This window comes from Carya illinoinensis, chromosome 14 (assembly GCF_018687715.1).
Source record: "Carya illinoinensis cultivar Pawnee chromosome 14, C.illinoinensisPawnee_v1, whole genome shotgun sequence".
NCBI classification, from domain to species: domain Eukaryota; kingdom Viridiplantae; phylum Streptophyta; class Magnoliopsida; order Fagales; family Juglandaceae; genus Carya; species Carya illinoinensis.
In genome coordinates, this window is record NC_056765.1 from 22844093 (window position 1) to 22916181 (window position 72089).

General features: G+C 38.4%; 1 protein-coding gene across 2 annotated transcripts; it reads left to right on the plus strand.

Annotated features, from left to right (window-relative positions):
- The first annotated feature begins 39329 nt into the window (after positions 1–39329).
- Positions 39330–46643, plus strand: LOC122294894 (probable receptor-like protein kinase At1g49730). Of its 2 annotated transcripts, none has more exons than XM_043103876.1 (7): positions 39330–39700; positions 42315–42582; positions 43192–43244; positions 43315–43382; positions 45893–45982; positions 46112–46181; positions 46273–46643. In XM_043103876.1, the coding sequence occupies exons 1-7, from the start codon at positions 39631–39633 to the stop codon at positions 46578–46580; spliced, it is 927 nt and encodes a 308-aa protein (XP_042959810.1). In that variant the 5' UTR covers positions 39330–39630; the 3' UTR covers positions 46581–46643. The 2 variants fall into 2 exon arrangements, with proteins under 2 accessions (XP_042959810.1, XP_042959811.1); XM_043103877.1 differs by having other exon boundaries at positions 39332–39700; positions 42327–42582.
- The last annotated feature ends 25446 nt before the right edge of the window (positions 46644–72089 follow it).

Here is a 72089-nt window from a genome sequence, read left to right on the forward strand (position 1 = left end):
TGTTTGTTTTGCTTGCTTAGTTCTGTGCACTTTTTTTTCTTTCGTTCGACTCATTGAGGACTATGTCTCTCATTAGTTGGGGGGTAGCATGTGTACACAGTTTAAAAAAAAAAAGATAAATAAATAAATAAGATTTGTGAAATTTGAGCATCCTGGTGGAGTAGTTGAGCGGGATCATTTGTGAAGATTTATTTTCAAACTTAAACATAGAGCATGATTTTTGATGCATCATATTTTGTTGATATGTGGCTTGAAACACCCGGATGTTATGCTTATTGAGATGAAACTTGATAAAATTTTTGTAGAACGAAAGGCAAATCTTGAAGGACATTTTGCACATGCTTACGCTTGTAGTGTTCCTTATTTACCATTCGTTGATTTAACACTGGAGAAGTAAACTGCAGGACTACTGAGCCATGCCAAAAAGAAAAAAAAAAGAAAAAAAGAAAACAAAGAAAAAAACAAGGGAAAAGGATTTGAAAAGATTAGAATGAAAAGAAAAAAAAAAGAGAGAGAGAGAAAAGGAATAAAGGCAACTTAGTGAACTTTCCTAAGTAAAAAGGGCTAGAAACAGTTACCCAAGACTTTGGGGGTTGAGTGTCCAACCTTTAAAAACAGAGCTGGCGTGAAAACTGCTAGACCCTTGGGCTTTGAGGTAGTTAGAATCAGCAATGATTAATCTTAAGGTTGAAAAATCCTATGGCAAATCATGGCTAGTAATGAGGAACACACAACCGATCTAGCTCCACACACACATTTGAGTTCTAAGACATTTGCCTTAATTCTATGTGAAAGATTGTTAAGATAGTCTTGGTGGGTATAACCCTTGGGGGTTGAGTAGTAACGTGTCACTTTTGTGAGAATTCAGAATTGTGTTTGATTGTTTTTGTTTGAATTTCGATCTTTATGCAATATTCATCTCAATTAATTTTCACTATTTTGCTCAAGGATTAGCAAAATGCTAGTTGGGGGGTGTGATTGAGTTGAATTATTGCATTTTTAATGCTTTTGGAACCAATATATATTAATTCTTTCATTACTTTATCATTGGTTTTATATGGAAAAATGAATAAATCAAAGTTGTGATTTTAATTGATTAAAAGCATGAATTTCTGCTCTAATTTTATCAACTGCCAATTAATATGGACTATGGTACATTTTGCTCGAGCGGAGGCTTCTGGCCGCTCGAGCGAAGTCAGGCAGATTCAAACGCTCGACTTCTGCTCGATAGTGGGCTCGAGCGAGATGCGGGAAAAGAGATCGCTCGAGCGGAGGCATTTGGCCGCTCGAGCGAATTCAGGCAGAGTCGAACGCTCGATGTTTGCTCGACACTCCGCTCGAGCGAATATCGCATTTTTATAGATCAGGGTTCATTCCACCGTCAGAGTATATATATGTTTTCTTTACATCTTAGGAGGACTCTTGGGCTGGAAAACTCGGTTTTTGAGTAGAGAAACACTTAGAATTCATTTTTCCTTTGATTTTCATTTAGATTCGAAGAGGAGGATTCATTCAATCGATCATTCACGCAGCTACACAATTTCCACTGGATCATTCACTCACACTGCAGCAGATTGAAGAACTCCTTGAGGGGTCTAATTGCCACTGCAGCTCAGCCTCCTCCACCGCTTCGAATCTTAATCTCCATTCAACTGGCTTGATCTTTTAAATTCCCTACTTGCTATTTCATTTCAGTTTTGAGTTTCTGAATTATTTTAGAGAATTTTGATTTAGACGTTTGAGTAATTTATTTGTTATTCATTTAATTCATGTTATTTATTCTTATCGTTTCGTTAAGCTTTCATTTTAGCATTGATTACAATTACGGTGGTTTAATTTGAGAATTTGTGATTTGAATATAATGATGAACCCTAGAACATTGAATTTGGGGCTTTTCAATTTCAGTGCATGTTTTGTCAATTACTTCCTAATTTAGTTTAATTCTTAATTTAGTTTTATCAATTTCTAAGTTTAATCTATTAGTCCTTTACATTCCGATCCGACAATCAAAATCCAAAAATATGAATCTAGTCCAAGACTAGTGTCCTCTCCCATCTATTGCACATACCATCATTTTATTTTCTCTTTGTGAAGTTTTCACCTTTTTCAACGAGTTTGATTTCTAAGTAACTTTCCCTGAGGAGACGATCTAGGAATTTATTCCTAATTATTACACGACATCCTCCTGCATTTGGGATAGCTTTAGTGCTACTCATTTTTGGGTGAGTCACTATGCAGTCCTTCTTTCCTCGTAACCAGGTCTTGGTTGGGTGGGCCTAGTTTAGATTGCACGTGGTCCCTAGCATCCTCTTTGGTCACGTGAGGATTTCCAAGGCTATCACAGCTTGCCTGGAGGGGGATGTCATATTGGTTGTTGGTATTGTAATTGCTATCTTTGCCATGTAAAAGTTCACTAAGTTGGTAGTTGTCAGAACTCCCCATATCGGCTTGCTCTAGATCTGCTGCATGCTTGCCATGATCATTCTGTCCCATCCCATCTCTGTCATACCTACTATCTTTAGATTTGTTTTGGCGCCAACTGCTAGAATTCTTGAAATCACCTCCTTTCTTGCCAAAGAACTGTGAACTTCTCTGCTGGGAACTGGCTCTAAGCTAGGATCCATACTGCATTGCAGCTTCCTCTCGTGGTTTTCCACCCAATTGAGATCTTGGGCAAGACAATGCTTCATGCTTGATTGCCCCACATTGAAAACAAAATATTGGTAGCCTTTCATACTTGAAAGGTAGCCAATAACGTTTTCCTCCCATACTCCAGACTTTGCCATGGATAAGGGGCTTAGTTATGTCCAGCAACACTCTGACCCTTAGATAGCTTCCCCATGCCATGTCACTTGCATCTACGTATACTGAAATAACCTGTCCAGCTGCCGCTCCCATCTTCTCTCCCATAGTTTTTTCATGCCAGTAAAGGGAAGATCATGCAATTGTAGCCAGAAAGGTTCGATATTAAATTCAAAATCCTTCGGTGCCAAGCAACCTTCGTAGTTGAACAAACACACAAGGGACCTATCAAATGACCAAGGCCTTCCCTCCAGGACCCGTTCCTTCTCATAGACATTCTGAAACTCTATAAGAACTTTGTTGGAGCCGAGTTCCTTGAAAAAGACCTGGCCGTCCACTTTCCATGCTTTACTCATCGTGGCCCGAAAAGCTCCTTTATTAACCTCCTTATCAGCTACTACAAGGGCTGCCAAACATCTCTTGCTTTTTTCAATGGATAACAGAACTTCCTCCACTGGGACGTGGACTTCTTGCTTCTCCTCCTTTGTAAGTCGTAGCCCTGCATAGAGGTTGGACAGTTCCTCTGCCATGAATAAACCAGCAACAACACTTGCATAACAAACCAGCACCTTAAGTAAACTCACTAGACCAGCCTCTTCGAACTACGTTCAAGAGAAAAATCTCTATGTTCTCAGAACACTAGAGAGAAAGCCTCACCTTTCTAAAAGAGAGGAGCCTCATTTGTTAGAGGGTTTTGATATTACGTTCATGTACATTATTAATTGGATCATAGATGTTTCGGGTTGTACATGTTTACATGAGTATGGTAAAGTGTAACGTCATGCATTCATGTCTCATGCATTGGAGTCTATATTTTCAAAAAGAAAAGAGTCAAAATACATTTTATCATGACCCCAAATGCTAGGATGGGGAAATGCTCTAGTGGAATTCCCTGTCCACTTTGGAGTGTTTAAAGTTGAGTCGAGACCCCTGGGTCGATGAAGTACAGTCAATAGGCCTCGAAGGGTTCCTTAAGGAAAGGATACCGAAACAAGGTTGCACCTAAAGCTAGTGGATGCCATACAGTCAAAGTGAAGTAAGTGAATTGCCATGAAAGAATATGTTTATGTTATGATGTAATCACCTTGGTTGATGCGGTAACTAGCAGGGAACGCATGGTGCTTAGGGGAGCCTTGGGGTATCCATCTATGTGAATCATGAAATGAACAAGGCATTTGAGCTCCATGTTATGATACAGTATGACATGCCATGATATGTTACGATTTGATATGATCACAACATGAAAATTTTATGAAAAGATGAGAATGGCATGATATGTCATTAAATGATAAGAATGACATGATATGTTATGAAAAGAACAAGAACTAGAGCTCAAATCATATGAACATGTGTTAAGAAATCTAAAAGATGAAAAGACGTTTTATGAAAAGTCTATGTTGCAAATATCAAATGTTTTACCTCAAGTTCATGTCCATGCATTTATTTATGGATTGCAATTATTTGTGATTTACTTGTATATGCCTGTGATATCTACTGTTTGTTTACTGTTTACTTGCTGAGATTTCTTGAATCTCACAGTGATAGTTTCTACTACCATTCCCCACCCAGAATGGTAGAAGTCGTGGCAGGTTTAGATGACAAAATGCAAGAGGACCAAGGTATCCTCGTCCAGCAAGGAGGTGCCCATGACTAAGGAGAGCTCGACTGAGCCCTCACTTTTGGATAGGGTAGAGAGCACCGACTGGCTCATTTTTTAGGCTCTACATCTTATAGGAGAGTCGAAGAGCTTGACGAATAGGGACAAGGACTGCTTTTTGGAGAAAAGAAAGAAGCCGGACTAAAGGAGCACCTTTAGGAGAAAAAAAATCAGAAAGAAATGGGACCATGGAAAGTAGAAAGGAAATGAGTCATGGTTTCTTTCGTGAAAACAATATTTTGGATGGTCCAATGTTTGGGAGTTTATTTTGGAGAATGATTAAACCTTTTGATTGTTATTATGAAATTTTCTATTTTGGGATTTATGTACTTTGGTACCATGATATTAGTCTTGTTTACTTGACCTAAGTAGAATTTTCGTTGCGATATACTGCATACTGTTAGTTATCAATAGGTGCATTGCATCTTAACTATCATGTATGAGGGGTATGTAGCTTTGTGTTATATGTCCCAACGCTTTGATTACCATTCAATCCTAAGCGGAGGACTGGGGGTGTCACAGAAGCGGTGGTATCAGAGCGATTATGTCTCTAGGTAAACCACAAGTTGTCTTAGGAATACATGGTACCTGATGTTAGGATTGGAATCTAATTGTTATAGGCTTGAATCTTATAGCTATAGGTTTGAATCCTTAAAGAGGCATGTTCGAAGGATGAGTATGCGGTTTGAACTCAAATTGTGAAGTGAAGAAGCAGTAAATCTCTATTTTTAAGAGAAGCTAATAAACATTGGTTTTGTGCATTTCAAAAGGATAGGACCCGATGGTGCACAGACAACGTGATAATGTTTCACCAAGGTCACAAGAACAGGAAGCAAGGAACCCTTCATTGGAAGGAGGACAGGCAATTGCAGAAACTATACGGCAAATGACTGAGGTAGTGAGATACCAAATGGAATAAGGGTAGAATGTGAGGTAAGAGCCACCTAGAGGCAAGAATCAAGGATGCCCGTTTGAAAGGTTTCTAGTGTATAGGTATCCAAACTTTATGGGTATGAAAGGAGCTCTAAGAGCCAACAAGTGGCTTATCGACTTGGATAGGACCTTTCACATTAGTGGATGTACAGAGGATCAGAAGGTCCAGCATGCCAAACACTTACTCCAAGGAGAGGTTGGCTTATGGTGGGATACGAAGATGCAACTTATGGTGCAATAATTGGGAGATGTAGCTACTCTTACTTTAGAGCAATTTAAGAGAGAATTTGATAGTTGTTTCTTTTCGGAGATGGCCAACCAGTAGAAAGCATTGGAGTTTGCAAACTTAACACAAAGGAATAAAACAATAGAGCAATACACAGCCTGATTTATAGAATAAGCAAGATTTGCCCCGTATTTAATTGGAATAAAGCAGATGCAAGCTCGAAAGTTTCAAGATAGATTGCAACTGAGGATTCAGAATCAAGTTGCTTGTTGCATATAGAAAGCTTCCAAGAATTGGTGAATGTCACGTCAATCGTAGAAGCGAAACAAAGGAGTCTAATTTTGCAAGTCCATATGAACCAGAAGAGTGGAATGCCCTACTCACTAGGAAAAAGTGTTGGAAAAAGAAAGATTTCCTATGTGATGGACAAAGGAACGGGGAAAGTAGTTAGAAATGTGGTATCGATTACACCCCCACCTTGCCAAAGATGTAGACGAAGGCATAGCGGTGAGTGTCGATTCACTATGGGGGCATGTTTCCGATGTACTCACAGAATACGCCTGGAGGAGCAACGATGCCAAGAAGCAAAGGAAAGACCCCTGTGAAGACTAAATTCTATGTGATCACTCTAGGAGAAGTGGATTTGGAAACCAAGGAAGCAATGGATGTCGGAGTAATCACTGGTAAGGTTGAGTAGATGCAATAGTTGGCTTGAGCTTTGTTTGATTTTGGAGCATTACATTCTTTTGTGTCATATGATTGCGTGAGAAGATGTAAGTTGAGCATGGAATCCTTATCTTAGAAAGTTTTAGTAGCTATTCCAGATGGGAAGATAGTTGGATGCACTCGTATAGTTAAGAATTGTTCGTTGGAAGTTGTAGAACTAACCTTGATTATGGATTTGATCGTCTTCCATTTAATAGAATTCGATTTGATCTTTAGAATGGGTTGGCTATCTAGGCTTTATGCTAAGATAGATTGTCGAAGAAGAAAGGTGATTTTTGAGTTACCCTCAAAGGACGTAATTTGTTACATGGGGGAAGTGGTAAAGTTGGTTCCGTCAACCTTAATGGTATGACGAGTGAAGAAAGCTTTGAAGGAAAGATTCGTTGCATATCTAGTGTTTATGACTAGTGCAACCAAGGAACTTATATGAGTAAAATGGATTATGGTGATAGAAGAGTTCCTCAAAGTTTTTGTTGATGATCTACCTGGATTACCCCCAAATTGTGAGACGGAGTTTGTAATTGAGTTGGAGCCAGCTACGGCCCTTGTGCACAAGGTACTTTATCAAATGGCCCTAGCCGAGTTGAAGGAGTTGAAGACTTAGATCAACGAGCTTCTCGAAAAGGGATTTATTAATCTGAGTTCATCCCATGGGGTGGATCAATCTTATTTGTGAAAAAAAAGGATGGGACCATGAGGATGTGCATTGATTATCGGGATTTGAATAAGGTAATCATTAAGAATAAATACCCCTTACCTCGGATCGATGACTTGTTGGATTAGTTACAAGGAACTTCGGTATTTTCTATGATAGACCTACGATTAGGGTATCATTAGTTGAAGATCAAGGATCAGGATCAACCTAAAATAGCCTTTCGGACTCATTATGGACACTTTGAATTTTTAGTAATGCCTTTTGGGCTGACTAATGCCCCTAGTAGCATTCATGGATTTGATGAATTGGATATTTAGGCAGTACTTGGATAGCTTTGTGGTGTGTTCATTGAGGACATTTTGATCTACTTTCGAGGTGATGAAGAACATAGGGAACACTTGAGGATAGTATTGAGGACTTTACAAGCACATTAGCTCTATACTAAACTCAAGCAGTGTGAGTTCTGGCTCAGAGAAGTGAAATTTTTGGGACATGTCATTTCTAGTGAAGGTGTGATTGTAGACCCTGCTAAGATAGAAGCAGTAATAGAATGGCAGAAGCAGGCCAATGCCCACGAGATACGAAGTTTTCTAGATTTGGTAGGATATTATTGAAGATTCATTGATGGATTTTCGAAACTGTTTGGTCCCTTAACGACATTGATGAAGAAGAATGCCAAGTACGTTTGGAGAGAGGAATATGAAAGGAGTTTCCAAGAACACATAAGAAGGTTAACCACGGCACTTGTGTTGGCTTTACCTGAGCCTCATAAGCTGTATATGGTTTATAGTGACGCCTCTAAAATGGGTTTAGGGTGTGTATTAATGCAAGAGGATTGAGTCATCGCTTATGCCTCGCGACAACTCAAGGATCACGAGCGGAATTACCCTACTTATGATTTGGAATTGGTCGCAATAGTCTTTGCGTTGAAAATCTGGAATCATTATCTTTATGGAGAAAAGTGTGTGCACTGACCATAAAACTCTTAAGTATCTGTTTAGTCAAAATAAATTGAACATTAGATAGAGGAGATGGATAGAGATGATCAGCAATTACTAGTATAAGATTGAGTATCACCCTGAAAAGCAATGTGGTAGCAAATGCCCCTTATCGTAAGACTCAGGCTGACATGCAATTGCTTTGGGCAGGAATGCAGGAATTGCTGTTTGGTAAGCTACCACGAGATATTAGGTTAATGGTGGTATAGGGGATTGTGGCATTAACTAGTGAGGAAATTATAGAAGGACAGGGTAAGGACGATAAATAGGAAAAGCCTCGACAATAAATTCTAAAATCCAAAGGACTACAACACTTTTAAAGTGGTTAAGGTGGAATGTTGTAGTATAAGGAGATGAAAGTGATTCCTAATGTTCCTAAATTAAAGGAAAAGGTTCTGCAGGAAGCCCATTACACACCATATACTGCTCATCCTGGTAGCATCAAGATGTACTGGGATTTGAAGGGACAATTTTAGTGGGAAGGAATAAAAAGTGATGTGGCAAAGTTCGTTGCAAAATGTTCAATCTGTCAATTGGTAAAGGCCGAGCAACAGAGGCTGGTGGGAGAATTGCAACCATTACTAAAATGGAAGCTAGAAGATGCATTTATGGATTTTGTGATAGGTTTGCCAAGGACATTGTTATGGAAGAATTCGATTTGGGTTATAGTTGATCTATTGATCAAGAGTGCACATTTTCTACCTATTGCTGATAAAGACTCGTTGGAAAAGCTTTCTTGAGTTTATGTTAAGGAGATAATCAGGCTACACGGAGTGCCTAAGTCTATAGTGTCTGATAGGGATACGCGGTTCACTTTGTATTTTTGGCGAAGTTTATAGAAGATGTTGGGCACGAATCTAAGGTTTCTTAGTGCCTACAAACAGTCGGACAGATGGAGCATACTATCCAAACATTGGAAGATATGTTGTGTGCTTGTGTGATGGAATTAAGTGGTGATTGGGAAAGTCAGTTATCACTAATAGAATTTGCCTATAGTAATAGCTTTTAGGCTACAATTCAGATGGCGTCTTACAAAGCACTGTATGGAAGGAAGTGCAAACTCCCTTTGTATTTGGATGAAGTTGGTGAAAGAAGGTTGTTAGGACTGGAATACTTGTAGGACCTATGGAAACAAGTGACACTAATATGGGAAAGCATGAAAGTAGCCCAAAGTAGGCAAAAGACTTATGCCGATAAACGACAAAGGAATTTATAGTTTGTCTTAGGAGATTAGGTGTATGTCAAGATTTCATCCATGAAAGGAGTAATATGATTCGAGAAGAAAGAAAATTTGAGTCCCTAGTATGTAGGAAAGTTATGAAAAGAGTCGGTGCAGTAGCATATTAATTGGATCTACCAACCGAGATGCAAAGCGTGCACAACGTCTTCCACGTATCATCATTAAAGAAGAGTTTTGCAGAAAGGCAGCCTATGATAATGAAAGCTGACAATATAGAACTTTAGCCTAATCTATCCTATGAAGAATGGCCTGTGCAGATTGTGGATAGAAAAGAGCAAGAGCTAAGGAATAAGAAAATATAATTAGTAAAAGTGGTTTGGAACAAACCAGCTTTTCAAGAAGAAATGTGGGAAAGAGAAGATTCGATGAGGACTAAATATCCTCATTTGTTTGTAACTTAGAACTTGTGTATTCATGAATCTCATTTATAACTAATTGATTGTTTGATTGTATCTTTATTTTTTTGTGTATGGATGTCTATATGTAATTTATGGATTTCTAGTGATGATATGTGCACCTACCATACCCGTGAACAGTGCATGGCTCGTAATAGGAAAACCCCTTGCATATCTATATCTTCAGTAGTGCAGATTAGAGAGAGGTGTGAAAACAATCATAGAAATCGACGAGCAAGGATGGATGGTATGATGACTGCTCATTGGCAACAGATGTCAAGGTGGGAGGTCATGCCACCTAAGTAAAAACCCTATTCCATCCGACTAATCAAATTATGCCAAACCAAAGAGGATTTACACTCTAGTAAAACCCTTCATGGTTGGAATCCAAATCATAAAGTGGATCTCCAAAATACCTAACTAAATCGGTTTCTAGCATTAGGTTTAATTGCTTCATTAAATTACTTTCACATACTATTAATTCTTCAAATTTATGTTAGAATATCATTATCCAATTTTTTGAACCTTGGATAATTTAGGGCTGTACAAAAAATCGAGAAAACCAGCCAAAACCAATCAGACCAGTCACCAGAGCAGGGAACTAGTAGTGAACCGGTCGGCCGGCTGTAGGATTTAAGCCAAATCGACGTCGACTGGTTTTGTTTGCGGTTTGACCCAGGAAAAAACTGTTGAACCAGCTGATGTCTATAACACCCGGGCCCAACCAAGCTTGCTTTACAAAATTTTTTGATTTATAGGTATGAAAAGCCCATTTGGGATTATGAGTAAAATTTTTGGAAAAGAGTACGGGCCTAAGATATTTTTGGTGGAATATAATTTTCCAATAAGTTTGATAATTAGGTTTAAAATCTTTTAATGAACCAAGTGGATCTTCACTCGAAAAATTTATGGGAGAGTATAATTGTTTTTGGGTTGAGTCAAGGTCCAAAACTGAGGCAAAAAGCCCATGCATTAAACCCGTACAAGATCCAAGACGTGGGCCAAATATTTTCAGGTTATATAGCCCTAGCCCATGAAAATAATTTTAGACTCCATGTTCCACACTTTTGCGTATGTTTACTCACTGCATGCATGCCACTCTCTCATATCTAGGGTTTTCTTTTGGTCATCCATTCCTTTATGTATACACGTATAGTTTACCCTCAATCTCATGTGCATAGTGTTCACCTTCAACCTTTAGACTAGAGTTGCCACTGCTCGTTCTCCTCATCAAAGAAGGTCAAACCAAGACCTCCACTCCACTGCCACAAGCAAGGCTTGTGCGTAACAACTGGTGGCATGTTCGTGGTGTTGTTGTGTTAGAAATCCAACCCCCGTTAGTCCCACCGAGAGCCACCCATGTCACAGAAAGCCCAGTTGTTGTCCCCTATTTTAGCAATAAAAACAGAGCAGTCCACATACAGCAACTCCTCCACTCCGGTTGTCTCGCAAATAACATCACTGCCCAGCCACCGAGCTCACCACTGTCGACCTCAGGCCAGCCCATTGGTTCGCCACACACCACCTCAAGCTCACAGTGAGCTTCGTTCTCTCTCACACCAAGCTCTCTCTCTCTCTCTCTCTCTCTCTCTCTCTCTCTCTCTCTCTCTCTCTCTCTCTCTCTCAGTGCGCAACCCCCCAATCCTGCCCGTGTCTCAGCCATTTCTTGGTTGCCCCCCACGGTGAGCATCCATCGCATGACCTGAGTCTTCTTTGCAAACAAAGAGAAAATAAAGGTGTATTGCTCTTTATGTAAGGTTAGGGAAGGATTATATCTAGGATATTACAATTTTACCCTTGAGTTATAAGCCAACTTACAAGTTTACCCATGAGCCTCAACGGTTTTAGAAAATTTGTAATTTATATTCTTTTAAACTAGGCCTAGTTTTGTTTTATATTGCTGCAAAGGTTTTATTTTATTTTTATTTTTTAATAAATATTTTAGAATTAGTGTGTAAGTTGGAAGTGTTATTTGATATTGAGGTAATTTGGGAAGTGACTATATTTTAGGGTTATAAGAGTTGTGGATTGTTTGTTTAGGAATATTAGGTTTTGTAGTATTTTCAGGTTTAAGTATTGATAAACATGTTCAATTGGAAATTTATGGGAGTACGTAACTATTTTATAGGTGACGATTGATTTTTGTTCAGTACTGTTGTGGAGAAATTCTGAAAGTTAAGAAGTTCAAATAAGCAGAGTTCCCATGCTAGACTTTGCATAGAAGAAATGAATTGAGGCTAATTTTGGAAAAATTGCCTTTTTTGTTACGAAAATAATTTTGAAACAATCTCAATTATTTGTTCTAGATTACTCATGAAATTCTGTATAAGAATAAAGTATTTTTTGGCATAACTAGTGTAGACATGAGCTATTTTGACATTTTATTTCTGAACTGTGCAAAAGAGAGCGAATATGAAGTTTTTGTGTATAAATTATATTTTTGTGATATAATTCTGTTATGTTCTCAAGATGTTTGTACTCTGATTTAATAAGATGTGATTTGTAAAAACATCTGGCATGACATTTTATTTCTATTTCTGTTCCGTTCTGATCTTATCATGGGTGTAAAATTGTGGCCTTTATTTGGGTTGGTACCAACTTTTATGTTTCTGGTGCACCTACTTTGGAAGCAAGGTGGTTTTCTGTGTGGTCTTTCTTATGTACACACTCGGGGCTCCTGAATGATAAGCGGAAGATTCACATTCTATTTCTACTCCCGGGGTTTGCACAACCCTACCACGAGGGTTAAACATGGAATTATGTTATGATGTGATGTTTTAGTTATGCTGTGCCAAAGGAACTTTGAATAAGAATATTTTCTGAAACTTTCACTCTAATATTTTTGATAACATGTTCTGATTCTGCATTCTAAAAATGAAACTATTTTGTTCTGCATTTTGAAATCTGTAAATACTCATGTTTGCTGAGTTGTTGACAACTCACCCCTTATTTTCAAATATTTTTAAGATAATTTTGATGGTTCTGCTGGAGAGCAAGAGTAGGCAGTGTTAGAGAGGTTTGATGATTGTAGAGGAATAAGTGCCCGAGGGTGCAAGTACTTATTTGAGAGTCATAGTTAGTAAATTGTTTATTTTCAGTTATTTTGATATGTGGAGTTAAGGATGTTTTCGAATCTTTGGGGAGTTTCTAATTGATTTTATTGAGGATTTCTTTATTGTCCCTAGGAAGGAATATTAGTATATGAGTTGAGCAAATGAATTAATATTTTATGGAGTTTTTCAGATTTTATAGTTGTGATTTTGGAGTTGATATTAAGTTATAAGAGCTAATTCTCCAGACCTCCGGGATCGGGGTGTTACAATGTCAGCTTATGTATATTTTTTTCAAATATACTTATATGAAACGACGTCGTTTTACTTATTTAAGTAAAACGGCTTTGTTTTGGGGACATAGGTTGTAAAAAAAATATAAATGCAATGGCACCATTTGGCTTAAGCCAAACAGCGCCATTTTGAATAAGGGTAAAAGACCCCTAATGAGTGCTTCTTCCTCATATTTTCCTTTGAAATTTCTCCCTCATTCTGATATTCTCCCCAGCGATAGCCACCCCCCGGCCTTCCTCTCCGATGCGATGATACCATCTCCATCTCTGATGCAATGATGGCATCTCCTCCCTCTCATCTCCCTCTCGGGCTCTTAGATGTCTCATCTCCCTTTCGTCTCTCTCCCTCTCTCTCTCTCTCTCATGGGATAGTTGATGTTTATTGTTGAATATGTATTGTTGAGTGTTGAGAAATCTGTACAACTCATTGGAACCGATGTTCACGCTGATGAACTGACGACAATCGGCCGAAACTATGTTGGCCGATTTTACCACTCTTCATCAATCAGTTTCGGTTAGTATCTTCCCCTGAAATCCATATCAACTTGATTTTGGTCCAAAATCAAAACCGAACCAATATGGTTGATTTTCACCCCTTATTGTCATAAACTAGGCTCATAAAGGAACAACTTTCATGAAAGAAATGTTATGAGAAAATACTTAAAAAGGCTTCAACTAAGGCAAAAGAGTTTAGAAAAGCTGTCCGAGAGTGTGTTTGGTATTCTTTCAAAGAAAAGTGTAAAGGAAAGATGTAAAGGAAGTGGGCTGGAGAGCTTCTTGCACAAGATATGGAAGAGTGTAAGGTTGAAATGAAGTTTGAGTATTGGCCTTTCTTACCCAATACAATACATAAAAATTAGCCAAAGATATTTCCTTATGGTAGAGTGTAGAATTGAAAGAGTAAGATGTCCCTTTAGCTTTTCACTTCAAGAACCTTCTAGGCCCTCTTGAAGACATCTTATCAGACATGTGGGAGATGAAATTTCTTAGCCAAAAAGCAATGCTAAGGTGGCCAATTTCATGAGCTTTTATGGGCCTAAACCAAATGGGCCTCAATTTTCAATTTGAAGAGGGTTTGGGTTGCTATCAAGCCTAAATCCAATTTCTCTTGGTCCAATCAATTATCAAAGGTCATTCTAGGCAATAAACTGGAGTGTATGTTATATTTTGGAGTTTTTGACTAACCTAATGGATAGATCTTGGTCTGAACGTTTTATGGAGTATTGTTGGTTGAGGATTTGTGGCATAATTAAATGTTTCGATGAAAGATTTTCTTAGATCTAGAAACTTAGAAACTAGAAGAGGAAAAACATTTTTTATTTTGAGTAAGTTTAGATCTTTGTAGTTTAAACTTATTCCATTGGCTTTGATAATTTTATTGGAGGGTCCTAAACCTCTTCTATACATGTTAGAATTTTAGTTTGAAAATATTTATTGTTAGTTTCAAATATATGAAAATTTATGTAAGGAGATATTCAGCTAGGCCAAAGTGTTGATGTTCTTATCTAAATTCATGTTTTGGTTTATTTTTAACCATGTGATCTTGAGTTTGAAGCTTGGATCTATTTTAGGACACCTTTTTAAACCATGTGATGTTTTTGTTTGAAAATCAAATCTTTATAAGTCATGGATTACGATGTTGATCCAAACAAGTTAGAAACAAAAATCTGTTTTTGAACTTAGAAAGAAACCAAAAAGTTCAAGTATAGTTTTAGTAATTTTGATAACTTTTGTTCATGATTCAAAATATGACTATTCTTCGGAATATGTTATGAATTGGCTAGAAGTAAGATTTTGATTTTTTGAAGTTCTTGGAGATGCTTTGAAATAGATCAAACCATATGATTCAAGGGTTTGCCCTTTTAGTTAAAAAGTTTGGATCCTTTTCTTAAAAGTTTGGTGTTGATAACTAGCATATTTTTAGTAAATGTTTTAAGTATGTTTTTAAACTTAGGATATGAAGATATTTGTTGCAAACATTTGGTTTCATCATGAGTTTTGAATTTAAAAGAATTGCAACAAAAATAACAAGGAAATAGCCTATGTAAGTTTTGGCCCCTATAGAGTTTTTATGGTGCATTTAGTTTTAAATTTTTCTAATTTGATATTTGAGTTTAAGACAAAATTTATATGGTATGTAAATTTTGGTAATTTTTGGAGTTAGAATACAAAATCCTTAAGTTAGGGATAAAATGGTCATTTTTCACATGTAAAAGGTAAAATGATAATTTTACTCTAAGTTAGTATTTTTCAATATTTCTAATTATTACTGATTAAATTCTAACTTTTAGAAATCACTACTTTTAGTTCCTCGTGATCGCACTTGAGTTTTTCATAGGAACGCGGAGATCGAGCTAATTAAGTTTTTAATTTACTATCGGTTTAATTTATATGTGTGATGAGTAAAGGACCTATTATGTATATATATATGTATGTTACCATATGTGCCATGCCAAGTCATTACATATTCATTTGTTACACAAAATTTATTCTATCACAAATTATTCATCTGTTATGCAAGATATTTTGTCACGTATTGTTATACATTGCAATTATGTCATGTTAAGTATGCCATATGTTACATGTATATCATGTCTTGTAATATTCACTGTTGCAAGTATGTCATGTTAAGTATGTTATCTGTTACATATTATACCCTGTTATGAAATGTTGTTTGTAACATATTATGTAATGTTACGGAATATTTCTATCTCAAGTAAGTCGTATCTTTTGAGTTATGTTGAAGTCATGTTGTGTTACATCAAGGCTTATGTCATTTCATATTCCAATCACATTTCGTCTCAAATATAGTTTGTGTATTTCGAGAGTAGTCATGTCAAGTCAGTCAGTCTAGAATACTCATGATGTAATCATTATGATTGTTTGAGCATCTCCATTTGTAATTCAAGCAAGGTACTTCCGCTGTAATCACTTTGATTGTTAGAATACTTCTACTCAAATACTTCCTGCGTAATCATTCTGATTGTTAGGGTATCTCTTTTAAAATACTCATGATGAAATCATTCTAATTATTAGATTATTACTCGGTACTCTTGGCGTAATTATTTTGATTGTTAGGGTATCTCGTTTAAAATACTCATGATGGAATCATTGTGATTATTTGAGTATCTCCGATGGAATACGTTAGGTGAAATCATTTTGATTGTTCACTATTCCTGCCAATACCACTGGCAAAATCATTTTGATTGTTAGAATTCATTTCATGCCAAGTTAAGTTTCAGTCTCAAATCAAGTTCATGTTAAGTCCATTTTCAGATCAAGTTCATGTTAAGTCAAGTCTCATATCAAGTTCATGTTAAGTCAAGTCTCAGTTTATGATTAGTTCAGTTTAAGCAAGTCAAGTTCAGTTCAAGTTTTAGTTTAAATTATGTTAGTTATGCTAGGTTAAGTTGTGCTACGATTACTTATGACTTTGATTATGCATTCATACTTTTACTGCCATGCATGCATCATTAACTTGTGTAGAGGTTTTTTGTTAACTTGCTGAGATTTGTAATCAAATCTCACTATGGTAGTTGCAACTACTATTCCCTCCAGAATGATAGATCTTGTTATAGGACCTGAAGGAAAATCGAGAATCGACCAATTGGATGAAGTCAACTAAGCAACGGTGAGACGTCGATGATGACATAGTAGTTAACTTAGGTTACTACTTGTACTTATGGAGGAGAACTCCAGTACTCTTTTGATCATAGCCATTTTAGACTAGCGTTATGATCTTAGTTGTTTAATATGTTATTATGTATGAAGTATGTTTTAAATATTTTGGATATTTTCAGTTTGGTGCATAGTATTGCTAAAGAAAAAAATTATCCACTGCGAATATTGTATAATGCTAGATGCATGTTAGAAATATTGTATCTTATATGTCATAAACGGAGGAAGGTAACCTTGTGTTGCATGTCTCAATGCTTCAAATGTCTGTTTCTGAAGCAAAATTTGTGAGCGTCACATTATGTACTTTAAAAACATTGCTCAACCATCAAAACTAGGGAGGATGAAGGAAGGAATGCTGCCATATCTTTACCCATGTCTACACATACCGTTAGAGTAAGTTGTCTTACATGCTCTTAAAATCATGTGTTCTCTCCCTTCACATAAAGACTCTTAGGCAAAATTAAAGATCTAGGGTTAGAAGTTGGGAAGGGGACTAAATTGAGAGAAGTCGGTGTAAGAGTTGAGCATAAGAGTGAGGCAAGGAAAGATGAGGAAACATTTGGGCAAAGAAAGGCAAGGTATTAGATGAGCGATGTGTCACGCGAGCAAAGGTGTTAGGTAAGCAAAGGTTTTAGACGACAAATGTGTAAAGCAAGGAAACAGTAATGGCGAAGAAACCTAGATATCTTGAGCCTCCATGCATGAAACATATTACACATAGTATTTGATGACTAAGGATGCTTATACCATTGCCTAAATATTACAAGTTCGGTTTAAATATCGCAGAAATGCTTGGTTAGCATAATCTACACAAGATTTGAGGTAACTGAGTGGATGAAAGGATAAACACTTCACGATCTTAAAAGTGAGATTTTGGCTTTGTTTGATGCCTTTTATATTATGGGACTGTTAACCCTAGATCTAATGTTCTTCTTACTCCTTTTATGCTTGAATGAGAGACCTTCGATCTCATCCATCTATTTGCCCTCTTGCATTGAAGGATGACAGAGATTGATGGGGACAAGGCGTGCACATCCTTTGCAACTTGCCTTGGGTTGAATTCCACAACCCTTCATCTAATAAAGGTCTCCCACATGGCACTTGACCATGCCTCTAAGATTAGACGATATGGCCAGCAGATCCATAATTTTGTTTCCCACAGGCTCACTCTAAATGTGACTTCTCTTATGGAGTATGGGCCCCTATATACAACACTTGCCGCCCTGCGAGCACCTCCATGTTATCGCGAAGAGCTCCCATGTCTACATCAAACTTTCTTTCACCAGTTGCTCACCCTAGTACAATTAGCATATCACATACTTGCTTGGTGTAGGGTGAAAAGTCCTTTATCTTCTGGTGCTGAGTCGTGTATGCTAGGCTTTCCACATAGTTCAGCTCACCCTTCTCCTAGACTAGTTGCACTTTGCTCGGCCAGCTATCTCCTAGGGTGGGGGTCTCCTCCCTTGCTTAAGTGCAGTTATCACATCCCTTCCTTATAAGAAATTTTGGCCTCAAAATTTCAAGGACCATCCCTCACGGTGGGCTTAATCCATTTTTGTTGAACTCAGTCGAGGTGGTAGCACGCTTTGTCTTTCATCCACACTTTGATCCTCATTATTTTCCACTAGATCAAGAGTTTCCTATCCTTGTATTCTTCTTCAGCTGCTTATGTAGCCTCTGACCTTGTTGCTCTCCTTTGTTCTAGCTCCTTCGCTAGATTTGGAGTCATATGACATCAGTGAGACCTCACCTTTGTTCTCCTTTTGTCCATCACGTTCCTGGATCGTTCACTTTTCACCACACTACCTCATTCATTAGTGTAATCCAACATTTACGAAATTAAGGAACCTAGCCCTCAAATGGTCTTCTTCATCTTAGATGTGTTCTCTTCCAACCTTGCCACTTCGAGTTGCTCTTCCATGAATCAACGAATTACTCCCAGTGGTATTGTTGCCTTTCATGTAGTCCTATTCTCTCACACCATAACGATGGTTTTGGGACTCTAAGTGTTGTGACTAGAGTGGGTAGCTCGAAGGCTATTTATAGACATGTTTCTGCCTTTGAAAAATTTAGACAAGTTGAAAGACTTGTTTCAAGAACTTAGATTATAGGGAAGATTGCCACAAAGGTTGTGATTTGCTTTTGATAAGTTAAAAAGTTCATTCAAGAACAAGATGAGACAAACTCAACTCATAAATAAAAATTCATTCAAAATAAGCTAACTTCAAGTGGGCAGCTACAAAGGATTAAATAATCCTTCCCAATTACAAAACCCTAGACTAAAATAAAACCCTTTCCAAAAATAGGTCCTAGTAACAACTTTCAATAACAAGTTCAAAGCCTTCAATAACAATAGGTCCAAATAAGAACCTTAAGTCATGTCTTCCATAGGTTGTATCGCGTGGCTCAAAACTGGATCTCCTTCTCTCAAGCCCATCTTGAATGTTGGGCTCTTGCCAGACTCGTCCCAAGTGAATTGTACTAATCCTTGCATTACGTCCTTGATATTCTTAGCTCTTGACCTTTTGATTGGCCCATCTGGAACTTGCAAAAGATCTTTAAGACTTGGTCCACCTTGGTGCCCATCACTAGTTGTATTGCCATTTGTCACTCATGCAATGAGATTTCTAGAAGGATGAAATGATGAGAAGCTTAAGGAACGCCAAGTCACTAGGCCAACACACACACACCCACTTTTCATGCCACTTGGCAATTTTTTGAAGACCCAAGGAGATCCTCTAGGTAAGTGGCGCCTAGGGTAAGCAAAAGTGGTCTCATTCCAATGGATTTGCATAGGGAAACCCAAGAGAAAAGAGAGATTTTCGGTTTTCCCCCTACTACACGCCCACTCATGTGCTTTTCTCATATTTTTGCTACTTGTCTAAGATTTTTGCCACTTGTCAATCGTGTACAATATTCTAGAAGGAATAGGAGAAGATATTTGCATAAAAGACCATCTTAACCCTCAATTTTCAGGCATTACACTCAGGGACACACATTCACATGCCACTTGTTATGATATGGTTATAAAAGGAAGATTTAGAAAGTGAAAGGTTACCTAGGGAATGTGCACTATGAAAATTAATCTCCAAACCTTTAATGAAAACTCTAGAACAACTCCTCTACTCCCCACGTATGATGTTTCAGAAAAAAAATAAAAAACAAAGGCTCTCAACCAAACCCTTCTTGCAATAAATTAAACTAGCACACTTAATGAAAACTTCTAAAACAATTCATTTGTTTCATGAAACCAACTAGCACACTTGCAAGAAATTAAGGTATTACACTTAATGAAATAAAATTCTAGAACAATTCTTAGCACACTTAATATAAATTCTAAAACAACAAAACATTGAAGCTAAAAAAAAAAACTGCCGAACACAACTCCAAAATATTTCAGCCAACAAAACTGCCGAACATGCACCAAAGCATTTCAGCCCTCTTCTCCCTCTTCTCCCTCTTCTCCTTTGTTCTCTAAGGTCTTTTTATAGCCGTGTGTCTCAACCATCCAGCTGTCTTGTGAGCTTTCCATGTGATGCTTTGTTCTTTTAAAATTCAAACAATATGTACAGCCATGATGCCATGCTTCCACCATGTCCCTCCATGTGCTGAAACCGAATTAATCAACTTATATTCCAGCTGTCTTCTTTCTCCAACAGCTCTTGTGTCTTGTAACTCTCTCCACGTGCTGCTATAGTATTTTAAAATTCAAAGTAGAATGTGCAGCCATGATTCCGTAGTGTCCATCCATGTGTAGAAGCAAGAAAACCAAAGGAATCAACTTGCATTCCAGCTATCTTCCTTCTCCAATAGCTCTTGTCCAATTCGGTGGAAAGGCAGTAGCCTTTGATGACTTCTTCAATGTCAAACTCAGTGGACAGCAGCCTTCAATGACTTCTTCAATGTCAAATTCAGTGGAGACAATTCGGTGGACAGCAGCCTTCAATTTTTCAGCTCATTGATTCCCTTTTTTATTCAATCACATGCACATCACAATCTCCCTCTTCTCTCCAACTCATCCACGTTTTCAGCTAGCTCAAAATCAGCCTCTTCTCTTCTTGCTTTCACTTCTTTTCAACTTTTTTATTCAATCATGCACCAGCTCCTTTTCATTTCTTCCATGGGATCACGTTTCAGCTCCTTCTTCCAGCTTGCCAAGTTGTTTCCATGTGAGGTTGTTGCCATGTGAGGTTGTTGCCGTGTGAATAGATTAAATTCATGTGATATGCAACCACTTGGAAGACAAAAGAGGTATTTTTCCGTGGGTTGGAAAGGAGTTGGTGGATTTATTTGAGTGTGAACGGAAGAGGTGGTGGATGATTGATGAGAGTGAGTTGGGTTGAGTTGGTGGGATGAAGTGCATACGGCACTCTTCAATCTAGAGGTGGTCAACAATTCAATATATCTTTCCATGCCATGTGTATAGGACCTACAAGCCAAATTTCATTGTTTTGAGTCATGCATGCGTTAATGACTTCCAATCTATTCAAAAAAGTTTAACATATGGATCACACACAAAATTTATCTCATACCAAGCTTTCTAAATAAAATAAAATATGCATATGAATAAACATTATCCAATTAAATCTCAAGTTATAAAATTAAGCATAAACTCATGCTATTAATCAATTTAAATCACAACTCGTATTTATTCTTATTTAACCATTTTTTCATTTAAAATCAATAATAATGTCATGATGAATTTAAAAAACATTCGTTTTAAATAGCTAAAATATGCAATATTTCCGCTCAATCAATCCCAAGGGGCATGTTTGGCCAAAGGAAGAGGAAGAAGGGCAAGCCATTTGTCCTTCATGCGTTGAGTCTCTAGTAACCAATATTTGTAGGAGAGTTGTATACAAATGGAGAAGAGCCACACAACCTAGGGCTTTTCTTTTTGCCATTTTCAGACCTCTCATGCTCTCACTCTCTACATATTCTCTTACACAACCACTCAAAGGATTTCTCACTTTCTCACACTTTCTTTCTGTTGCGCCTAAACTTTGACTCAAATTAATGAACCAAAAATTTAGTGCAGTTTTACCTGCAAGTATACAGGTGTTGTAGTATCTTACAAGATCGAATCTGTGACGTCCCCAAATCCCATGTACGGACACGTGGAAATCGAGACGTCGGGATGATGACAACACGGGTCACCACCCTATCGCCAAGCGCCAAGTGTGTGTACATGCAACAAGTGTACAAAAGAAAACACGCAGCAGATAAACAAAGTCATATAACGAAGTACCAGAATTTTTCTTTGTTTAATACAAACCCGCTCAAAACATACATAATAAAATATTACAAGCCACAAATATAGTTTCAAACCCAACAACAAGGCATAAACTCCAAATCAATACTCCGGTGGAGCCTCTTCCTCCACCTCGATCTCTACATCAAAATCTACGGTACCAAAATGGTGCCGCAGGTAAGTAAGATCCAAACGCCACTAGAGAAAAACATATTAAACTCAAACAATATGCATGAAAGAATGCAATGCACATAACCCATAAAACCACATTTTTCCACACACGCCAAAATCCCATTTTGGCCCAAAACATAACCTTTAAAACCAGTCCTTGCCATTATCCCAAATAATGGCCCAAATCAATAAACCACCATTTTCCCAGAAAATAGATCACATAGCCTCAAACATAACCTCACCATTTTTCCAGAAAATGGCCCATATCCAATAACCAAAACCCGTTCCAATTATCGCATGCACCATGATCTCTCTTAGGCATCATCCGCACACCCTAGCTCATGTACCACACCGCAGGTAACGACTACGCGTGTGACACCTAAACGAGCAATGCCCAGTACTCGCGCCCAGCGCATACCTGGACCAGGCCATCCTCTAGTCCCCGCCAGCCTAGGAACCACGGAGTCGACACGACAGCGTTATCGTATCGTGCGATCCGGTCGTTGCCCAGCGACAACCCAGGGGATGTCACTCAGTATTATCCACTCTCGAGTGACCAGAGGAGCTCCACCGAGATAATACCCCATCTCGGCTTGGGGTCGTGATACACACGCACCCCAAAATCCATTTACGCAAATAAAATAGGATTTTCTCAATTTAAATAAAACGCACATGAATGCATCATGCAATGCACGCCTCAAGATGCAAAACATCCAACCAATCACAAAAACATCAAAACCAAGCAACTTCGTCCTCAATCCATCCGACCCTCGAACTCCTCGGACTTAGTCCGGAATCAACCAACCAGTCCAATAATTTATTGTAAGGGTAAAAATATATTTTAATCTAAAATAGAGTTTGCAAAATACTTACAGCGCTATAAAGTATTTTTTGATGGATCACGACGTTGCAAACGGCGGAGAAAAGCAACATAACAGTGTATTTTACATTGTGGCCGTGGGTTGTAAAATACTCACTTTCGAATGGGGATAAACCAAGATTTGAAATTGATAAGGAATGGCCTAGAGAGGTTTATGAAGCTATTGGAAGTGAGAGTTGGCCGTGGGTGGCGGCGCACGGTGGAGATCGACCAACTTTGAGGAGAAGAGGCTGAGGGAGAGTGAGAACTATACACAACTCCGTTGGCCATGAAATTTCTTGGGGAAGATCATGGTGATGAGAGGAACAAGATGGTGGTGGTGAAACACCATGGGTGGTCGTGTACGGCGGCGTACGGTGGTGAAACTGAAACTCTAGTTATGGAGACCCATCAGGGAAAAAGAGAGTGTTAGGGGAAAAGAAAGACATGGGGAGGAAGCCCTTGATGTGGTGAATCCATTGGTGGTGCTTGGTGGCTGATTCGGCCGTGTATGGTGGCTCAAAGAGGAGAAAAAGGCTTGAAGACCCATTTGTTTAGAGGAGAAAAGAGAGAGATTGGTTGGCCGGTGTAGCACACCACCGGTGCAGTAGAGCTCGCAGGTGTGGGAGGGACATGCCGGAGGTGGAGGTGGGTCACGGTGACTAGAGGTGGTGCCGGCTGGGTGGGCTAAAGGAACAGACGGAGGGAGAGGGGGTTCGGGTCGCACGGGCTGGGGGGGGGGAAGCAGGGGAGGAAAAAATGAAAAAAGAAAGAAGAAGAAAAGAAGAAAAAAGGAGAAAAGAAAAAGAGGAAAAAGAAAAAGAAAAGAAAGAAAGTGAGATCCAGTTCTCACATCTTGAGTCAAGAAACTGATCTAACGAAAATAACTTTAAAAGCTATAAAACGATTAAAATAATTTAAACACCACATCAAGTTAAAATATCATAAATAACTAATAAAAACAACAACATAATTTTAAATCCAAAAACAAACTAAAATAAATCCAATTAAAATACAATAAATTAAAATAAAAGAACCAATATATTAATTAAATTAAAATACTCATTCAGTAAAAATATATGTAAAAACGGGATGTCATAGAATCCACAGGGATTGACTTTTGTGATAAAGAAAATAAATTCAGACAATGAAATGAAATTACTAAAAGAAACGTACAATTGAATATAATGATGAAGATTTATAAAATAAACGAATCAAACTAAAATGATAAAATGAATTGATATAGAGAAAGACTAAGGTTTCGAGGATCCATCTAATAATTTATGATATTGTTTCCGATCGATTTACTTCAATTAAACTAGAATAATGATTATGTTTAATTGGAAGATTTAACATTTAAGATTAAGAAAAAAATAGTCGCTTATGATTGAGCGTGAACGATTGATGATTAAAACATTCACAAATCTATTTGAATATTACAGGGATTCCTCAAGAATTCGCTGTATTCGAAAATCACAATAAATCAAGATAAATATATATAGATAATCAAAATATCCAATAATAAAATCCTTCAATCGATCAAACTCACAAAATAAATTTTACGTGGATCCGAAAATAATATTTAAATCATTAAACTTCACCTCTAACCTTAGTATGAAAATTTAGCCAAACATATTCATTACAAGTACTATAGAAATCACATAAATATTCTTCATTAGAAAACTAAAATAAAACACAAGAAATACTAGGCAACAATTTAGAAACAATAAAATTTGGAACCCAGTTGATGCCGAGAGAATTAAACCCATGCCGTCGCTGAACTGCAGAAAATAAAAATAAAACCAGCAGCTCCTCTGTTCTTCATCCGAACCAACCCAACGCAACTCTACTCAACCAAATAAAACTCCACCAACCGACTCTCCCTTATCCAACTTGAACGAAAAACACTGCTATGCAAAATAAATTCCCTCCACCGACCTCTTCTTCCATTTCCCTCACGTCCTCACACGTCTACTTCAAATACTTCCACGTTAATACTCTCTCAATGTCTCTCCACTTCCCACGTCCCTATCTCTATGACCGACTCTAATCCAGCTCCAGAAAACTCATGCACCGACTCTCCCTTTCAATTCCAAACTCTCTCCACTCAATACCCTACTTCCCTCTCTATGTCCCTCTACTCTCAACCAAAATAAACCCTAGCCAATTAAATTACTCCAGCCAATTCCCTTCAACCCCAGAAAAATCAAGCACAACTCACTCCCTTTTTCCTACACATCTCCCTCTCTACTCACCCTCTTTACTCACCCTCCTTACCGTCCCAACTCTAACCCCCAATCAAACAACCCTCCTACGTACTCCCCCACGTAACCCCCTTTCCTTTCCACCTCCCCCTCTCCCTCTTTCCTTCCGTCCAGAAATATATATATATATAGCTGCCTCAAGTCGGCTCCAAAAAAAATATAATATCCAATCAATTTTGCACCACCTAAGGTCTTCAACGTCAAAATCCACTTTTTCTGCATAAACAATTCACCGAACTAATCAGCCTTCCCGTATACATCCAGACCAGCATGTTACTTCGCTTTCCGTAAATTCTGAAAATCTAGGTGTGCTTCTTTTCCTTCCGTCTTTTTTTTATTTTTTTCAACATACATGCCTCTGTGATCTTCGTTCATCCATAAAGATCACATGCATCTTCAATAATCAAAGGAAGAAAATAACCACCGAAAGTTATTTATCATTCAAAGTCATCTTCATTTTGTATACTTTTCAGTTGCTCAAGTACATCGCTTCCTTCTTCTCTTCATTCCTCTCAATTAATATGCACTTTTGGTCAAAAGTTCCAACCGAATCCCATTTGAATTTTATTTAAACTGAAAATAAGAAGAAAGAAATAACACTCAAAAATAAATTAAAAGAAAAATAGATTATTAAAAATAGACTATATATGTGAGGAAATATTGTCCCATTAAATCATAGTTATAAAATTAAGCCTAAACATGATATCAATCAATTAAAAATCACAACTCGTATTTATGCTTATTAACCATTTTTCCATCTAAAACCAATAATAGTGTCACAAAGAATTTAAAATACATTGGTTTTAAATAGTTAAAACATGCAATCTTTCAGCTCAATCACTTTCCAACCAAACAAGGAAAAACTAGCTTCAATAGGGGATTTCAGCTTTAGCAAGGAAGAGGCACGGTGAGAACTTTATTTTTCTTGATTCCCTCACACACACATGACACACTTTCAACTCAAGAAGAGATGAGAATCTCTAATGGGGTCGGTTATGGTCAAGCACTCATGATTTCACACTTGTCCATGAGGAACCAACTAGGGTTTCCTAGGGTTGGTCTAAGCCAAATGATGGAGAACCCAAATATTTCATGTATTTAGCTAACTAGTTGTCTTTTTCACTCTACCTTGAGATATGAATTTGAACACAAGAAAAAGGAAATGTTTCTTGACTCAAAACCCTAGAGGCCAAATGACCTATTTGTGTTGAAACTCTAGTGGTAGCCTTAGAAATCACACACACTCAAGAATCACGGATTAGGATTTTTGGAACCCTTATTCTAACTAGTTACATTTTGATTTACACCTTGCTATTTGTTACTTTACATGAATTTTTGTAAGTATACATTCAACTTACCCTTGTTTAGTACATGTATATATTTGTGTAGATCTCTTATTTGTTTGTTTTGCTTTGGTTGTTATTCTTGTTTGCTTGCTCAAATATTATTACGTGAACCTAGAATATGACTATTGAATGATTAATGTGATTCAGTTTGTGATGAAAGATGGCAATAAGATCCTTTGCATGTCTCAATTTTAAGGAAAATGATGTTATTTTAAGACCCTTGATGATTCGGCTATACCCTACCTTGAGTGATTCAGATCTTGTTCAAATGCTATAATTTCATGTCTTGTTTCACCATGCTATGATTTCTAAGCAATATGAATGAAGTTTGGAGTATGTTTAAGTGATGATTTTCCACGTTCTTGCACATATATGTTTCGGCCGAGCTAGTTTACTTAGTTCCATATTTGTGTTTTAATATCTTATGAGTTCTTTAGTATCATGCTATGAATTAAACATGTTATGCTTGGTCATTTCATGCATGGTATCTCATATGGCACATGTCCAAGTATAAGCACGTATGTCTTTAGTCTCATATCACATGCATTTAGGAGAAGCGATTTAAAAAAAGAAGTGTTTTCAAAAACATTTTGAAATGGCATGAATCTAAAGGTTTTGAAAATGACATGAGTTTAAAAGTTTTTGTCACAACCCCAATTGCTAGGGCGGGGGAATGTCCTAGTGGAACTCCTCTGTCCATTATGGAGTACTTAAGAATGGAGTGGTAACTCTTGGATCAAGAACTTTCGACGTGTCTTGGATGAATTCTTTCTAAAGAATGTTGGAGCGGGGTAGCACTTAACGCTAGTGGGTGCATAAGGCATGTAACCTGACAAAATACTATCGAGTTAATAAGTTATGTTATATTTAAGATGTAGTCATCACGATGTACAGACTGGTGATCGTGCAGTAACCAGCAAGAGCACACAGTGCAAAGGGGAACCGTATTGTTTCCACTCTCTAAACATGTAAAAAAGCTCCCAATGTTTATGGATCACTCAATGCAAATCTTGTGATATTCTAAAAAAAGGACAAGTTTTGTTAAGGTTAATAAGAAAGAAAAGAAATTAAAGTTATTTTTCCAAAAATGTTAAGTCTCTGTTAAAAGTTTTCAAAAGTGAACAATGCATGAGGCATGATTCGGTTTTAGTTATGAGTCAAATGTCTATGCACACATTGCCTGATATACCTCTTGTATGCTTGTGTTAATTGTGGTATATTGTGTGATCATTTACTGAGATTTCTTGAAATCTCAATGTTGCAATATTTCCACTATCATTTCCCAACCAAAATGGTTGAAGTTGTGTTAGGTACTTCGAATTCCACAGAACTATGAACGAAGATGGTTCCATTGTGGAAGATGAGTATACGGTACAAGCTCTTTATAACTACACCACAGATGTCTTAAAGTACAGGGTCCCCTTCTCAGGGAGATCTTAACTAGTATTAGTGGGACTAAGATTGATGCCACACTCACCAAGCCCTCCAAGAACCTCAAGTTTTGTTGGAACATGGACCAGCTATCTACTTTTCCAGAACAAGCCTCAAAAGCCTTGACATATGCGAAGGAAATAGCCACATACTTGGCATTGTTACCTCCCGGGCCTCTGTGATCGCACCGAATTTTTTGGAGTCTGGATCATGATGGTTCGATAGGAATTAAGAGGATGGGAGTTTGAGATTTCAATCTTACTAGAAGAATAAGGGGAAGGGTTTTGAGACTTGAGATATATTTTGAGAAGTATTTGATCCCATGTTTTGGGAGACACAAACTCATATTATGTTTTGATGACTATCTTTTGATTGACGATATCAATGATATGACAAATTTAGGTAAAAGTTTTTTTTTTAGTCTACCATGTACTATGTAATTGCCTGCAGCATTGCTTAGATCATTTTACCTTTTGTTATTTTTTCACTATACGTTTATTGCATAATGCTACTATATCCAGGAGCATTGTATATTATGTGTCATGTACGAGGGGTGTATAGCCTTGTATTATATGTCCCGGCATCTCAGTCACCGCCAAATCCTAAGTGAGGGCTGAGGGCGCCACAATTCATAAAAATACTGGCCATAGAATCAAAATTCTAAAACTAAAATCGCAACCTAAACCAAAGATAATGCATTAATCGGTTTCTACCACTTTAAAAATCATGCAAAATAATTTTATAAAATCCTAACATGCTTTTGATCATACCATAAACTTGCATATAATCAAGTGTCTAGACTTCATCGAATCAAATCTACACAACATTTCACCAAAATTTCACAAAACTTCTAAAGTTCATCACGATCACCAAAACCTCACCTTTCCACCATCAATACCAACTTTCATCCAGCAAATCTCCTAGAAGAATTACTAAAAAAAATGGAAGAGACTTGAGCTAAGGAAAATACTTACAAAGAGCTAGAATGCAAGCAAAATTATACAAAAAAGTTTCTCTCTAGCTCTCTCAGTTTGCACTTGGAAAAATAGATGAAAAAGTGTAAGTGTGGAAGCAAATGAGGGTGGCTTAGGGTACAGATGAAGGGCATGAATTGGCGGTTGAGTGAGTGACATGCGAGTTGAGGGTGGCTTATGAAAAGAGGAGAGAAAATGAAAGAAGGGGTTGATGTTTTTCTGCTGCTACAGGCCAAGTAGGTGAGGGGCTTGAAGGGTCAAGTTTGATTGCCATCAAAAGCACTATTGGTGGCAGCAAAAATGAGGTGGCACGACAACCATGGTATGGCCTTCTAAGGGGGAGAAAAACTGTTAAAGAAGATTGGGTAAAATGGTAGTTTCGACTGGACCAAACAAGGGGCAAACCGAATGGGGTTTCATTTGGGGTATAGTAAGGGTTTTGTTTAGGTTTTGGTCCAAATGTAACTTTTATTGGTCAAATGAAATTACAAAGATGTAAGAGTGCATGAGGGTGTAAGAGTGTGTAATTGAGTGGTTAAATGCTTGTGGAAGTGACTAAACCAAGTGACCCCGTTTTAGATAGTGGAAGTGTTTCATCTTATCTCATCTAATCATTAAATTTTCTCAAATTTCTACACAAAATATAATAAATAATTCAACATTTTCAAATCTCAAAATGATAATAATATTAAAAAATAATATTCTAACAATATATTCAACTTTTAACTTTCATTACAACTCATCTTATCTCAACTCACTATCTAAACAACATCTACTTCCAAACCAAGTATGATTAAGGTTTGGGAATCATTTAGGGTTTCAACTTCCACAAGGGGGTTTAGAGTTTTGGTTCGCTTCCAGTGGTTTAGGGTTTCATTACGGTTGAAACCCTTTTTTAATTGACCAACAATGGTTTGGTTGGATGTAATAGTGATTGGTGTAAGAGAGCATGATGAGAAGCTTGATTGACACTCCATCTCTTACACAATTTGTCCTCCTCTTGACAAGTGTCCTAGGATTTCTATGTGGATGGCTAGGATGGTGCCATGTGTCCAAATAAAAAAATCTCTAGTGACCCTAAGTGGATTTGGACATCCTATATGGCAATTTGATAGCTGTTTGAAATAGATACCAAATGGCGCTCTATCGAAGGGTTACTATTCACCCAAAAAATTCATAACTTCTTATTATACCATAAAATCCTAAATATTCATACAAGTCTAATGGTACAATTCATTTCATTAAATTATACTCCTAAATGCCTTAATTAAATAGAAATAAAATTCTATCACTATAGTGAATTGGGATCTAACCATGCCAATGATCTAAAGCCTATCAAGCACTCGATTCGTGAAATCCTTTTAGAATGTCATGGCATTTATAAGGTTTAAAGAAATTCTTCTATCAAATTTCTTTCGAGTCGTTACACCATGGCCTTAGTTTCTCTAACAGCCTAAACCTTTTTACATGTTTCATAAGTGATACTTTGAGTTAGATCAAATCACCTTTTTCAAATGTCAACTCTCTTCTTCTCACGTCGGCATAGCGCTTTTGCTTGCTCTAAGCCATCGCCATCCTTTTCCATATGAGCTTAACTTTCTCTCTCATCTCCTGTATTATTTCTAGCCCAATTATTCTAGTTTCTCCAACCTCTTCCCAATATAAAGGCAATCTACACTTTCTTCCATATAAGACCTCATGTTGGGGTGTGATGACCCTCTTTTATGTGTATTTTCACTGAAGGGTTATTTTTAATTTAATTAATATATTGGTTTATTTATTTTAAATTAATGTATTTTAAATTGGTTTTTAATTTATTTGATGTTGTGTTTAATTTATTTTGTCGTTTTACAGTTTTTAATATCGGTTTCGGCAGATCTGTTTTTGGTTTCTGGAATGAGGATTGGACCTCATTTCTTTTCTTTTCTCTTTTTCTTTTTTCCTTTTCCTTTTTTCTTTTCCTTCTTTTCTTTTTCTTCTTCTTTTTCCCCGGTTCCTCTCTCCCCGTGCGCTACTTCTTCTCTTTTCTCCTTCCCGTCGCCACCCCTTTGACTGCCCAGTTCTCCGCCGTCCTGCCACCGTTTAGGTCCCCTTCTACCAGAGATCATTTCCACCAATTTTCAGAGGCATCGGACCAGCCATTAGCCGCCACGAGCCCCTGGAAGTCACTGCACCTGCCTGTTCGCCGGTTGCTTTTGTAGCCCAGAACTGCCACTCGCCAGTGGCGTGGCCTACACCACCCACCCAATTTTCTTCCCCTCTCACTAGTGAACATCCCCACCAAGTTTCACCTCCATCCGAGCCACCGTTAGCCACCATGAGCTCCTCCAAGCCATACGGTTTTTCACCGATTCTGGCTCCGTCGCACCACCTCCAGCCACTATCTCTTCACAGCTTCTTCTCCTACCTCTTGCCGACCTAAACCACCCATTTCTGGCCCTGATCCGTTGCCGGAGCAGCTCCCACGAGCTCAACTCCGTTCAGCCCCTTTTTGGCCTTTGACCGCCGTTCCCACCACCACCCACGGCCAAAACTCATTTTTCTTAGCTTCATAAATATCTCAAGACCTTTCCTTATCAATTTCGTGCCTTGGTTTGTCCCCGTCCAAAAGTGGGTAATTTATTACCCACGACAACAGTGTAAATTACACTGTTACGTTGCTTTTCTTCTTCCGTTTGCAATGCGGCGAGCTTTTGAAAAATACCATATAGCGCTGTAAGTATTTTCCAAATCTTACTTTTAGATTTAAATATATTTTTCTCATTCAATAAATATTTGCTGTTGGTTGGTTGATTTCGAACTGAGTCCGAGGAGTTCGGTGGTCGGATGGTTTGAGGACGGAGTTGCTTGGATTGTTGATTTATGCTTGTTGGTTGTTTTGTGCATTGATATTGCATTTACATGGTGCATGCATGCATATTTTATTTATTTGAGAAAGACCCAGTTTTATCGGCGTAAATGAGTTTCGGGTGCGTGTGTCTCACGAGCCCAAGCCGGGATGGGTTATTATCTTGGTGGAGCTCCTCTGGTCACTCAGGAGTGGATAATACTGAGTGACATCCCCTGGGTTGTCGTAGGGCGACAACCAGATCGCACGATATGGTAACACTGTAATGTCGACTCCGTGGTCCCTAGAGTGGCGGGGACTAGAGGATGGCCTGGCCAGGTACACGCTGGGTGCAAGTCTGGACATCGCTCGTTTAGGCGTCACATGCGTAGTCGTTACCTGCAGTGTGGCACAGAGCCAGGGTGTGCGGATGATCCCTAGGGGAGATCATGGTGCATGCATAATTGGATCATTTTTATGGTTTTCGGATGCGGGCCATTTTCTGGGAAAATGACGAGGTTTGGCTTTGAGGTTTTGTGATCCATTTTCTGGGAAAATGGTGGTTTGGGCCATTATCGGGGATAATGGCGAGACTTGGTTTTAATCGATATGTTTTTGGGCCAAATGGGTTTTTGGCGTGCGTGGAAAGATGTGGCTTTACGGGTCATGTGCATTGATTTTTCTTTCATGCATATTATTTGAGTTTTATATGTTTTTATCTAGTGGTGTTTGGATTTTACTTACCTGCAGCACCATTTTTGGTTCTGTAGATTTTGGTGCAGAGTTCGAGGAAGAGGAGGAGGTTGAGCCTGAGAATGTGGCTCCGCCGAAGTGCTGATTTAAAGTCTATGCTTTGTTTTTGGCTTTGAAAATATATTTGTATTTTGTAATATTTTATTATGTATGTTTTAAACTGCTTTGTATTAAATTAAGAAAAATTCTGGTATTTAGTTATTGACTTTGCTATCTGCTGTGTGTTTCTCGTGCACATTCGTTGCTTACACACACACTTGGCACACGTCGATAGGGTGGTGACCCGTGATGTCATCATCCGGACGTCTCGATTTCTCCGTGTCCGTGCGTGGGGATTTGGGGGCGTCACAGGTGTATCAGAGCGGTTTGGCTATGGGTAAAATCACATGTCCCGTAGGTAGTACCAGAATGTTTTTAAAGTTGTGTTTTAAAAATTATGTTAAGTAAAGTTGTTATTTGATTTGTTTTATTTGTTTTGAATTTATTTGAGCTAGTTTGCTTGTATTTGTTTATTTAGTTATGTTATTGCATGCTGGTTTCTTTTTGGTTCTTGTTGTCTGGTTTGGTTTTGGTTTTGGTTTTATGTTGGTTTTATTTATTTTTCTTAAAGGGGGTCAAAGGTTGTGTTCTGGCAGGAAGGCGGTATAATCGAGGATATTATTAGTAGGCATGAACATTTAGTGTAGTAGGCTTGAATTTTTTTTTAGCGATGTGGTTTGTTTGTATGATGTTGAGGTCTGAAGGGAATGTCATAGTTTAGGCAATCTTTGTAAGGTGGGAACTCACGTAGCAATGAGGAGAGGAATTAGCTTTAAGTCGCTCAAGATGATTGAGGTCAAGGTTTTGTAGAATTTATGTAACGAGGCTATAGTATAGGAGAGTGTAGGTTCAACGAACTTGAAGGATATGTTTAAGGGACTTTTATTTAAGGTTTGGGGTCTTTTGCTGCTGTGACCTGGCAGCGCTTTAAGAAAGAATTTAATGATCGCTTCTTTCCCGCTTCCGTAAGGCGGCAAAAAGTAAGAGAGTTCTCAAACTTGTTCCAAGGGAGCATGACTGTGGAACAGTACGCCCGAAGATTTATAGAATTTGGGAGATTTGCTCCCCGCCTCATCGCCACAGAGGAAATGCGAGCCGAGCGTTTCCATGAGGGTCTACGTCCTGATATACACCATATGGTGGTCGGCAACCGGATATCCACTTTTCAGGATTTAGTGGATGTGGCCACTCTTGTGAAGCGAGAGAATAATTTGAGTATGGGCTCCCCTCCAGGACAAAAGAGGCGGAGTTTTACTGGTGAAGGAAGTAGTTCAGGTTCGCCTCAGAAGTTTGTTCAGCGGACCGGGACTCAACCACAAGCAGCCTCGGGAGTGCGTATGGGAGGACGGGTGCCAATTTGCAGAATTTGTAATAGAGCTCATGAGGGCGAGTGTCGGCTAAGTGGTGGACCCCAGTGTTACCAATGCGGCCAAGTGGGACATATTGCTCACCTTGTGTGGTTTGTTTCTTTTATATTATCGAGGCTTGGAGAGAATGGCATGATCTGGGTGATCTTTTAGGGAAGTAGAATAATTGAGTTCTTTGGTTCCGTGGAGTTTATGAAATGGTCTATAACGTAGTAGGTTGTAAGTTCAACAAATTTCAAGGATAGATTTTATGAAGTTTCAGCAAAGTTTTAAAGTTTGGGGCTTTATAGATTTTAGGAAAATAAGTTTATAGTAATTAAGGTGTTAGGTTCGACAAGCTTTGGGGGGGAATAATTAAATTTCGAGTTTTAGATTTCGTAATTCAGATGAGTAATTTGGTGGCAATTGGGGCTTTAGATTTTACAAGCTTATAAGGTAAATATTTTGGATTAAAGCCACCAATCTTAAGAATTTCAGAAAATGATTTATTATCTATTAATGTTTTAGAATTTGAAAGATTTGGGAGTCGATTTTTTCTATTATGGGATGTAAGTTCTTTGATCTTAGAAGTTCTGGAAGATGATTCTTATTTGATTTAAGGTTTTAGAATTGCAGAATAGAAGGATTGACTTATAATAAGAATTGAGTTCTTAGTTTTACAGACTTAATGCTGTAGCTTGATCTACTCTAGTGAGTGATTAGTTTGTAACCATTAAAATGGGGTTGATTAGAGTTAAGTTATTGATATGAAAATTTTTCTAGAGTAGATTTCTTTGAGGATTGGAGGTAATGATCTAGTTCGTGTATTTCTTTGAGGATTGAAGATATTGAGCTAGTTTAGGAAATAATTATTGTTAACTCGAGGTTGTAGTAGTAGATTTTAGGAAATGATTTTATCAATTTGAAAGATATAGGTCCATCAGGGTGTTGGAAATAGTAGATTTTGTGTTGGTATTGAATACGATTGAATTTGAGGCTATATGATCCGTAGACTTTTGGGAATGGATTCGTAGCAGGTTTAAGGTCATTCTCGGTACCAAACTTTAAGCAATGGCTAGTTGCTGATTTAAGGATATAAGTTGAGTAGATTCAGGAATGATTCTTGTTGAGTTGAGGATATAAGTCCAGGTGATGGAAATGTGATGATGGATCACTTGTACGTTTGAATGATTTTTTGTGTTGGCTAAGAGTACATGAGATCGATGAGTAGTAATGATAAGTGCGTATGGATTCCGGGGAGTGCGGGTCCTAGTCTCATCTATTTTGGCTTGGTAGGAGTTGAAGAGGAATTTGTGTGGTAATATTAAATTCAAGAGATTTTGGCTTTGAGTTGTTTGGTAAGTTGAACGGAATGTGCAGTTGAAGTGTGTTACCCATTAGGATGATGGTTTGAAACGACTGTTGTGTTTATCTTGAGAAGCAATTACGACTTGAAATCATAGGAATTTAAATTTGTGAGGCTATACTTTTCTTTGGAGATCAAGTATCCGGTTGAGAGAATTGGGAGTATGGTTATTTAACTTGAAAAGAGATCGTTAGGTCACCATGTGTGGTGTATGAAGTAATAAAGCAGTAGGATCCATGAGTGTTGTTTAATAGTTTTTGATGGATTGAAGATTTAAACAGTATGGTCTGTCTTGAGATTTATTTGCGAAGTGCTATTGAAGGAATTAGTTGTGCTAAAACTAGAGTTTTTGAGAGTATAAGTAGGTGGGTGAGTTACCAAAAGCGTTTAAATTATGTCTAGGTGATGTCTATGGTAGTTTATAAGGAGTTAGTTATTGCAAGATTAGATGTTATTCATAATTTAGGTAATGAGTTTGAAGTATGAGATATCGAATAGAAGTTATAAGCGCTCTCGTTGGTTGGCCGGGAAGGACTTGGGCCTTTTGGAGATGTTCTTTATCTTTAGAAGAGACAGGTGTATTTTGGGATGATGTTATGTGTTTTCAAATTGGAGCCTAGAGGTTGATTAGTACTGATTTCTGTCATCAATTAATGGATGTATTTTTGTGGAATGTTGATTTTCGTTTGGGGCAGCGATGGCCAACTAAGGAATGAGTGGAGATTTGTGGTTTTTGGAAGTATATGACTTTCTATGGAAAAGTGGTAAAGGTTTTCTTGTGATTAGGTGTGGATTGAGCTTATACTTCATGATATTAATTTTTGAGGATATAGCCTTTATGTATTTTGGTGAGTTATCAGAGTGCGCAGGAAAGCATGATTTTTTAAGATTTTTAAAAGTTCAAATTTTGTGTTGATTTTGAAGGATTAGTAGTGATTCGAAGTTTTAATGGGAGATTAATCTTTTGGTCGTGCAATTTGGTTTATGGATGGTTAACTTTGGAAGTGGCTATTAGGTTACCAAAGTTGGAATGGGATGAAAGTTTGGAAGGTAAAGCAGAGACGTCGTTGATATTAGTAATTTATGGTAAGAAGATAATAACCATTGGGTTTGTTGGGAGTTATCGATGATAGGTATCTCTCAATTATGTTCAAAGTTGTATCTTGTATCTTTTTGGCGCTGGTGTTTGATCTTACAAATTTCGAAGACGAAATTTATTTTTAAGGGGGGAGGATGTGATGACCCGCTTTTACTTGTATTTTTACTGAAGAGTTGTTTTTAATTTAATTAATATATTGGTTTATTTATTTTAAATTAATGTATTTTAAATTAGTTTTTAATTTATTTGATGTTGTGTTTAATTTATTTTGTCGTTTTACTGTTTTTAATATCGATTTCGGCAAATCTGTTTTTGATTTTCGGAATGAGGATTGGACCTCATTTCTTTTCTTTCTCTTTTTCTTTTTTCCTTTTCCTTTTTTCTTTTCCTTCTTTTCTTTCTTTTCTTTTCTTTCTCTTTTTCTTTTTTCCTTTTCCTTTTTTCTTTTCCTTCTTTTCTTTCTTTTCTTTCTTTTTCTTCTTCTTTTTCCCCGGTTCCTCTCTCCCCGTGTGCTACTTCTTCTCTTTTTTCCTTCCCGTCATCGGATGCGGGCTATTTTCTGGGAAAATGATGAGGTTTGGCTTTGAGGCTTTGTGATCCATTTTCTGGAAAAATGGTGGTTTGGGCCATTATCTGGGATAATGGCGAGACTTGGTTTTAATCGATATGTTTTTGGGCCAAATGGGTTTTTGGCGTGCGTGGAAAGATGTGGCTTTACGGGTCATGTGCATTGATTTTTCTTTCATGCATATTATTTGAGTTTTATATGTTTTTATCTAGTGGTGTTTGGATTTTACTTACCTGCGGCACCATTTTTAGTTCCGTAGATTTTGGTACAGAGTTCGAGAAAGAGGAGGAGGCTGACCCCGAGGATGCGACTCTGCCGGAGTGCTGAGTTAAAGTCTATGCTTTGTTTTCGGCTTTGAAAATATATTTGTATTTTGTAATATTTTATTATGTATGTTTTAAATTGCTTTGTATTAAATTAAGAAAAATTATGGTATTTAGTTATTGACTTTGCTATCCGCTGCGTGTTTCTCGTGCACATTCGTTGCTTACACACACACTTGGCACACGTCGATAGGGTGGTGACCCGTGATGTCATCATCCGGACGTCTCGATTTCCCCGTGTCCGTGCGTGGGGATTTGGGGGCGTCACATGGGGCATCTGGATAGTTGCCTAATAGCTGTTTTTATAAGCAAACTCAACGAATAGGACATGGATTTTCCAAGAGCCCTTGAAACCCAATATGTACTTGGCATATCCTCTAGTGTCTAGATTGTCCTCTCTAATTGTCCATCAGTCTGGGGTTGGTAGGCACTACATCTTAACTTAATGCCCATTGCCGTTTATAATATCTTCTAGAAATGGTTCATGAACCTTAGATCACAATCTGACACTATAGTTTTAGGCAAAGCGTGAAGCCTAGCTATTTCCTTAACAAATAGTCAAGTCAACTTTCCTAAAGCATTTATGGTAGTAATGGGAAAAAATTGGTTCTTTTGGTCAGCCTATCTATGATTACCCTAATCGCGTTTTTATTGCCTAAGGTTCAGGGTAATCCTACAATGAGATCCATAGTTATGTCCTCTCACTTCCATTCTGAAATGGGCAAGGGCTGTAAGTTTCCAACAAATCTCTTATACTTGCCTACAAGTGTCCCGCCTTTCCATGAAGTGGGTGATGTCCTATTTCAATTCATTCCCATAAAAAAATCCTTCTTCAAGTCTTGATATATTTTTGTACTCCATGAGTGTACTGAATCTGGCGATGAATGAGATTCTGCAAGTATCTTTTCCTCAAATCCTGAATTCACCATAATCACTCTTCCCCCTTTGTAAGACAAGTTTTGTCCTCGTTCAGACTAAAATGTAATGGTCCTTCCCGTGTAAAGCAATCGGCAGGTATGGACTTTTAAAATAATTTGCCTATTTCGCTTTAAATATGGGTCAATTCATCTAATGAGTATTGAATGGTTTTGTTTTTTTTTTTGTTTTTTTTAGAACAATATTGAATGGGTTTTACTGGGCTCACTAAAATTCCTTAACCAACCATAATAGTTTTTGGGACCTTCAAACTATCCGATAAAGCTTCAACTGAGCTTTCCTAAAATATGGGTCACTACTAACGCCATCAAGCACCCTTTGCAAAACATCGATGGCTTTAAAATAAGATATTGGATCTATGAGCCCAATAAGAATGTTTAGCCAACCTTAATAAAACTTAAGAGGCTCTAAGCTTATCTAGTATGAACCAATTATCCTAGTCTTAATAAAATTGATAGTGGCAGTCGTGAATATATAAGCGCTATATAATTATTTTAAAAAAATAAATAAATATAAGATTTATAAAAAATTAATTAATTTTTTAATAGTAAATTCTACTTTTTTTAAAGAAATTACATAGTGCTTATGCACTCCACGACTGTATGTAACATTAGTTGTACTTTACATTATAGCTTTTTTAATCTAAATTCTGCATGCTGTTGGCAGTGGGTTGTCAACCTAGATTCTGTACAATATGAAGTCAGTGCCGAATGGGTTTTGGACAAATTTCAGTATAATCTGGTTTCATCAATTGGGATTGTATATTTGAAGGGTTTGTAGTCATGTACTGTGTTGTGGTCCTTCTTAGATTTTACATTTTCTTTTCGGCTTTTTTTTTCCTTTTTATATAATCTGATTTCATCACTCTGTATATTTGTAGCATTATCTTTTGGCTGCTTACTCACTCATAAAAGCTTTTCTTAAATTATTTTAAATTAAAAAAAATTAAGCCTGTACAACTTTAAAAAACAACTAGGACCTGAAATGGAAAAAAGAAAAGCTGGGAAAAAAAGGACCCAACTCTGGTTTCAAAGGAGCCATAAATGGGCTTATCGAAGGCCCTGATGAAGTCATAGCCCAGTCCCTCCGCTCCTAAGAGATGGAGGCGGCAGGCGTCCTTCATTTTACATGATAGATTTTATTCATCGAGTACTTCTCTCATGCGTGTCCTTTACGGTTGTAATGCCAGGAGAGGTGAAGTGAAGCCTCCTCCGCCTGGTACCAAGGGTCCAACTGTAGTAGTTGGTCGTGGTATTGACAGAGTAGATGACTATTTTACCCATCCATGATCTGTTTCTATACCCCACAAAAGTAAAAAGAAAGTGATCCGTTGTGTAAAGGAAAGAAGACAATGAGATTTCACTTTGCGTCTGTTCACACTGCTCTACTTGGATCACAAAAACCCACAAAACCAAACTTCCAAAATGGGCATGGACCGTTTGATCCGTAGGTTCAGGCTTCACCTGCTCGCTTGGCTTCACAAATCTCGCCATGGTAGTTCAACTCCGTCTCCCTTTTTTCGCTTCTTTCTGCTTTTTTAGGTGACGGTAGTTTTTATTATAGATTCAGACAATATGGGTAATTCCGTGCTTTCAAGCTCAGTCAGTGACATAAAGGTGTTGAGTCTGTGAGAGTCGCTGGATTTAGACTTTATTGATTGAATTCTACATGGGCTTAGTGTAATTGCTGATGATGTTCCATGAATTGTCTAGAAAATACTTTGTTGTGACTTTAGTGCACGGATTCTATGCTTTCAACCTCACTCATTGAATGTAATATGGCGTTGGTTTAGTGTGTGAACTTAAATTTGTTGAATTTTACCTCGGCTTGTTGTAACAGCTCCTAATTTCAGCTGAATTATCTTGAAATTTCTCTATCGTGGTATGAAGGACTTTGATACGAATGGTCTCAATGGTCTCCGCTTCCATGATTTCCTTGTAACTTTTTCTACTTCTTAAAACGGTGTATTCACATGTATACTCCCAGCTTACCTAGCTTACGCCTTCTTTACATTAATAAAGTTTAATATTATAAAAAAAAAAAAATGACTTTGATACGAGTAACTTTGAGCTCTATCTCCACATTCGAATCTGAATTCAGAATTATATTTAAACGTGATAGCCAGTTTTTGGTATTTACACAAATTGTAGGTGGACAGAGTACGAATGGACAGGAAAACGAATAATTCTTTTTTTTTTGGATAAACTGCATTCATTCATAGATGAAAAAGTAGAGGAAATACAAATCCCATCCCAGAAACCATACAAAAGATACTACTAATTACAACAATTCAGAGTCCATAAGCACCCTATTAGAAACAAAGTCTGGATAAGAATGCCACCATTGATTTGTATCTTCTATCCATTTAGCATGTTGAGCTAGGAGGTGTGCTGCCTCATTCGCTTGCCTTCCCAAATGAATGACATCAACCATCTGAAAACAGTGTAATAACGCTGAACCTCCATTATCCAAGGCCCCTGAGATGTAAAATTTCTACTTTGAGAATTTATGGCTTCAACAATCGTCAAAGAGTCCCCTTCCAGTTGTAACTTTATAAATCCCATGTGTAAAATCATTTGTAGCCCACTTAATGCTGCTAAAACTTCAATATCATCCACTGAATAATCTCCAACTTCCTTCCTACTTGAAGCAAACAAAACAGTCCCTTTTTCATCTCTAAGACATATCCCCACTCCAGCATTACCCATCTCCCTAAAGAGAGCTCCATCAAAATTCAGCTTTACATAATCAACTGGTGGTAATTTCCATGACAAAATCTTTTCTTTTCTCACCACTGCTCCAGCCTGCTTTATAAAATTAAAGCTAGCTACATACTCAATACAATGATCAACACATACTTCAATGGGGCCATTGGTTGTCTCAAATAAGCTTTGGTTTCTAAACTTCCACACACCCCAAACAATTGTAATAAATAATGGAACCAAAGACATTATTTTCCATAAGATTCCACACTAATCCATCAAAGCATGTTGCAGTAGAGAAACAAGAAAACAATTGGCTAAAACGAGATTGCCAAATCTGAGTTACCTTTGAGCATAAACACAAAGCATGAAGCTGATCCTCAATTTCAGCATTGCAAATTCCACATAAACTTTCTGTCAAAACACCCCTCTTCATCAGGTTTAGCTTTGTGGGTAGACTATTTCGGCTAGCCCTCCATGTAAAGTTCTTGACCTTTGGAGGAAGATCCAACTGCCACAATTTTTTCCAGAAATTTGAACACCTTCCAGATTCCAAACTATCCATCTGATTTAATTGTGAATGAAGGCCCAAACCAAAATGATAACCAGATTTGACAGTGTATTGTCCACTCTTATTTTCTCCCCAAACAAATTTATCCACAGCCTAAAAATGTAAAGGATTTTTTAAAATGGAAACTGCCACATCAGGTGAAAAAACTATTTGTATCAAATCAGCATGCCACTGCTTAGCTTGTGCATCAAATAACAAACCCACTGAAGCATCTGAAGGCAGTAAATTAGAGCATGGAACCCCAAGAGGTTCTGCCCTAGAAGAAATCCATCAATCAGACCACACATTAATACGTTCCCCACACCCAATTCTCCAATAACACCCTTTTCTTAAAATTTCCTTTGCAGCACATAAACTCCTCCAAACATAAGAGGAATGAGCAGGAAAATCAGATTGTAAAAAAGAAGTATCTGGGAAATACCTTGCTTTCAATGCCTTTGCCACCAATGAATCTGGATTTGTCATGATTCTATTTTAACAACAAGATCCGAAAGAGTTTTGGTTCTAAATGATAATGTGAGCGAGGAAGACAAATTAGAAAGTAAAAGTTAACACAGTTTCCATGGTACCCTACAAGATCCATATCGGTACCCTCAGCCAGTGAAAATACACTTTACAATTACTATAACGGTGCTGCATTTGTTTCCTTTGCTTCAATACATTCATTGTTACGTTAAATATTTAATAGCCATGTTGTTTTACTTTGTGCTACTTTTTATATTGAATCCAGAAAAGTGAAAAGTATGCATTAATGAACATTTATTGCATTTTGTTTGATCCAAGTTGTTTAATAGATATGTATCTATGGAAAATTCTTGTATATAACTCCCTTTAGTTCTCATTCTAGGTCCAATATTATTTGTGAGGTACTTTTCTTACAAGGATATAAAGAAGGCAACAGATGGTTTTCACAGAATCATTTATACGGATTCTCATAGAACAGCTTATAAGGCAAAATTTCAAGATGGTGGGGTTGCTTTGGTAAAAGAAGTAAGAGGCTTTAATCAAGGAAAAGATGTCTTCTACAGAGAGTTGCAACTCCTAGGCCGCTTGCATCACCGCCACCTTCTTCAACTCAGGGGGTTTTCCACTGGACAAAAAAGGTTTATTACCTAGTTTTTTTTCAAATGGTTTGACAATAATTCCCCCTTATTAAGAGCAAAAAGTATCACTTGGTAACAAAAGACAGTCATGAATTTCGAGCTTGGGATGTCAATTCAAGTAGACTTGTGGGATTACTGTCTCCATCCCAAAAACTTGTTGGGCCTCTAGTGGACCAACAAAAAGAATAAAGAGGTATACCCTCCTCATAAACGAAAAATAAGACTAGTGAAAACACATTTTGGGCAACCCTAATATACCTAACCATGTAGTGCCTAATTTTCTGTTTAACTGGATCCAGAGATAGTAGAGTCTTCATCATAGATGGGATTTAGTTTAGGACTTGCTTCACAGCCTATGAAATGCTAGTGCATCATGAAGGTTTCTCTATGGGTTAATTTAAGGGGAAAAAAAAAAAAAAAAAAAAAAAAAAAGACATCTTATGGTACTCATGCACACATAGTAGAACATAGAATGACTCTGTGATTGTGGATGTTCTTTTAATTATGAATCAGCTAGAGTATGCTTAGAGAGTTTAATATGCAATTTTAATTTTCTTTTACTGCTTGCAGATTTGATTTTTGGCTTGTACCTTTTTTAACTCTGTACAGGTTGTTAGTTTTTGACAATGTAGAAAACGGAAGCTTGAAGGAGCATCTTAGTGGTAACTGTTAGAGCAATATTTGTAAGATTTTGCAAAATATGATGTGATTTTAACAATTGGCTCGCTGCAGATCCTCTTAAAACTCCCTTAAATTGGAGGACAAGGCTACAAATAGCCATTGGCGTAGCAGCTGCATTGGTAAGTTGTACATTCATGAAATTTTCTTGTCAAAAGTCACTCTAAGGCTCCGTTAGGGCAGTGGAGTGTTCTCTACTACTATTAATTATTTTATCATTACTTTTCACTACTATTTACAATTATTTAATATTTTATCATTACTTTTTCACTTCTATTCATAGAATATCTGATATCACCTCACTATCCAAATACAACCTAAGATTCCTACAAACTCTCTCCATCCCCCCGAAAACAAAAAATAAGTAAATCAAAAGGTGCTAAAGGTTCACTCAAGAAGCAAGAACTTGAGAGGTAATATCTCATATCAGAGAGTATTCTGGAAATCTCAGAGATTTTACTAAATTCCCAGTCTAGGAACCAAAATGAGTTTAGTTGAAGCATTATCTTTGATGCTGCATTCATAGACCTGTAGTTGATAATGCACAAAGGGATTGGTGAAAAGCAGTTAAATCCCCAGAAAACTAATCACTGAAGCTCTTCCAAAAGTGGTGGTTGAAACTGGCCGGAATATCCTCATTACATATCTACTTCTGAGCCTCAAATTTTGCACATTAAAGAAAGATCTGTCACGGGCATGAATTTGGATGGCAGAATCAGAAAAATTAGTTTTCACTTCGATTGCATGGATATGCAGATTAGTCAAGTAATGGGACAATGGGAAGGCATATTAGCACCATCCCATACAAGTTATACACTCTCAACCAAATATGAGTGTGTGTGTGTGCAGTGGTGGAACCAGCAATTGTGTTTTTTTTTTTTTTTTTTTTTGGGCGGCAGGGGGGGGACTTTTTTACTGTGTGACCCATTTATACAAAGAGTAATGCTAGATACAGTCTTAGGGTGTGCAAGCTCTACGCACTTACGCACTCATTATGAAAAAAAAAAGTGAGGTCCATCATTAAAAAAATGATTTTTTTCATGTGGGTCCTAGATTTACCTACTTTTTTTAAAGGGAGTGGGCGGAACTTGCATATCTTAGGATTGCAAACATCATTTCTCTTATGTAAATTAAAAAGAGATTGAAAAATCATAAAAACATAACTGCAAACTATTTTTTATATAGTTTTTCTTGTATTTTCATTTTGGATTCCATATTAAGAAACCCAATATTGTATAACAAAAAAATTTGTGATCATTATTAATAAGTTTATTATTTCTCCTAAACTTAGTTTTAATTTTAATTTTGGAGAGGCCACATCCTTGAAAATAGATAATATATAGAAATTATACAAAATTTAGGGACTATAAGGAAAAAGTTGGAGAGAGGCATTTCTAGGTATATATTTCAGAAGATTTTAGAGAGCATATGGAGATTATAAATTTTTTGGGGGGGGGCCATTTTATATATTTTTAGAATTATGTATAAAATATAGGGGGCATTTTATGTTTTCAAAAAGTTTTTTTTTGGGGGGGGGGGGGCAATGGCCCCCAGTAAGTGTAATGTGGGTCCACCACTGTGTGTGTGTACTTATCCACCCAGGAAAAATATTAGCACCCTTGAAAAATAATTTCTGGAAGACCACGGCAATGAGCACCTCTTGCTATACTTCTCTGGCTTATGGTATTTGAACCCAACATCTCCTTTCACTGTGAAACAATTGGACCAAGCACATTTTCTTCCCCTGTAAACATGGGGTGAAGGTTAAGGTAATTGTTTCAATCCTATACATATTTGGGATTGTATCTGCTAACATAAAATTCATATTCGTGGCTCAAACTCAACTTCTTCCCATTTTAACCCATAAATAAATAAGTTTTGACATGAAAAAGAAATTCCAGTACATCTTTCCAGTTCTCTTTGCTGTTGTGTGAAATGGTGAAGGTAGTAAGATCTATAAAGAACTAAGCATAAGAGGGAGCTTTCCTCCTTTGGACTAGTACCCATACCTATAATCTGCTAATATACCCTCCTCACACAGTAATGCTGCTTTACACTTAAGTGTTTCGGAAGGAAGTGATGTGGTAGTATAGAACAATTCTTGTCAACACAAGCTCATATTCTTACCAAAGACTAAGTTGAATTTGTCCATTTGTAGCCGTCAAATCTCCAGATAGTAAAACAGGAATTGGAGCTGGAAATAAGCCCTTTACTTTGAAGATTTTTTTCAACATTTTTCTGTGCTCTTCATATGGAATTCTAAATTTTGTATGAGAAGCAGTTATATACTTTCTTGAGAGGTTAATTTTTATTAAGTATTTAAAATTTCAATGACAATCATCTGTTGTGCCAACTGTTGATCCTTCAAGGGGCAATAGATTACTTTCCGTTGTATAAATGCTCTGGGTCCTTTTAGGGTAATCCTGCCTCTGGTTAGACAATTCCAATCCATGTGGATACTTGAGATTAAAATTTCTATATTATTAGGTCTGTATGCATTGATCAATGATCACCTGAGATTCCCTACATGGTATATGAAACCATCTTTTTCTTTTCATAGATGTATAGGAAGTCACTGTATATGCATTGCTTTACAAGGGCATCTCAGTAATTATGATGATTTACATTGCAGGAATATTTGCTTCTCTTCAGTGACCCGCCAATGTATCATTTCTCCATTAGCTCAAGTAATATCATGTTAGATGAAAACTTCACAGCAAAAGTATGGATATAGTAATTCTATTTTCTTTATTTGATTCTAATAAATAATTTACCTTAGAACATTTAAGTCAAAAGATGAGTAGAAGGCAATTTTCTGTCAAATTTTGTTACTAAAATATGCTTGTCACAGCTATCTGAAGTCGGCCTTCTTTGTTCTTGTGAAGATTACCTCACAATGCCCCATGCCTCGTGTTCGGAAGGTATTTTTCTGTTTTTATCCATGCAACAACTTCCCGACACTTGATTTCTCAGTTTTCATCCGTAGTTGTCTATTTTATCCATTTTTTGCAGAATGTATGGCTCAGGAGCGTGGTAACGTTATACTTCAACTTGGCGTGTTGATTCTTGAGCTTGTTACTGGTCAGTCTTCAGAAAAGGGAGGTCACGCTGATCTTATCCAGTGGATCCAAGGTTCTCGTTTTGCTAGTTCCATGCATAGGATGATAGACCCAGATCTCGGAAATAACTATGATTCCAGGGAGCTTAGAAACCTACTAGCTGTAGCAAAATTGTGTATTAAATCTAGGGATAAGCCAATGTTTTCTGTTCTGCATGTACTTCATTATCTCCAGCAGAAGGTGGATGTTCCGCATGCATAATATTAGCACTCTTGAATTATTCCACAGGAAATTTCCATATTTATTGTTAAATGTTTTTATTTTGATGTAGGGTCACAACTTCCCACGGAAATAGTCTTTTGTTGTTTAGGCCTCGTTTGGTTACAAAGTTTGTAGAGATTAGATGAGATATATTGTTGAAAATTGAAAGAAATATTGTTATAATATTATTTTTTAATATTATTTTTATTTTGAAATTTGAAAAAGTTGAACTATTTATTATATTATGTAGAAATTTTAAAAAGTTATAATGGTTATATGAGATGGGATGAGATAATTTGATTTTGTATAACCAAATCAACCCAGGATATTGAGTCATGCCTGGGTAATCAAGATCATTATAAAGTTTCAATCTGCTGTTATAGCCCCTCTGGATGTTTCTTTTGTTTGCACCCATGACCTTTAATTCCTAGGAACAGAAGGGATACAAAACAAAATCTGGTTGAAATATTTTGTGGTATTTGATACTTTATTTTCTCCAGTGTCTTCATTTCAGTAGCTAATGAAAGAACTTTTTGAGTTGATCGCCTCTAGCAATTCCACATTTTTGTCAAATTCTTGATGAGCCAGATCTCAACTGGGATCCAGACTTCAGTGTGTCATTCCTTATATTTCGTACAATTCTTACTATTATAAATATATGTATATTTATCATTTTCACACACTACATATTATACATTATATGGTCAGTGTGCTTAAGCGTTGAAGCTTGGCTCTATCACTTCAAGCTCCTGCAAAATTATTATTTTTTTAAGTAAAAAATATTAAAAAAATTATTAAAAAAATATAAAAATAATTATTAAATTAAAGTTACTTTAATTATAAATTTATTCAATAAAAAAAGGGATTTTTTAATCCAATCAACTTTTAAAACATCAACTCAATAGATGATAATTTAAATTGCTAGGTCGTGAATATATTTTTTATTTTATTTTATTAATATGAACACACACATACTTAAAAAATTAGGGGTTCAAATCTCAAATACACCTCAAGAGGATGAATACATCTTTTTTAAATTTATTAGACCATTTAAATTAATAATCAAGTAATCAATCAATCAATCGTATAACAAATAATCAAAACATCAATTTTGGTAATGAAATGAGAAACTCATTTGAAGAACATTTGTAAAATCTAAAACTACTTTAGATGTAAACCACTACCTAAAATTCACTAATAAAATTTTGTTGATTACAACCATTTTACAAACACTTAGAAGACCCTTGAAGCAAGTAAATCTGACTTGCAACACCACAAGTATCATACTCGATCTTTACATCCTGGCAACTCCAAACTACCTGTCTTTCTATAGTTTTACAATGAGCACCAACTCGATCTCTTCACCTAACAAGCTTTGGAAATCATTTTGGCCAAAAAAATATGTCCACACGAATAGACTCAAAAAATATTCTCCTCTATATCTATCATCCAACTCCTTTAAGTTAGGTACACTATTCTCTCCCATTTGTCACAAAATAACAAAGAGTTATGATATATCATGATATTCAATGAGATGAGTCTTTAATTGCTCTTATAAAGTTAAAGAATAAAATAAAATAAAATCTAGTATTATGTCAGTCTTTAGTCACAATGCATGTGAAACCATGAAATTAGAAGAAAACTAAAACAAATATATGCATGATTTTGATAAATAAAAATAAAAAAATCACCGAAATTAGCTTAACCACACTCAAAAGGCATGCAACATATACAAAATGACATCACATTTCAATAAACCACGCAATTAACACTATGGTATAATTTGTAACGAGTGTTTGCGTATAAGTGTGACCAGACTCAATTGAGCAACTTATGACTATCATAGCGTGAGTGTGGTCGGGCTGTAGCATGAAACCATTAGTATAAAATGAAACAATTCTTAGGAATAGAAGGCCAAACCGAATGCTTCTAGTTATGTTTTTCTCTTCCTTTCAATGAGATAATTTTTTTTCCCTTTTTTCTTGTTGCTCATCATTTTTTTTTTTTTTAACTTTTGAGCTTTGGCTTTTTCATACACAAGTACTATAATTTACTTTTCTTTTTTTTTGGAAAAATGCTACATAATATTTTGTATTGAGCAATATTATTTAAGCACATAAGGGTATAAAATAATAAAGGTCATCCAGCACATAATCAGTTCTATCCACAAGTAATGTTTCCATACACCTCTAATTGCCTCCCTAAAATCTCACATAAGTGGTAAAGCATCGATCAAATCAGTTGGGTTTGCATTGTGAGGTGCAAAATACAAATTACATTCAATACACACATTATGATTTATGCACAAGTTTAAAATATTTAAAACACGATACCCTTTTCATAATGTTCAGTCAATGGGTATATAAAAATTAATTATACCAAAAACTTTCAATATTTCATTTATATACAATAAGAATATTTTTTGCATTTTTCAGTTTTCTCTCTTTTTTCGTAAAAAGAAAATTGAAAATAATTATAAATGCAGAAGAAAGATAATTCAAAATATGCTATGCAAACATAAAATAAGAAAGAATGCAAAACAACCTAAAACCTATAATGTATGCACTAGGATATCACCACACATTAAAAATACTCTTAGGCATGTGGTATCTCTCTAATACATGTAAGATCATTACCACTCTTCCTCAATAGGTGAATGGTGTCAACTTTATAAATTAAAATTCTCTAAAGTCTATGTGCACGGTAATGAGTTTCAGAACTAGATTTTTTTTAAGTCACGCAACCTATTAAATAAAATATCATAATTATAACCAACCCCAACAATTCATTTCTTAAAAAGGATTTGTCTTCATATTCCTTTGGGGGTCAACTGAAAACAACTAAGTTGAATATGGTCAATCTTGCCACAATGATGTCAAGTAGGAACAAACCTTTGAGCAGGTTACATCTTGGGAGAATGTACTACCTTGGTCTCAAAAGCAATAACCTTCTTCCCATCCCCAGGCCCATCACCTTCCCAAGGCCCCCATGAGTCCAGGTGTCATTGGTCCACCTGTGAGGGTCCCCCCCCCCCCCCCCCCCCCCCGCCCCACAGCTCGGGGAGGGCCCCTAACTTGTACAGTTCAAAGGCAACCAAAACAGCGCAAAAATCCTTAGTCAAAGGAAAAGGAGAGAAGCACGCTAAGAAGAAGGGACGGAACTGTGCAGTAACACCAGGAAACCAAGCCACATTAAATGAAGACACCAAACAACCATGTCGCATTAAATGACTGACACCAAAAGATCACGCCGCATTAAAGACAGCATGGCGATGGAGGCTTCGGGAGAGGTCTTCCTCTTCCCCAGAATGCAGGGTATGGCCTCCTGACTTGAGGAGCCGAGTATAAAAGTACTCCCAGAACGATAAGGTAAATGGATCGATCCATAATAGCAAATTTTTATTAGACTTCTATATTTCCTCTGAGGCACTTTCTGGAGAAGAAGACTAACTTATGCATTGGAGGCTCACCGAGTTACCAAGAGCCACCATTTTCCCTATTATAGGACACCAATTGAGCGAAAGCCAGGACCGCTGAGTAAACCGGCCCAAACATGTACGAAACACGTCGTTAACAGTTGGTGTTGTCTGTGAGATTTTGATAAATTTTGAAATCGAGCGTGTCCTTCATATGCCTACAAGGACTCATTCTTAGCTGACGCTGGATCAAGATGAAGAGATGATAAATGGTGTGGAAACGAGGCTGGCTACTATGGAGCAACTATTTCAAAGGCTCACTAACAAGGTGGATGTTCTTCGAGAAGAAAATCAGGCCCTCAAGGATAACTTCTGCTAGTCGGTGCATTAGGAAGACCCTAGTGCTAGCAAACACCAAGAATCCAGAAGGGAAGAAGAGGGTGACAATGCCCTGGAAGAAAGAAAGCACATCCAAGATGAGATGCATAACCTCCAGGGAAGGTATGAGGAGGTAATGAGAAAAATGGGGAGCTCGTCCATAGTAGATCAATTACTAGTTAGCACTGGCTTGCTGTATAGTGCAAAGGTGATAGCGGTCTCTTTGCCAACGAAGTCCCAAATCCCACCCATGGAAGCGTACAATGGGACACAAGACCAGGTCGAGCACTTCAAGATCTCTAAGGCCCACATGATGTTGCACGGGTTTCCCGTTGACGATGGGAGCTCTCCTGAGGGAATGAACAATCCTCCCTCGAGGCGATACACCTCGTACGGAAATGCTCTCGGGCGCAGGAAAGCTCCCATGAGGGAATGCTCCCCTAAGGGAATGAATGATCCTCTCCTAAGGAAACACACCTCACATAGGAATGCTCCCGGGCACGGGAAAGATCCCCTGAGGGAATGCTTCATTGAGGGAATGAATAAACCTCCCCCGAGGAAATATACCTTGCTCAGGAATGCTCCCCTGAGAGAATGAACAAACCTCCCCCAGAAATGCTCCCGGGCCCGGGAAAGCGCCCTTGAGGGAATGAACGAACATCTCCTGAGGAAATACATCTCGCGTGGGAATGCTTTCTAGCACGAGAAAGCTACCTTGAGGGAATGAACGAACATCACCTTAGGAAACACACCTCTCACAGGAAAGCTCTCCCAAGGAAATGAACGAATCTTCCCCAAGGAAATACACCTTGCACGGAAATGCTCCCGTGTAAGGGAAAGCTCCCCTGAGGGAATGAGCAACCCTTCCCCAAGGAATCAAAGGAGATGGAACAGTTTGAGGCACCCCTGCCTCTCCCACGGTGGAATGCAGGCAGTCTCAAGACTAATCCAAGCTCGCAAGGACATCGAAATCCCACCTCGTCAAATCGAAGAGGAAGGTTGGTAATTATCAAGTAAAATGTATACGTTCGGGTTCTAATTTTGAAAAATATACGTGAAGGATTTGGGCAAGTTTGGCTTATGCATCGCTTGGACCATTTTGTAGAGCACCAAGATTGACTAAGCCTTGTCGGTTTTGCATATCAAAGGAATTTCTGTTGTAGCTTTAAGTATGCGGCATGCTCAAGCAAAATGGGGGTCGTGCACACGAGTTCGTGGGCCAGTTATGCTATAAGGGGTCTCGCATATCACTAAGTGTAAAGGGTTGGTCATACTCAGCGGGGTGCCATCAGAAGGTTATCAGCTCACCACAATATCAGAGAGCGACCAGCGCATTGCTATCCATGAAATGTATACATGATACAAACAAGCATCGCAAAGAAAAACGATAGAATAGGAAAGCATAAAAAGAAGAGTATTTTATTCATCAACTGCCAGAATAATTACAATGGAAGGGCTGTAGCATAATAGCAAGAAACCATTAAAAGAGAAAAATAGCTCAAAGATCCAAGTAGAACCCGACGGGCAACAGCACCACTGGAAACAGGGCTCGGTGGGGTACGATACCTTTGGCGAAAAAAGGCAACGACTCCCGGGGTCCAAACAGCAACTCCAGGACCATCCCAGAACTGTGAAGGGGAAGTAGGAGAGAAATTGTCTCGAAGGAGGGGCTCGATCAACTCGAACTCTATAGACTCCCTCAAAGAGGAGGGGGCGAGGAAGAGCTTGAGTTGAAGGTAAAACCCACTGCGGTCTCCATAAAAACCCCCTCGTGGCACGGGCCTCCTCTCCTACTCCTTCTTGGGCTGAAGAGGAACTATCCAGGTCTAAGTAGTCTCAGGATGCCAGAAATCTCCTTCGAAAATCTAGCTGGGGAGGAGAGCCCCTCTCTTCTCGGATGCGGGGGCAGCCCGAGATGTAATGAGGAACTGTGAACTGCACAAGGAGTTTTGAGGAAGAGAAACCCATTGAACGGCCCACCGGTGAGGCTAGGGGCACTCCCTCTTTTCAGAGCATCTCCTAGTAATGAAGAACGACACAACTTTCGGAAGGGCATCCGTTCGAGGTTCAAGCGGATTTCGATGCATATATCTTCACAAAAGCTCACCATAGGATCCGGCATCACAAGGCCAACCCTGAGCCAGAGTGCCCATCGAAGCCAAGAATGGTCAACGTGAGCACAAAGGGGAAGAAGGGAAGATAGAATTTCAAAACGCTTGAAGGGCGGGAAGGGAGAATTGATGGCAAATAACGAAGATGTGGAGGCCTATATATTGGCTGGGAATGACGGTTCACCTCCCAAAATTCATGGTACATGCATATTTTGGGGGCTTCGTCAGATTTGACGCAAATCTCTTAGAGAGATCCCGCATGGATTTCATGGCACACATGGGGAAACGTTGCCCATGCCATAATGGTAGAACAACCGACGGGCATGCAGTTAATGGCTAACTATTCAACATCCTCTCAGGGACGTTAGTCATTAACCCATTCTCTCAGGAAGACTAAGAGAAAAGTACGGCAATAAAGACAGAAGGGTAGAATTCAAAGCATCCCCTTGAAAAAGAAGACACTGTGAGCAAATGGTAGAGGAACAACATGGAAAGAGAAGTCAAAGCGTTGGGAGATGATCAGGGTGTAAAGAAGATTTATAATTAATTCATTACAAAATGCCACATCGCATCCATCAATACTACCAGCATGGCCCAGGATACGAGCCAAAAAAAAAAAAAAAGAAGAAAAGAACAATAGCATTGGAGGGAGTCAAGGCAAGGAAACTCTCGACCCTTCTGCAGGGTCAGAGGAACCCTTCTCAGCAGAGTCTAGCTCATTCCCAGGGCCAATAGGGTGGTCATCAAAGTTCCGTCCCCTTGAGCTAGTGACAGCATTCCTCCCATGAGGGAAACTGGCAAGGTCGTCGTCTTCAAAGAGGAAAGCATCCGGAATCATCTCCCTCCCCAACTCACTGGTATGGTTGAGGGTCGCAACGTTAGGCTCAAGGTTCTTGAAATCCACCACCCTCAAATGTTCCTCCAACTCCTCTGAACTATTCTAGGGATTAAGGATGACGGAGTCGCGCATCCTTTCCAGACCTTCCAAGTACTCGTGAGACCACGCTTTGTCGTGGGGGACATAGAGAGTCTTACCCAGTTGCTAACTCGACCGTGTGGCCACCTCTTGCACTTGTGACAAGTCGCTGCACAAGTCCTAGATGATCACATTCTGACCAACAATCCTCTTTTGGACCACCCCCAGGTCGGCCAATACTTCCTCTTTGCGGATCCTACCCACAGACAACAAGGCCCCGTGGTCCTTTGCAATGGCCTCCTCGGTAGAGCGCTCCTCCTCCGACATCTTAATCCGGTGGGAGTGGAAGTCTCGGAGGCCCTTTAACTCCTCATTCTCCTCCTGGAGAAGATCCTGCCACACTTGGAGCTTACTTAGCAACTATTGGGCCTTCAAGGCCCAATCTCGGGCCACAGTCAGCTACGCCTCTAAGCATCTTCGCTCCTATCTCTTCTGCTTCACCGCAGACCGAAGGTCCCATATCTCATCTTTCGCATCCTCCCAGCCTCCAGTAACATGCTCGGCCAATGCTCTAACTCCCTGTGTGGGTTTCAGAGTTAGAAAGAACATACAGTAGACTTGAAAAATAGAGAGAGAACAAAAGAAACATGGGATGCAAGGCAGATAAAGAAAGAAAGACCTCGAAAAGAAGTTTCTGCAGCTGCTCCACCTCACGGTCTATAGCATGGTCCTCCCGTAAGGCCTCGCCCACCTGGTCAGAAGGAATAGTTGCACTCACAGCCTCTAAAGGACGTGCTCCCCTCTCTTAAGGGCCTGGCCAACACATCCTCATCAAGCCCACAGTCAAGGGAAGCAAAGGTGCCCTCGCTTACCAATGGGACAGGGTGGGCTACAGCGAATGGGCCACCATCATCCTCGTTTTGCCACTGTCTCGCTCCAAGGGACTTACCGCCCTAGCCATCGCTTTTCCAGGACTCGATAGGGTACGAACTGAAGGTACAGTCGGCGTGCCTTCTCCAAGGCACGGTGGGGTGGAAAGGTCGCACTCATCCCTCAGCCACCCTTCTCCAGATTTGTCAGCATCCTCAATGGCCTCTGGCTTGTCATGGATGACAACGGACGAGTCCTCACACACCGCTGCAAAGCGTCCAAGATCGGAGATGCACTCATCAACAGGCTCCAAATCAGCCCTAAGGTGGTCTAAAACTTCTTCAGGATCAAAGGCTTCCACCAAGGATTGGGTGAAGGACAATGAAGAATGTGACATCTCTACATTTAGCTCCAAATGAGGCTCCACAACCCGAGCTTGGCAAGGCGCCCTGTCCAAAAGGGAGCCCCAAAAGTGCATGTAGACCACGTTCACCCTTCGCTAGATATCCACCACCTTTGTCGAGGTACATGGGCCCCTATGGATAGGATCCCTCACAGGGATAGCAAGGGGGAGGGACATAGAGGTTGTACTCGGGCCCGTAAGCTCCCCAGCCCCCCAGCATCAGATTGGCATCACGAAAAAAGAAGAAGGGCCGACCGTTTCCCCTGGACTGGGATGAACCACACTTGCAGTCTATGGAGCCGAGGCCTTCGAAGACATCAAGAGCTCCCCCCTTGGCTCCGAGCAGATCTTTTTCCCTTATCCTCAGGAGAGGAATCCGCCGCCCGCTTCCTCAATGAATGAGGCGATGAGTCGATCTCAACACCCTGGGCAGAGGGGGTAACATAACCCAACGAAAGAAAAAAAGCAGTCACACTATCTTCCCCGAGGAGGACCTCGAAGTGGACCAGGAGTGGGTGCTGGGCTACCTAGTCTCGTACAACGGTGATGCGACGTGTCTCGACCTACATAGCAATGGGACGCACCGCCCTGTCACTTGTCACTACTCCCCGAGACACTTTTATCAGGAACTTAGCCCAAGAAATCTGTCCCACTGGGAATTCACACCCTCGGCTGGCCAAGAAAAGAACTTGCCAATCCAGTCTAAGACCTTGTGGTATCTCAACTCCAACACAATCAGCGTGAGTGCCATTCCCTTGAAGCTGCAGATTTCCCCCATACCCCTTTTTACATGGTGAGTCAGGAGGAACTCGCGGTATCTGAGGTCGGCACCCTTTGGGTCAAACTTCGACAAGGCCCGTAACCACAATACACAGCAGTACATCAAGATCCACCAAGCGTTTGGATGAAGCTAGGTGGGCGCCAATCCCAAGCAATACAAAATTTCACAGACAAGGCAAGGAAATGGTAACCTTAGTCCGCAAGAAAACATACTGGGAAAAAGTGCAACCCGGGCCACCAAGCCATCAACATTCATGGCCCCATCACGGGGTCCAAAAACCTTGAAGATCACCGAGTCCGGAATGTGGTAGGTCAAGGCCAGCAACTGAAGGAAGGCCGAGCTGGCCTCAGAATGCCAGAAATGGCTAGCAAACCCAGGCTCCGATGAGCCAGCCTCAAGGCGGCGCTCGGAGCTAGCCACGTTGAGAGATTTCTGGGAAGCCATCGAGGCAACAAAGACTGAGTTACGCGAGGAAGGCACAAAGTTAAGGGGAAAAGGAATGATGGGGACAGCGAAGATACGAAGGAAGCATAAGGTACTCACATGCCACGGATGGGAAATGGGATCAGATTTAAAGGCAGGGTATGGATGCACGATCATCAAAGAGAGGTAGCGTCTGACAGCCTGCCTGCAGGGAATGTGAAGAGATGGGTACCATGTTAACACCCCAAGGATAGTAATGGCGAAATCATCATCGAACACGTGGAATGACCAACCCGATTGTGCCACCACTCAGTAGCAAGGAAGGTGACTGACATTAGTGAATAAAAGACTATAGAAATTCCCATCGGGTTAGCCCGATGATAATTGGAGGGGTAACTATTAGAGAAACTTTTCAATAGGGGCCCAAAGCCCATGCTGACAGTCCCCAAGCCCATCACCTTTCTCGGGCCCCCATGAGTCCAGGTGTCACCGGTCCAAGCCTATGAAGGGGCCCCCAGCAGCTTAAGGCAGGCCCCTAAGCAGTACAGGTCAGAGACAACCACCCGTGTTGAGATGGGACGTTATTGGAACAGTGCAAACAACCTCAGTGAAGGAAAGGGAGAGAAGCACACTAAGAATAGGGGATAGAACTGATCAGTAACACCAGGAGACCACACGCCTCATTAAATGAAGACACTAGACAACAAAAACGCATTAAATAACTAACACTAGAAAACCAAGTCACATTAAAAACAGCATGGCAGTGGAGGCTCCTGGAGAGGTCTCCCTCTTCTCTAGAATGCAAGGTATGGCCTCCTGACTTGAAGAGCTGAGTATAATAGGACGCCTATAACGACAAGGTAAAGGGATCGATCCATAATAGTAAACTTTTATTGGACTTCTGTATTTCCTTTGAGGCACTTTTTGGAGAAGAAGACTAACATAGGTATCAGTGGCCATTTCCTTGTTGCAGGACACCAATCGAGCGAAAGCTCAGACCGCTGAGTAACTCAGTCTAAAGGTGTACGAAACATGACATTAACAGTGGTATTGGCCACAACGCGATAGTCAGCCTCTGTGCTTAACCGTGCCACCATCGATTGTTTCTTTGAGCTCCAAGAAATTAGGCTATTATCATAGAATACACAAAAACCACTCATGGAGTGTTTGTCGTCTGGAGACCTAGCCCATTCAGCATCTGAGTAGGCTATCAATATATGGTTAACGCTCAATTTAAAAAGAAGGCTGCGATGAATAGAAAACTTCAAGTAACAGAGGATACGTTTCACATCTTGCCAATGAAGAGTAGACTATCTATGCATAAACTGGCACACTTTGTTGACTGTAGATGAGATGTCTGATTGAGTGAACGAGAGATACTGGAGAGCCCACACTGTGTTGCGATATAATATCCCACCCTCAAAGGGAGCACCATCAAACAAGGATAGATTATATGAGGTTGCCATGGGAGACGTCATAGTTTTGGCATGCACCATATTTTTCTTCTTAAGAAGGTTAATAATATACCTTTGTTGAGTGAAAACAAGCTTTTTGGGGGATGAAGGGTGCTTTTATACCGAGGAAGTACTGCAATGGGCCCAAATTTGTACAGTAAATTTAGAACCAAGGGAGGTAATAACCAAAGTAATAGCATAAGTTTCTGATCCTGTAATGATGATATCATCCACATAGATGAGTACTAAAAATGTAACACTAGAAGGATAAACGATGATGTATCTGCTTTGGAGTTAACAAAACCAACCTCCAAGAGATTGTCGCTTACCTGAGAATACCAGGATCTAGGTTCCTGCTTGAGACCATATAAAGCACAACGTAATCTACATACATAGTCTAGTTTATTAGGATGAATAAAGCCAGGTGGTTGTTGCATATAGACATCCTCATAGAGGAACCTGTGGAGAAAGGCATCGTGGACATCTAACTAATGGATCGGCCACTTGTTTGAGATGACATGGGCAACAACCAGCTGTATGGTGGTTGGTGTTACTACGGGACTAAAGGTGTCTCCAAAGTTGATACTTGGTTGTTGATGGTAGCTCTTGGCTACTAGCCATGCTTTGTAACAATCTAGAGAACTTTTAGCCTTGTATTTGACTTTAAACACTCACCGACAATCAATAATATTCATGGAGGCAGTAGGCTTGACTAGGGTCCATGTGCCATTTTTAAGTAAAGCATTGAACTCCAAAGACATGGCATCACGCTAGTCAAAATGTTTTACAGCCTAGGAAAAGCAGTTTGGCTCGGGCAAGGAAAAGGGAGTTGTAGCCAAGAGAGCTTTGGAAAATAAATATATGATCGTGCTATCAGTGAACTTTTTTGGATAAAGGATGGTATCTTGTCGACAAGCGCTCATGGGATGAACCCTAGCTGGAGGTGCTGCTACTGTGGTAGAGACTTCGGGTTCAGAGGGGGGCGGGGAGGAGAGAGGTATAGTGGAGACGTGGTAGGAAGGCACAGGAGAAGAGAATGATGGTGTGATTGGAATTGGAGGTAATAAAACTGTCGATGGTATGGGACCAGGGAAAAGCCCAAGAGATATATTATAGTTGGAAAACTATAATGTTGGAGGTAATGGAGTAAGAGAGGTATAAGGAGCCGTCTTAGACAAGCTGCGAGTTGCAAACAAGAAGTTAGACTCATTGAAAATCACATTACACAAGAGATACACAACCAAAACTAGTCTCAAGGCACTTATAGCCACGATAGTGAGGGTTGAAGCCAAGAAAGACACAACGTTGGAACCTAAAATGCATTTTGTGGGGATGAAACAGACGAAGATATGGCCAACATACTCACCCAAAAATATGAAAAATGGTATAGTCAGGGACGCAGTAAAATAGATTTTGGAATGGTGAGACGTTAGACAAGAATGGAGTCCCAATATTTGTAAGGAAGAGAAGACTGCAAGAGAAGTGAGAGACCCGTTTTAACAATATGATGGTGTTTGAGCTCAACATACCCATTTTGTTGATGGGTAAGGGGGCACGTGTGCTTGTGATGGATACCAAGTATTTGGAAAATTTGACTCAATGATCGAAATTCGCCTCCCCACTCAGTTTAAATTATTTTAATTTTATGATTAAACTAGCATTCAAGGTAGAGATAAAATTTACAAAAAAGAGGGAGTACATTAGATTTTTGGGCCATAGGAAATAACCTAGTAAATTTACTAAAATGACAAAAAAAGACAACATAATGTTTATTTCCATTATGGGACAAACAAGGCGTAGGACCCCAAACATTGGAGAATAAAAGAAAGAATATAGCCTTGGATTTGGATTCAAACAATGGAAACGGTAATTGATGGCTCTTGCCTTGTTGACAAGAATCACACACTACATCAAATTGAGAACTAGACACTGGTAACTTAAACCTAGAGAGGACTTATTGGACTGTATGCTTATAGGGATAGCTAAGATGATGATGCCAAGTTGATGTGAACCCTTGGGATCGAAATCCCTTAAACCCATAATCAAATTGAAAACTTACCCAAGAAAGCCAATAATCAAGCCAACAAGAAATCTTGTTTGAAGAACCTAGATTTGGTGAGAACACCACAAAGGGTTTGTCTTTCATAAGTTCTTAGTTCAATAAAGAACAAGCAAAGAAAACTAAATGTTCTCTACGAAGAAACTTTATTCACTTTAAAATTTTCTCAAAATGCAGCTACAAGTTGTTTTTAACCCCTCCGTGAAACCGTAGGGCCGACTAAGGCCTTCATTGATTAAAAGACATGGCCTGAACATTTTCAAGCCCAAAACATCCAAAACTACATGCCTATAGTTAATCAAAGAAGTCCACTTAATGAATTGAATATAAAAACATAAAATAGGCTCACACGCCTATACTTAATGAAATAAAAAAGTCTACACTAAACCCTAGGCTATGCTACCCCCTCTGTAGCTTGTATCACATAGATCAAAGCTAGTTCTTCTTTTAAGCCCATCTTGAATGTTGGGGTCTTGCTCAATAAATTTGCAAACTCGACCCAAGTGGATTGCACCAATTCTTACATTACTTCTTTGATCTTCTTAACTCTTGACCTTATGATTGGCCCATCTGGAACTTGTAAGGGATTTTTAAGACGCGGTCCACCATGGTACCCATTTCCCCTCTCCTCAAAATGATTAGATCTCAAATCGGCGCCTGCATCAAAGGGAGAAAGATCAAAAACATTAAAAGCATCAAAGGCATTATACTCACTTGGAAGATCCACTTTATAAGCATTATCATTAATTTTCTCAAGGATTTGGAAAGGTCCATCTCTTCGAGGATGCAATTTAGTCCTTCTATGGGTTGGAAATCTTTTTTTACGCATGGAACCCAAACTCAATCTCTTGGTTCAAAGATGACACGCCTTTGCCCTTTATTGGCTTAGGAAGCAAACTTTTCATTCTTTTGTGCAATTTGAAGCCATACCATCTCATGAATTGACTTCACTAATTCGGCCTTCCTATGTCCATCAAAACTACTCCTTTGTCTTCCTGTGTCCATCCAAACAACTCCTTTGCCTTCCTGTGTCCATCTAAACTACTCCTTTCATCAATCGATAAAGGCATCAAATCTAAAGGAGTAAATGGAATAAAATCATAAATAATTTCAAATGGAGAATAAGAAGTAGTAGTATGCATAACCCTATTATATGCAAATTCTATAAATGGCAAACAGTCCTTCCAAGTTTTTAAATTCTTTCGAATGACAGTACATAAAGTTGAGTTAGAGTACTGTTGACTACTTTAGTTTGTCCGTCAGTCTGTGGATGACAAGTAGTGAAAAATAAAAATTTGGTACCTAATTTTTTTCAAAAAACCTTCCAAAAGTAGCTAAGAAATTTAACATCCCTATCAGAAATAATACTCTTAGGTACACCATGAAGTCGCACTATTTTCATGAAAAACAAATCAGATATGTTTGTGGCATCATCTGTGTTATGGCATGAAATGAAATGTGTCATTTTACTAAATCTGTCCAATACCACAAAAATAAAATCTCTACCCTTTTTTATCCTAGGCAGCCCCAAAACATAATCCATAGATATGTCTACCCATGGCTCACTAGGAACAAGTAAGGGTGTATACAACCCTTGTAGTAAAATCTTAGATTTGGCCTCTCTACATGTAATGCACCTACCACATATTCGAGGGATGTCCCTTCTCATCCTAGGCCAAAAGAAATGTTCGTGTAAAATTTCTAAGATTTTCCTGACACCAAAGTGTCACATTAATCCCCCATCATGTGCCCCATGCACCAATAATTCAATCATTGAACAAGTTGGCACACACAATTTGCATTCTTTAAACAAATAACCATCATTCTTGTAAAACTTACCAAATGCCGCTTTATCACACGCCATATACACATCAAAAAAATCAACGTCATTGGCATACACATATTTCACATATTCAAACCCGAGCATTTTAGTACTCATAGAAGTAAGAAGTACATATGAAGTAGAATTCATAATGAAATGAGGAAAATGTGCTGGGAATCTCTCCTCACACACTCTGGGTAAATTGCGCTGGAGTCACACCAGATAATTGGGAAATTTCTTTGAAATCAATACTCTGCCTTTATTCATTGAGCCATCTCCTTTAATGGCTACGGATATTACAAATTCAAATTATAACAAATATAGCTGAAAATTAGCTTTATGATACCAACGAAAATTCAAATTCAAACTAGCTAAAATTAGCTTTGCATAACCAGCAAATAAAACTAAACTTTGACATTTAAAGAAATGGCTAAGAGATCAAATCTTCAACCTGGCAAAGTCTTCGGACCCGAATCTTCCATTCTTCCATCATCGATCAGCTACCAATTCCCCCCTGCTAAAAAGAACTTGACTCCGACGAGTGAAGGGCTTGTAGAACTCGTACAAATCTAGGTTAAGTCGTTGAAGCTCTTCAATGCGCACCCATGAAAAATCAGAGTATGGTTTGTTTTTCCATTTAACCAAGAATTTTTTATATCCACCAAAGTGAGTAGACACGATCAGATCATCAAGGATTTCTTCAATTTCTTCTTTCAGAGCTGTCTTTGTGGGAAGCTTAGGAACTGCTACTGGAACTTCATCGTCAATATGGTGGCCTTCATGCAGTTGCAAATCTTCAATGTTAACAATGGGACTAATATGCATATCATCTAGTAACTCAAGCACATAAGCGTTAGTGTCCAATTTCTTGAGAATTTTGAATGGACCTGCCTTCTTTGATTGTAACTTCTGGTAAGTGTGCCGTGGGAAACGTTCAAGCCTTAACCTCATCAAAACAAATCACCCTCTGCAAATTCAACATTCCTGCGATGCTTATCAGCTTGCCGTTTATAGAAATCATTGTTGATTGCCAAACGTTGCTTGATTTCTTCATGTAATGACTAGATGTGATTAGAAAAATCTGCTCCACTTTCTCTAACTCTTGAATTAATCGGTAGGGGTAGTAAATCAATAGGCTGTCGTGGCTTCATGCCGCAAACCACCTCAAAAGGTGAAATTCCAATAGTTCGATTATAGAACTATTATATGTAAATTCAGCATTTGGTAGGATTAAATCCCATGAACCAACATGATCACGAACTAAACAGCAAAGCAAATTTCCTAGACTTCGATTTACAACCTCCGTTTGGCCATCCGTTTGTGAATGAAAGGCACTAGAGTACTTCAAACGTGTGCCAAGCTTCGCCCACAATGTTTTCCAGAAATAGCTTACAAACTTCACATCTCTATCACTGAAAATAGTTTTCGGTAAGCCATGGAGATGCACTACTTCTTGCAAGAATAATGCTGCAACTCAAGAAGCATCATACGTCTTTAAGCAAGGCACAAAATGTGCCATTTTTTAAAACATGTCAACAATAACAAACATTGAATCATGACCACGAACAGTCTTGGGTAATCCAAGTATGAAATCCATAGTAACATCTTCCCAAGGAGCATGAGGGGATTGGTAACAGGGTGTATAACCTTGCATTTGTTCTCGACCCCTTTTCAAGTTGGCATGTGCGACACATCTTGACAACTTCGACAACATCACGTTTCAAGGATGGCCAGAAAAATTGATCTTCCACTAAGGCAGTAGTCTTGTCACGCCCAAAATGACCAGCTAGCCCCCCTCCATAAAGCTCTCTAACAAAATGCTCCCGTAGAGATGAATCAGGAATACATAATATGCAACCTTTAAACAAGAATCCCTCCTTCAACGAGTAGCCTGTATGAGTATCCAACTTGTTTTGATAGAGGTTTGAAATTATTGGACCAAAGAAGGGATCTTTTGCATACATCTTCTTTATCTCATCAAGGCCAATAATAGAAGAGGATAAGATAGAGAGTACATGGGACTGCCTGCTCAAAGCATCCGCTACTCTGTTTTCAGTTCCTGTTCGGTGCTTTACAATAAAGCTGAACTCTTGCAACATACCCACCCAACCAACATGCCGTGCGTTTAGTTTCTTCTAGGAGTTAATAAATTTTAAGGAATCGTGGTCTGTAAATAAAACAAACTCACAATGTAATAAATAATGTCTCCAATGCTTCAAGGTTTGAATAAGCACATAAAATTTGAGATCATATGTTGAATATTTTTTTTTAGCTTCATGCAATTTTTCACTGAAGAAAGCAATTGGGTGACCTCCTTGACTTAAGACCTAGCCTATGCCAACGTGAGAAGCATCACATGCGACTTCAAAAACCTGCTCAAAATCTAGTAGTTCCAAAATAAGAGCATTAGTTAACTTTTCTTTGATTTCTTCAAAGGCACGCGTAGCTGCAAAACTCCATTGAAAGGCCCCCAGTTTCATACACTTAGTTATGGGTGCCATAATGGTGCTGAAGTTGCGAATAAACCTATGATAAAAAGTAGTTAATCTGTGAACACTCCTGACTTCATGAATGTTCGAAGGTGTAGGCCACTCTTTGATTGCACGAATTTTCTCAGGATCGGCTAGCACTCCTTCTGTTGAGACAATGAACCATAGAAAAGTGACTTGAGAATTAGCAAAAGAGCACTTCTTTAAATTGATGTAAAGATACTCCTTCCTCAATACCCGCATGACTTGTCTAAGGTGTTCTTTATGCTCCTCCCTATCTCGACTATAAATAAGGATGTCGTCAAAATATACAACAACAAATCTACCTAAAAACGGCCTCAACATTTGGTTCATCACTCGCATGAACGTACTGGGAGCATTGGTCAATCCGAATGGCATAACCATCCATTCATATAACCCATATTTTGTTTTAAAGGAGGTTTTCCATTCATCTCCAGGTCGAATTCGGATTTGATGGTAACCACTTCTTAAATCGATTTTTGAGAATATTGTAGATCCATGTAATAAATCTATCATATCATCCAAGCGAGGAATAGGGGAACAATACTTAACAATTATCTTATTTATAGCCCTACTGTCAATACACATACACCACGTACCATCCTTCTTTGGAGTGAGCAGTGCAAGACACACACAAGGGCTGATGCTCTCCCGAATAAATTCCCTTTCTAAAAGATTTTGCACTTGTTTCCTTAACTCCTCATACTCTTTTGGATTGAGTCAATATGCCGGGTGATTTGGTAGTGCCAAACCTGGAATGAGGTCGATTGCATGTTGAATATACTGTAAGGGAGGTAGTTGCCGAGGGAGCTCTTCTAGGGCTAGGTCCAAAAAATCCTCCAAAATAGAGATGAAATCTAGAGGAATTTTATTTTCCTGCATTAGAGAAACCTCAGGTGAGATTAATAAAAATATAGCTCCTGATTACTTACTCTCTTCTTCAAATCGACGCATGGACAGTGTTCTAGAGGAAGAAGGATCTCTGCCTTCTAAAAATATGTGATTCTCATGGGTTTTAATCGAATCTTCTTGCTCCCACAAGTTAGCGAATATGAGTGTGAATACCCATCATATTGGACCTTCCTGTCATACAACCAAGGTCTTCCCAAAAGGATGTGACATGCTTTCATGGGCAACACATCACACCAAACTTGTTCATTGAAGTCTTTTCCCAAAGAGAAAGAAACTAAGCATCTGGTTTTAACAGCCATTGATGTATCATCAATCCAGCTAACTCAATACAGTTTAGAGTGAGGTTATTGCTTCAGCTTCAGTTTCTCAACCAAATCAAGGGACACAATGTTCATTCCACTTCCATTGTCGATGATCAAGTTCATTGCTTTACCTTGATGCTTAACTCTAGTATGGAAAATATTTGTGCGTAGCCAAGAGTTGTCTTCATCAGCTTTCTATTTGTGACCTGTTAGGACTCTTCGCACAATGCAGACGAGCAACTCCGACCCCTTTAACTCAACTTCGGGCACCTCTTATTCTTCTTCAGCATCTTGTACCACAGCTAACTCACTCACCTTGCATTTCCCTGCATGTATTTTCTCTATTTCATCTTCTTCACAAATAAGTGCAAAGCGTTGATTCTTTGTAGGGCTTACTACAGCAAAATGCCCTTTTCCTCCACACTTATAGCACTCAATCGGACCTCTTTTTACAGCAACTATCTCTTTTCCTTTGGCCTTACTGCTCTCCCCATCTTTCCCAGTTAGAGTCGTGATGTTTGTTGTAGATTTCCCAGGAAATGAAATTCCCCGAGTGTCGCCATCACTGCATCCGAATAAATTACCTCCTCGCCTCAAATTGGACAACTTTTGTTGAGCTTTTACTCAAAGAGCAAGTTGGTATGCTTCCTCTAAACTGAATAGCCACACCACAGTTAGCTCTTTTCAAATGTCCTCACATAATCCAGCCTTAAAAAGAGTTAAATCTTGCCTATCCGTCTCCATTACCTGACTACATATTGTAAGTTCATTGAACTTTGTAGTATAATTTTTCTACTATCAAGTTTCCTTGTTGTAGTGCCAATAATTCTTCAAAAAGAGTCTCCTTATAATCCAATGGTAGGAATTTCTCTTTGAGGCGGAGCTTCATCTCATCCCAATCGGTAATAGGTGGTTGTCTACGTTGATGCAACTGCTCTTCTATACTTTGCCACCATACTCTCGATTGCCCTTTCAGTTTCATTCTTACGAACCGAACCTTCTTTTCAGTTGCCATGTTAAACCATTCAAAATAGTCTTCCAGTGATATTAGCCAACCATGAACACTGTTTGGGTCTAAGCTCCCATGATAATCAGGTACATCCACTCTAATTCACTTAGATGCTTCGTCGAAGTGATCATTCTCCCTAGGTTGTTGGTAAAGCCAAGGAAAACGACCAACGTGGCCACCTCCCCGATGTCGATTGTTCTCACCATTGTTTTCTCCACCTGCACCTCCATCTTAATCATTATTGTTGCTCTGGTTCTCTCCATCACCATGATCTTCCTTGTGATTTTCCTGGTTAGGAAAGACTTGAGTCCATACAACCTCCATTTGTTGAGTAAGGTTGTTGAGTTGATTAGTCATTTGAAGCAACATTTCATCACGTTGCTCTTGCGTGAGTCGGTTAGCACTATTATAATGTCATCCACTTCTCATACTCATGTCTATGATCATCGAAAGAACCTGGGACTGATGCAAAGAATTGATGTAGAATTCAAAACGAAATAAGGAAAATGTGTTGGGAATCTCTCCTCACACACTCGGGTAAATTACGCTGGAGTCACACCAGACAATTGGGAAATTTCTTTGAAATCAATAATACTCTGCCTTTATTCATTGAGCCATCTCCTTTAATAGCTATGGATATTACAAATTCAAATTGTAACAAATATAGCTGAAAATCAGCTTTATGATACCAACAAAAATTCAAATTCAAGCTAGCTAAAATTAGCTTTGCATAACCAACAAATAAAGCTAAACTTTGAAATTTAAAAAAAAAAAATGGCTAAGAGATCAAATCTTCAGCCTAGCAGAGTCTTCGAACACAAATCTTCCACTCTTCCACCATCGGTCAGCCACCAACATACCTTTGTGATAAAGCATCAGCAACAATGTACTCCTTACCTTGCTTGTAACGGATGACATAAGGAAATGTCTCGATGTATTCCATCCATCTAACATGTCTCTCATTTAATTTACATTGACTCTTGAGGTGCTTCAATGACTCATGATCGGTGTGAATCACAAACTCTATAGGCCAAATGTAATGCTGCCACGTCTCTAGAGCGTGAACAAGAGCATAAAGTTCTTTGTCATAAGTGTGGTAATTCAGGGCCGCCTCACTTAGTTTCTCATTGAAGAAAGCTATGGGCCACCTATCCTTCATCAAAACGACTTCAATTCCTATTCCTGGGGCTTCACATTCAGTCTCAAAAGTCTTGTTAAGGTCAAGTAATAATAATAATACAAGTGCAGAACATAACCTTTCTTTAATTGTAGCAAATGCATTCGCTTGATCAATCCCCCAATGAAATCCAACATTCTTTTTAATTATTTTAGTGAGTGGTGCAGCAATGGTACTAAAATCCTTAACTAAACGCCTATAAAAATTAGCTAAACCATGAAAACTTCTTACCTCAATGATGCTCTTAGGCATTGGCCACTCCTTAATGGCCTTGACTTTCTCTTCATCCACCTCAATACCTTTTGGTACTAACAACATAACCAAAAAAAGCAACTTTTTCCATACAAAATGTACATTTCTTAAAATTAGTATATAACTTTTCACATCGAACACACATCTCAAATGCTCAATATGTTCATCTAAGTTCTTGCTATACACTAGGATATCATCAAAGTATATGACTACAAATTTGCCTATGAACACACGTAATATATGTTTCATTAATCTCATGAAAGTACTAGGCGCATTTGTAAGTTCAAATGGCATAACCGACCATTCATAAAGTCCATATTTAGTCTCAAAAGTAGTTTTCCATTTATCTCTTTCTTTCATTCTAATTTGATGGTATTCACTTTTAAGATCTATTTTACTGAAAATGCATGAGCCATGCAATTCTTCAAGCATTACATCTAATCTAAGAATGAGATGACGATATTTTACCGTAATATTGTTGATTGTTCTGTAATCAACACACATTCTCCAACTCTCACCCTACTTTGGCACTAGTAGCACTAGTACTACACATGGGCCCATGCTCTTTCTCACATACCCCTTGCTCATCAAATCTTCAACTTGCCTTTGAAACTCCTTTATCTCTCCTCCAGATTACTCCTATTGGTTGGTCAGTTTGAAATAGCAGCTCCAGGTACAAAATTAATTAGATGCTCAATGCCTCTAATGGGCAGCAACTCACTCGGCATCTCCTCTGGAAATACATCCTTGAACTCTTACAACAAAAAAAAGCCAAACTAGGAAGAGATTGGTTAGTTTCATCAAGATTAAGATATGATTCTTTGTAAACAAGAAAAATCATAGGTTGATCTGATAAGAAGGCCCTCTTAACCTCACTCTCCTTTGCATAAAAACTCATCTTTGTCTTTCCTTTTCTCTCTGCAGGTTCTCTTTCTTTTTTCTCTGGTGACACCACTCTCTTTTCTTTTTGGTTTTTTTTCTCAGCCACATCTCTATATCTTTTTCACTCTCTCTTTTTCTTTAAGTTTCAGCCTCACCGTTTCTTTTTTTCTCGATCTCACTTTTCAGCTTCAATTGTTCCTTATAGACTTATTTTAGGGTTAAATGAGCAAACTTGATTGTTTTTCCATCCTTTACAAAGTTGCACATGTTCCTAAACCCATCATGAATCACCCTTCTATCATACTGCTATGGCCTCCCTAACAAAATATGGCCAACATGTATAGGAACTACATTACAAAGCACCTCATCATTATATATCCCAATGGTAAAAGCCACCGAAACCTACTTATTGACCTTGACCTCCCCACATTCATTCAACCGCCACAACTTATAAGGTCTAGGATGCTTTAGTAAAGGTAAGCTCAACTTCTCAACTAGAGTGGTACTAGCTAAATTGGTGCAACTTCCCCCTTCTATAATCATACTACACACCTTGTTGTTTACATAACATCTAGTATGAAATATGTTCTCTCTCTGCTACTCCATATCATCTAGCTTAATTTGTGTATTGAGAGCACATCTGGCAACAAGAGACTCACCTTCTATGGAATACTCCACTCCATTGTCATCACTAGCATTGACCAACTGGAGCATCTCATCACAATCATCCTCACTCTCAGTCATCACCTCCCCATTGTCACGCATAATCATTACCCTGAACCCAAACATTTAAAACATTTAATATCTCTATTCCTTGAAAGTTGGAAATATACCTTGGGTTTGTTCTTGCTACCTCATCTTTTCCCATAAGTAATCCTCTACACTCCTAAACCCTTGTGTAAGGTTTTGTAATTTTTGGTAAGGGTCTCTATAGTAGTGGCTAAGTACAAATCTCAACCTCATGAGAGTTTTCAACTCACCACATGTTTCTACAGGTCTTTCATGATTCCTCTTCTTATTGGTTACTAATTGATCCCACTAAATAATTGCATAATCAGTTAACTCAATTAACACCAACTTCACCTTCTACTCCTCTGAATAATTTTGACAATAAAAAATTAACTCTATTTTCTTCTCCCACTCTAAATAGACTTCAGGGTTATTCCTACCTTGAAAAGATTGCATTTTCATTTTGATGCTTCCAAGGTTCCTATCTACCCCATCTCGACCCCTTGGATTTCTCCTAGGTCCTCTTCCATGCCTACCTCCTTTAGGTCTACCCATTCCACCCATTCCAACTTCATATGCTATGTCTTCCTCATCCTCATCATTCTCATACTCATTTTCAACGCTAGGCTCACGTCTCCTCCTATCTCGCCTATCTTGCATATTTCTAATCACTACCTCTTGTTGATCCATCATATCTCTCACCTCCCCCAAAACTAAATTCAACCATTCAAACTATTATTGCATGGCCTGCAACACAAAGAATGACTTATTCGCCTCCTCCTTAGGTGTTGAGTCACTTTTATGAGACATTTTTAATGCACTACAAAACAAAAATGTTAGTGGTAAAACCTCACACTCTCTCTTACATGTTTACACTCAAATATTGTAACTCCACTCATGTTTCTCTCTTTTGGCTTTTTCCAATACTATTCTCACCCACTCTAGCCTTTTACCTCACATGTTTTCCCTTTCAAGTTCTTTAAGAACTAGTTTAACTAAATCAAAATACAACCTTCTATTATTCTAACCACCAATAGATTCAAGAACAAGAAAGAAATAAAATGACAATGATTTCAAGGAATTTTTCCAAGGAAAAGAGCAATTAGTAAAACAAGATACTAAAGATGATATATTCAACCCCTTTGAAGATAAAGATCAATCAACACCAAATCATTTCAATTTTTGGATTGTAAAGTATATCAAACAGCCATTTCTGGAATTTCTTTCTTTCTTTTTTATAACTATGCAGCAACGTTTGAATACGCTGCCTTTTTTTTTTTTATAACTATGCAACAACCTTTGAATAAGTTGCCTTTTTTTTTTTTTTTAAGTATAGATTTGGTCACAAGCAGCAACAATAATTGCAATTTTTGAAATAGATTGATCTGATTTCAACAACAAGAAACGGAAATAGACAAAGGACAATTGAAAATGATATGGAATTCAAATCTGGAAATTAAAGCAAAGATTCATGTAATCAATTAAAGAATTCGTAGATTTGAATTCTTGAATCAAGTACACGAGTAATCAATTGTGAAGTTATAGATCTGAATTCAAACAAACGAAATCAACAAGAATGAAGAAGGAATCACAAATCAGAATAGAAAACCCTAGAACACGCCAAAGACAAAACCAAAATGCAAGAATTAAAAAGGATAAATTAACCTGATTTGAAATGAGCTCTAAATACCAAATAATGTGAACCCACGGAATCAAAATCCCTTAAACCTACAATCAAATTGAAAACGTACCTAAGAAAGCCAAGAATCAAGTCAAGAAGATCTATACCCATTGAAATCTTGTTTCAAGACCCTAGATTTGGTGAGAACACCACAAAGGGTTTGCCTTTGGTAAGTTCTTAGTTCAATCAAGAACAAGTAGAGAAAACTGAAAGTTCTCTATGAAGAAACTTCATTTGAAACCCTAGGGCCGACTAAGGCCTTCATTAATTAAAAGACATGGGCTGAACATCTTCAAGCCCAAAATATCCTAAACTACACGCCTATAACTAATAAAAGAAGTCAACTTAATGAATTAAATATAGAAACATAAAATAGGCCCACACGCCTATACTTAATGAAATAAAAAGTCTACACTAAACCCTAGGCTATGCTACCCCCCTTCATAGCTTGTATCACATGGATTAAAGCTGGTTCTTCTTCTTTCAAGCCCATCTTGAATGTTGGGATCTTGCTCAATAAATTTACAAACTCAACGCAAGTGGATTGCACCAATTCTTACATTTCTTCTTTGATCTTCGTAGCTCTTGACCTTGTTATTGGCCTATCTAGAACTTGTAAGGGATCTTTAAGACTCAGTCCACCATGGTGCCCATGACAAGTACTAAGGGGAACATAGGTAGAGACAATTTGAGGTCGAGAACAAGGGCCGAATTTGGTTGGGATCCGGTAGATATTGTCCTTAGTCTTGCCGTGCAACAATAGCCTCCATGTGGTCTCATCTTTAATGCAAGAATAATCACCATGAAATTCAATAAAGAAAGGATTGTCAGAAGTGAGTTTACTAACAGAAATAAGGTTCTTTGTAATAGTGGGAACATGAAGCAATTATTTAAAGAGAAGACTTTCTTGGGAGAGAGATAAGTGAGAGGTACCAATATTGGTGAGGAGCAAACCTATTTCATCTCTGATTTGTAAAATTGTATTTGATCTTGGCCACAGTAAGGGGAAGCTTGCATATTCAGGTTCTAAAAATCAAGAGTCAAATTATGAGTAGTTCCAGTCTCCGGACACTAATTAACATCCTGTTGCTGGGTCGGTGTCGCAGTGAAGGCGGTGGGCTATTGTTGTGCCTCTTGGAAGTCATGATCAAAGCGATGTCAACATTGGAGGGCTCTGTGGCCACTTTTACCACAAACTTGACAGACTGTAGGAGAATAAGAGGTAGTGAAGGAGCCTCAACCTTTTCCTCATCCTCGGTCACATGAATTATTGTTAGATAAATGCCCCCGTGATTGGTTCCAGCCATGATTAGAATCCTGGCGAGTAGTGACATTGGCAGAGGCAAGAACAACATCAATTACGACATTAGCTTGATCTAGACGTGCTTCATGGTTGAGAAAATGCCCAAAAATATCATCTAGA

Coding starts and splice junctions, on each gene's coding strand:
- LOC122294894 (XM_043103876.1), top strand. CDS start 39,631: ATGGGCATGGACCGTTTGATCCGTAGGTTCAGGCTTCACCTGCTCGCT. Junction 39,701..42,314: donor GCTTCACAAATCTCGCCATG/GTAGTTCAACTC, acceptor AACTCCCTTTAG/TTCTCATTCTAGGTCCAATA. Junction 46,182..46,272: donor CCATGCCTCGTGTTCGGAAG/GTATTTTTCTGT, acceptor CATTTTTTGCAG/AATGTATGGCTCAGGAGCGT.